This window comes from Mytilus edulis, chromosome 12, assembly GCF_963676685.1.
Source record: "Mytilus edulis chromosome 12, xbMytEdul2.2, whole genome shotgun sequence".
Classification (NCBI taxonomy): domain Eukaryota; kingdom Metazoa; phylum Mollusca; class Bivalvia; order Mytilida; family Mytilidae; genus Mytilus; species Mytilus edulis.
Genome location: NC_092355.1, coordinates 39422090 through 39494178, shown reverse-complemented (window position 1 = coordinate 39494178; position 72089 = coordinate 39422090). Strand labels below are relative to the sequence as shown.

Here is a 72089-nt window from a genome sequence, read left to right as displayed (position 1 = left end):
AAAATTAAAGTGGCTACATTTTGTACATACGTGCATACTTTATTTATGTTACTAGAACACACCTATGATATCACGGGTCCGTGACACAATTTCGTCATGAATCCATCTGCTTCCTTTGTTTAATATTCACATAGACCAAGGTGAGCGACACAGGCTCTTTAGAGCCTCTAGTTTTATAACTCAATGGATAGTTTTCATTATAAAACTTATGTACATATACATTTTTCTGTTGAAAATTCTTTAATTTATTCATATTTAGAAGAAGTTTACCTTATTTTATTTGCTTCCTTCCAGGAAGCAATTCCCCCGACATATTTTCCGTATGCAAAGTGACCTCAGTGTGACCCATCTCGTAAAAATCTGGTGACCACAATATGCATGGATGTCCTTAAAATAAACTATTATCTGAATTTACCTGTTAAACACGTGCTGAATTTCCATACTTTTTTGTTGATTTTTTTGTCGATTGTTGACAAACAGGTGACAATCGTTAAACTTCGGCTTCAAAACACAAACTTTAATTACCTGCCATATTTTCATAATAACACTGACCGATTGAAAAAAAAATTGACGATTGTACGAAATTTACACGAAAAAAATAATAAATTTGTGCACAGAAGACTAAGTTTATGATGTGTGTATTACCAATGTTATTTCAACTGATCGGGCGGAGTTTATTTTTTAATTTGCATAGGGACAGTCTATTTGAAGATGTGTGTGATAAGGATGATTGCCGTTATAATTATTACTGATTTCTAATCACCTATCAGTGTCATCAAATGAATTTACAAAACAATGATTGCGCCGTTTATTGATGAGTTTATCCTAAAACACCTATGACTGGTTTATTATGAACTAACCGGCTAGACTCCGCCCAGTCAAGTGAAATAAATTGAGTAATATGCATTGGTGTAAGAATTGGAAGAACATTATTTTTCTCCGGTCACTCGTTTCTTAGGACTTTAAAATACTATAATAGGGAACAATTTGATAATGATTGAATTTAGTAGTGTCAACCCTGTGATTATGACCCGTGTATATGGGCATTTTTCAATAAAAACGTATTTTCTTGTCCTATCCACTTTCATGACTTTAAAAAAAAATGTGTTTGATCTTTGCAAGTAATTTTTTGTGCAGTCAGTACATTGAATTAGGTTTAACATTTTTAAGCAAAGAAACAGTTTATTTTTAGAGGGATTGATAAGATATTGACTCCTGAATGGTCCAAAAAAAACAAAATGGCATGTCCCTAGACCGCCTGTTCAACATTCATACTCTAAAATATCGTAAAACAAGAGGCTGTCACAACGACAGCAAACCGGATTTATTAATATTTATTTGTGTCCTGGCAATATCACAAGAACCATTACTGATGAATGGTGAAAGTGAAAATCGTCAATATCAAATTTGACCTCCATTTTGTCATCAGTATCAACATATTAAAATTTGAAAAGCTTAGATTGAATGGTTCGTGAGTAAATGCAACAACGTGAATGGAAACGCCATTTTACAATCTTTCAAGAACCATAACGCCTGAACGGTAAAAGTCAAAATCGTCATTATTGAACTTGACCTCTATTTTGTCATCAGTAACAACATATAAAAATTTCAAAAGTTTTGGTTGAATGGTTCATGAGAAAATGCACGGACACGACTGGAAACACCATTTTTCAATCTTTCAAGAACCATAACTCCTGAATGGTAAAAGTCAAAATTGTCATTATTGAACTTGACCTCTATTTTGTCATCAGTAACAACATATTAAAATTTGGGAAGCTTTGGTAGAACAGTTCATGCGTAAATGCACGGACACAACTGGAAACTCCATTTTTCAATCTTTCAAGAACCATAACTCCTGAACGGTAAAAGTCAAAATCGTCATTATTGAACTTGACCTCCATTTTGTCATCAGTAACAACATATTAAAATTTGGGAAGCTTTGGTAGAACAGTTCATGCGTAAATGCACGGACACGACTGGAAACTCCATTTTTCAATCTTTCAAGAACCAAAACTCCTGAACGGTAAAAGTCAAAATCGCCATTATTGAACTTGACCTTCATTTAGTTGTCAGTAACAACATATTAAAATTTTAAAAGCTTTGGTTGAACAGTTCATGAGTTAATGCACGGACAACATTTGATTGCTGCCCGCCCGGCCGCCCGGCCGCCCGACTGCCCGACCGCCCGGCTGCCCGCCGTACATCCCCAAATCAATAACCGACATTTTTGTCACAAAAATCCGGTTAAAAATGAAGAAATAAATGTTTTTTTTACTTAACATAAGTTCTTTAATAATTCAAAAGTATGGTCAGAGCCAACATGTTCTAATAAACACATTTCAATATAGGTTTTTTAATTTCAGAAGGTGTGTCCCTCACAAAATGTCCACTACGAAACGAAGTCATTAAAATTTGCCAATAAACAGTTTTATAAAATCAATGTAATTTTTGTTTGCAAGAGATATATACATTAGGGTCTTACAAAAGAAGTGATGCTTTTATAACGGCAATTAAATTGTTGGTAAGAAAAATTGAGCACATCAAATGGACCAGAGTGATACCGTATTTTTGATAATGTCCCCTACGAAATGGGTCAAATCTCCTTCAGTATCTGGTTTTAAAATTATGAAAAAAATATCAGTGTACAGCTTGATAAATGCTTTGATGAATACAATCAGTCTTGTTACTATTGCAATATAGGTATTGTGGGGAAAAAATAAAACATGCAAAACATGCGAATACGTCCCTTACGAAACGGTCCCCTACGAAACAAGTATGGGAGAAAAACGTTTCGTAGTGAACACTACCACTACCATGGAGTCTTTTTTTAATCTTTTTTCAATTATATTCGTGCAAAACAAATAACAAGGGCTAGTTTCATGTAATTCTTATTATGTTTTTATTAACATATAATAGGGTTGATGTCAACTACGAAACTTTTTGTCCACTACGAAACGGTTTTGTCCACTACGAAACGCACCAAAATGTCCACTACGTAACATGAGTTGAACCTTCATATGTGAAGTACTGTCTAATCTTTATCGATAAAAATGGTTTTCCAATTCAGAAAAAAATGATATTTTCCTAGTATTTAAAGTAAACAAACTGGAATGTCTATAGGAAACATTTAAAATTGCAAAAAATATGTGTGTTTAGAAGAAATTTCGTAGGGGACAAAAGTCCCCTACGAAACAGTACACAAATTATGAAAATAATATCATTTTAAAGAATATTTAAGATTGCACTTTTTGTTTACAAACAGGTCTATTATAGAGGTATTCAAAATAACTCTTGAAATTAAATTTTAGACAAGCTGATTTTCCATTTTTTTTAGGTCTGAAAGTTACGCTTTTATTGAAAAACGCCCATATAACAAAATCCAAAATACACCGTTTGGAGGTGCGCCGGTCAGATGCGGAATGTACAGATAAAGTAATAGGTAACAGGTGAATATACTATTGGTATCTGTATTGGATTCGACCTGGAACTTGTTAATTATCGGCAATATTAATTATGTGGAAAACAAAAGCGTCTGGAGGGGTGTAATTTATAATCAACACCATTGTCCTATATTGGCCATATATAAAATTGAATTCCTTGATTTGACGTTTTTACAGGCTGACAAATTGGACCTCGTTATTTTAGTATTTTAGATGTATTACCATCAAATTCCACTTTACATTTAAATATTAAGAATGAACACAAATGTGGCCACTTCCATTTAAGACGGAAACCGTCTAAAATTTAACTCAAATTATAAATTGTGAAAATTTCAGTAATTTAGCATTACTTTATGATGATAGTACAAGATAAATGTGCATTGTATTGTCAAAAACTGCCTATATTTATGTACATGATTTAACAGAAGTATTCTACATTGCAAATAATAGCTACAAGTTTACATTCAATCAATTTTGTAAAACTGTTTTATTTTGAGGACAAAAAGGAGTCTTACATAACCTACTCCTTCATGCTGCTGCTGTTGTCTCTAAAAACAGTTGAAAAAAAATATAATCTTATCTTTTTGGGGGATTGAACAGTGATCCCATAATCATCAGTTAGTCACTTAATAAAGGAATGGTCTAGACGAGTTTCACTTTAAATAGTTTTTCAAAATTTGAATCGAGTTTCAGGTCAAACATTGGAGTTGCACAATTTACCTTCTGGCATTGTACATTAATGTTAGAGGGAAAAAAGTGTGCAAAAATTAAACAATAGTGTGCAAATAAAGGTTTTTACTAAACTGTTTCTACCTGTTACTGGATAATGTGAACAATATACATACTGTGCATGCTGTAATTGAATCTTCACTTTTACTGATTTCAAAATCTTCAGTATGTTCTAAATTCCTAAATGCTGCAGTTTTAACCTGAAAACAAACATGTCTGGAAAATACAAATGATTTATGTAAATAAACAAATGGTTTTTCATTGTTAATATACATCTCCCTCTCTTACTTCAGAACTTAATGTTAAAGTTGGAAAACCTGGAAAAATAAAACTATTTTTAAATCATAGTTCTTCTAAGCACAAAAGGATAAAAGATTTTGCTAATTTATGAGTGAGAAGTAAAATCAAATTTATTGCATTGGTTGTAGTTGATTAAACAGCAACTCTATACAAAGGAAGATAACTCCAACTTTTAAAGATAACTGAAAAAGACTTCATTAATATTTTGAGAATAGATATATAATATTTCTACACCTTGCTAAAGTAATGTAATTTTCTTGACAAGTGTATACTTAACATTATTGTGTGCCTTGAATATTTGAGCATATATCAAAGCTATAAATTTCTGGAAATGATCTTGGATAGGATGTAAAGAATGTTAAGATCAATGCACTATATTTTGTGCATCAAAAAGGTAGTGATCAGCCATGGCAGATTTAGATACCAAATCAGTAACGTAAGGTTTTTATTGCATTTCATGCAATTATTATCCAACAACTAGTCACTTAGACATGAATGTTCTCCACCTTCATCCAGGTTGCACACAAACATGGTTAACCCCGCCGCATTTTTGTGCCTGTCCCAAGTCAGGAGCCTCTGGCCTTTGTTAGTCTTGTATTATTTTAACTTTTAGTTTCTTGTGTACAATTTTGAGTTCATTATCACTGAACTAGTATATATTTGTTATGGGACTAGCTGAAGGACGCCTCCCGGTACAGGAATTTCTCTTTGCATTAAACACCTGTCGGTGATTTCTGCTGTTGTCTGCTCTATGGTCGGGTTGTTGTCTCTTTGACACATTCCCATTTCCATTCTCAATTTTATGTGATACGTACATTGGTAAACAGTTACGAAAGGCAAAGTCAGTGAGTCATAAAGTGAGAATATAAAATTATGTAAAAATGATGTGTTAAACCAAAAATAAAAACGCAATCCTTATACCATGTTTACTATTATTATTGTACCAAAAATCAGCTCCAGATCAATAGGCACTAAAGATGAAACCTAATCTGTAAGTAATCATTTAACACCAATGTATACTAACATACTAAAACTCATGTCTGTGAAACTTTAATTTCAGAAGGATTGAAAAACAGACATATTGCAATGTTACACTATATAGCTATATACCCTGGTTACTAAGAGGCAAAGACAAACTGAAAAGAAATAAAAAAAATCAATCATTTCTTACTTCTGCTAACATTATTAATATGTTTCTGCTTGGCATGGATGACTGCTGCCAGTAACGAATGTCAGGAAGACATCCAACTCTTTTATTTCTAATCCATAAGTCAGTTCTAGCTCCTATACCAGGTCTGAAAACATTTCAATTTTGACATGAAATATTCTTATCCATACAAAAACATAGAATGATTTTAAACATGCTTTATATGAATTTCAATTGCTATTTTATAGTATAAATTTCTATTTTGTGATGTTACACTATTGTTTCAGGTATTAAGGGTGAAGGTTGGTACTTATTAAAATCTTTAAACCTGTTGCATTTGTTAGGACCTGTCGTAAGTCAGGAACCTGATGTTCAGTGGTTGTCATTTTTTATATAGATTAGACTGTTGGTTTTCCCCTAGCCTCTGAATGGTTTTACACTAGTAATTTTTGGAGCCCTTTAAAGCTTGCAGTTCAGTGTTAGCGAAGGCTCCATGTTGAAGACCATACTTTTGACCTATAATGGTTTACTTTTACAAATTGTGACTTGGAGGGAGAGTTGTCTCACTGTCACTCATACCACATCTTCTTTGCCAATACTAAATAGGTACTCCTAAGATAAAGCAATTACAATTTCAGTGATTCCCAGCAGACTCACAACAGCATTACATTGTACAAACATTTAACCTCCCAGGGGTGGGTGGGTTACGGTTTTTGATCCCATATTTGATGAAAAAGAATATTCTGGTCAAGCAGATGACAATTTTTTTTCATTCTGAATGCATCGAAAAGAACAATGAAATTTATTCAGGATTTGCACAAAAACAAAAATCTCCGAAAACAAGAATGTGTCCCCTGTACACCAATGCCCCATCCGCACTATTATTTTCTATGTTCCGTGGACCTTGAAAATGGGGTGAAATCTATAATTTGGCATTAAAATTAGAAAGATCATATCATAGTAAACATGTGTACTTAGTTTCAAGTTGATTGGACTTCAACTTCGTCAACAACTACATCGACCAAAAACCTTGACCTGAAGCAGGACAGACAAACACTGACGAACGAACGAAGGAACAGACAAACAAATGGACGGTCGGACCAGAAAACATAATGCCCATAAATGGGGCATGAAACATAACCCCCCCTTGAAGTAAAATGGTTGCTCCCTTAAAAACTTACTTACTCTGGACTCAGAAAGCATATTTCTGTAAACTTCATAAAAAGATAAGTGAATGAGCCTTCTTTAATATGGAGTTGGCTAGTTTTCTTTTTATGTTCAATGTTGTCCAAAGCCTCATTAATCACCAAGTTTAGCAGCTGAATTGCCTGATCTATAAAATCCACCACTTTGCAGTTCCATCTTTCAAATAATCTGAATAAAAAAAAATGATAATGGTCAGAACAAATTCTCGCTATACATGCTATAACTGTATAACAAATTGCCTTGCAAATTTGTATGATGCAGCTCTATACATGCTATAACTTCAGGTTTCCCATGTTTACTGTGCCACGTGTGCCACATTAAATAAAGATGATATTTTTATGCCATTGTGTTGTGTTTTAATACTGTGCCATCCTTTAAACATGTGAAATGCTATTAGCCACTAAAAATTAAAGTGAAACCAAATTCAAAGGTATTTATTCTACTTAAAGGTCATGAAGGTGTCATTAATTATGAATGAAACTGATTTACATGAAGTTGACAGAGTATATACAATGATATATACATGTTGTATGGAATGTTACTATATTTAGCATATAGAATATAACTATGTTACTGTATATATATTACTTGTATTAAGCATGTGTTCAAATTTAAGAAAGCGGTAATTATTCCAGCTGCAGTATAAACAAGAAGTAATTGTAACAGGATGCTGTTACGAAGTCTCCCAAACAAAGCTCCCATAACTCGCCATTCATATGGTCGCATGTTTATTTGATTTGATTTTTTGTTCCATACAAGAATATATATATATGGCTTACGAGTAGGGATCTCCACCATTTACAAGTATTCAAACAGGAGGGGTTGGTGGTGACCCCCAGGGACTTTACCTACATTTCATTTGATTTGTTTTATTGTGCCCTACAAGATTTTTTAGGGGTGGGGATCTGGACCGTTTACAACATAATAGCACATTCTCAAATTGAAGGGGTGGGGCGACCCCAGGAACTTCTTTTCAATTTCATTTGATTAGCTTTATTGTCCCATACAAGAATATATATGGTTTAGGGGTGGGGATGTTGACCGTTTACAAGTTTTTAAACAAGAGGGGATGGGGTGACCCCCTAGGGACTTCCCTTTTATTTCATTTCATTTGTTTTATTGTCCCCTACAAGAATATATATGGTTTAGGGTTGGGGATGTTGACCGTTTACAAGTTTTCAAACAAGAGGGGGTGGGGTGACCCCCACCGGACTTCCCTTTTATATCATTTCATTTGTTTTATTGTCCCCTACAAGAATATATATGGTTTAGGGGTGGGGATGTTGACGGTTTACAAGTTTTCAAACAAGAGGGGGTGGGGTGACCCCCTAGGGACTTCCCTTTCATTTCATTTCATTTGTTTTATTGTCCCCTACAAGAATATATATGGTTTAGGGGTGGGGATGTTGACGGTTTACAAGTTTTCATACAAGAGGGGGTGGGGTGACCCCCTAGGGACTTCCCTTTCATTTCATTTCATTTGTTTTTTTGTCCCCTACAAGAATATATATGGTTTAGGGGTGGGAATCTGGACCGTTTACAAGATAATAGCACATTCTCAAATTGAACGGGGTGGGGATGACCCCCGGGGACCTCCCTTTAATTACATTTGATTTGTTTTATCGTCCCATTCAAGAATATATATGGTTTAGGGGAGGGGATCTGGACCGTTTACAAGATAAAGGCATATTCTCAAATTGAAGGGGGTGGGGATGAACCCCCAGGGACTCCCCCTATATTTCATGTGATTTGTTTTATTGTCCTATAATCATTTCTGAAGACTGCATGTATCTATCACTTACAGTTTTCAAGTTATATTCATTTGAAAATTTTAGAAAATAAAATCCCATAGGGTTCTATAGTAAACCCCTCCCTCCTTTCTACCCCCCAAAATACCCCCTTAATAGACCCCAATGCACAAACGAAAGATTGATGGCTCACCTAGACATATTAGTCTACCATTTTATGAAATCCTAAGTCAATCTGACAAGCGGTTTTGGAGAAACGCTGCGGACAAGTTAATTTTTTAAAGTGGCGGAAGAGGAAGAGGAAGAGGAAGAGGAAGAGGAAGAAGAAGAATAATAAAAATAAGAAGAACTGAGCAAAAACAATAAGTCTCCAAACTTTGTTTGGGAGACTTAATTATACTAGAGTATATACATTGATATATACATCATGTACATGATATATGTATATCATGGTATATGTAACGTATAAAATTTACTCTACATGCTCTATATTTTAACACTTAGTAAAGTCATGGAAGTGATATCAACATGATACAATGTTATAACAAAGACCAAATTAAAATCTACTTAGCTTGACAATTGACAAAACTAATGACATACATTTTACATACTTGTACCAAGGCTTTGTGTTGAAGACCGTACTTTGAACTTTACTTGTATAATGGTTTTTCTTTTACAAATTGTGACTTGGATGGAGAGTTTTCTCATTGGCACTCATGATACATGTAATACATCTTCTTATATACATGTATCTATTGAGTGCAGCAGTTCAAATGACATCCAATATTACAAATGAATTTTGCTCATTGTTGAAGGCCGTACGGTGACCTATAGTTGTTAATGTCTGTGTCATTTTGGTCTTTTGTGGATAGTTGTCTCATTAGCAATCAAACCACATCTTCTTTTTTATAGATGTTTTCAGTTTTTCACAGACATTTAGAAATCTATACTTAAATGGATGTAGATCCAGATTAATTGCCAAACACAGTAAAACTTCTAGTTTGTGAAGTGAGGTCTTAGGAAAGAAAAGTGGACACACAAAAAAACAAAAAAAGATTTAAATAGCCAAATTATGAAAAGAAAATATGAAATGACAAATGTACCCACACAAGAGACAGATTATTCAGTCTAGGATCCCGCTAACATGTTGAACTCCGCCACATTATTTATGTATGTGCCTGTCCTAAGTCAGGAGCCTGTAATTCAGTGGTTGTCGTTTGTTTATGTGTTACATATTTGTTTTTTCATAGATCTTTTTTTTTTTTTTTTTTTAAATAAGGCTGTTAGTTTCTCGTTTGAATTGTTTTACATTGTCTTATCCTGGCCTTTTATAGCTGACTATGGGTTATGGGCTTTGCTCATTGTTGAAGGCCGTACAGTGACCTATAGTTCATGTAGTTGTTAATGTCTGTGTCATTTTGGTCTCTTGTGGACAGTTGTCTCATTGGCAATCATACCACATCTTCTTTTTTATATTTGACCTACATGACCTATAATGGTTTACAAATTGTAACTTGGATGGAGAGTTGTCTAATTGGGATGCATACCATATCTTCTTATATTCTTAACTTAATGAAAATACATACTCTCTATTAATTGGTTCTTCATCCAAAAGTTGTGCTTCTTCAGATCGTATCTTATTAGCAAACATTCTAACGTGTTTTTTTGCATTGATCAGAGTCTCAATTCCTTTCTCTTGTTCTGGTCTAACTGTTAAATCACACATTTGCCACGCGTTCTCATCAATTGTAAAGTTTAGGCATTCTTTAGTAAATCCAATCAACGTATTGACTATTTTTGGTACATCCTCTAAATCTCGTCTTCTTTTTAAAAGGCTAATCAAAGTTTCCACTGGCAAATATTCAGGGGCAAAGAAAATAGACTGTTGGTCAAGATCTTCAATTTTCCATGCTGATGCTGAACATGCTGATGTTGAGCCAGAGGTTTTTTTAGTTAGAGGACCTGCACTATCCTCAGTAGATTCAGAGTCAGATTCTGAACTAGTATATGTTTTACACTGTTTACGCTTCCTTGGTTTTTCAGATGACAACATGATTCTAGAAAAAAATATATATGATTTGAACAGCTAACAAAGTTCATGAAGTTCAAACTTTCTGAAATCTAACATGTCTAAAGAAAACTAGAGGCTCTAAAGAGCCTGTGTCGCTAACCTTGGTCTATGTAAATATTAAACAAAGGACACCATGGACACAGATAGATTCATGACAAAATTGTGTTTTGGTGATGGTGATGTGTTTGTAAATGTATCTTACTTTACCATGTTGACTGAACATTTTTGCTGCTTACAATTATCTCTATCTGTAATGAACTTGGCTCAGTTACCAATTCAGGGGCAGCAACCTAACAACGGGTTGTCCGATCCATCTGAAAATTTCAGGGCAGATAGAATTTGACCTGATAAACAATTTAACCACAGTCAGATTTGATCTAAATGCTTTGGTTTTTGAGTTATAAGCCAAAAACTGCATTTTACGCCTATATATATGTTATATTTTTAGCCGTAGCAGCCATCTTGGTTGGATGGCCTGGTGACCTGGTCACAGGACACATTTTTTAAACTAGATACCCAAAAGATGATTGTGGCCAAGTTTGGATTAATTTGGCCCAGTAGTTTCAGAGGAGAAGATTTTTGTAAAAGATTACTAAGATTTACGAAAAAAGGTTTAAAATTGACTATAAAGAGCAATAACTCCTAAAGGGGTCAACTGACCATTTCGGTCATGTTGACTTATTTGTAAATCTTACTTTGCTGAACATTATTGCTGTTTACAGTTTATCTCTATCTATAATAATATTCAAGATAATAACCAAAAACAGCAAAATTTCCTTAAAATTACCAATTCAGGGGCAGCAACCCAAAAGGGGTTGTCTGATTTGTCTGAAAATTTCAGGGCAGATAGATCTTGACCTAACAGACAGTTTTACCCCCAAGTCAGATTTGCTCTAAATGCTTTGGTTTCAGAGTTATAAGCCAAAATATACATTTTACCCCTATGTTCTATTTTTAGCCATGGCGGCCAAGTTTGGTTAAACTTGGCCCAGTAGTTTCAGAGGAGAAGATTTTTGTAAAAGTTTACAGACGACAGACGCAAAGTGATGAGAAAAGCTCACTTGGCCCTTTGGGCCAGGTGAGCTAAAAAGGATTATACATGTAGATTAAAAATTATACTAAACAAATGCTAAATAAACATTGATAAACATGATAAAAGACAGATTAAAAATGTAATTGAACATGTTGAACAATCATACAATGTTGAAGTGCAAAAAACTGAAGTGTAACATATTTATGTAAATAATGTATGTTAATTAAGGAAATTAAAATTATCATGAGTATGTGCCTGTTCAAAATCTGGTTCCCTTAATTCAGAGGTTGTTGTTGGTGTCTGTCTGTTATATTCATGATATTTGTGTTTTTTTAATTTTTCTGTCATAATCTGGCCATTGGATTTCTCTTTCACATTTTTATGTTGGGGTCTTTATAACATGTATAAGTTGACCATACAGAATGGATTTGCTCATTGTTGAAGGTAATACAGCAAGTACAGTGAAATTCAGTTGCTTACATCTGCATCATTTAGGGTCTGGTGAATAACTGCCTCATTGACAAAGATACAATGTAACACATCTCCTTACTTTTTTGTATTGATAGCAGTCAAACCTCATTCAAAGTCATTGCAATATATATATTCTTTGACCTATAGATATAATTTGAAAACTCTTAAACATTGAATCATGCTAATGGCCAGACAACAATTGCCAGACACCACACCAACTTATATGTCAATCACCCAGATAAATTGCCAGACACCACACCAATTTATATGTCAATCACCCAGATAAATTGCCAGACACCACACCAATTTATATGTCAATCACCCAGATAAATTGCCAGACACCACACCAATTTATATGTCAATCACCCAGATAAATTGCCAGACACCACACCAATTTATATGTCAATCACCCAGATAAATTGCCAGACACCACACCAATTTATATGTCAATCACCCAGATAACTTGCCAGACACCACACCAATTTATATGTCAATCACCCAGATAAATTGCCAGACACCACACCAATTTATATGTCAATCACCCAGATAACTTGCCAGACACCACACCAATTTATATGTCAATCACCCAGATAAATTGCCAGACACCACACCAATTTATATGTCAATCACCCAGATAAATTGCCAGACACCACACCAATTTATATGTCAATCACCCAGATAACTTGCCAGACACCACACCAATTTATATGTCAATCACCCAGATAAATTGCCAGACACCACACCAATTTATATGTCAATCACCCAGATAACTAGCCAGACACCACACCAATTTATATGTCAATCACCCAGATAAATTGCCAGACACCACACCAATTTATATGTCAATCACCCAGATAAATTGCCAAACACCACACCAATTTATATGTCAATCACCCAGATAAATTGCCAGACACCACACCAATTTATATGTCAATCACCCAGATAAATTGCCAGACACCACACCAATTTATATGTCAATCACCCAGATGAAACTAGTATATACTGCCTAAAAGAACCTGTATGTCTAAAAAAAATATAAACACAACCTAAAAATTAACTGTTGATATGTTTCGTCTGTGTATAATTTTGATTGTAAAATGCAAATGTTAAAATTGAAATAATGATACAGTACAGCCTGTGACTTCCTCTTAGTTATGTCCACCCTCTTGCATGGTCAACATCCAATGGTGAACATTTATTGGGGTATTCAATCTTGAGATGTTGGCCATTTATTGGGGGTCATAAATCATGGGCAGATTTTTTATCTAATTATGTTACCTGTTAAAATCAATCAGGGTTGAAGTTTTCAGCTGGTATGTTTCATTAAAATTTACCTGTACAGGTAACTTGGGTTTCTTTTAAAATTGACATTTCACCTTTTTTGAAAATGTAGAATAAAGTATTGTTTTACTCTGTTAATTTATTATTATTTTTTGTCTTTAATGTTATTTAAATTTTTTAAATTTTTAATTGTTTTTTTTTTTCATTTTTGTTTGTTTTGTTTCTTACTGTTTTGTTTCTTATTCTTTTAATTTCTTCTTAGTAAGAATCTTGAGTCGAAATGTCAAAAAGTCAAAGCCAAAGTTATTGACTAGCATTTGAAATAAACATGATAAACAGACTTTTAATAATTGTTTTTTAAATAAAAGGTTTATATAAATGTACATGATGTACATTGTATTCAATTGTTTGTTAACATTATTAAATGAGTTATTACTATTAATAATAACTAATAATCATGCAAGTGATATTTTAAATTAAAAAAATGAAAGTAATTAAACAATTTGGTTTCTTAACAAAATAAGATGATTCAATATCAATCCTTTTACAATAGATTTTGATAACATCTAATATTATTCAGGAAAACTACAAGTACCATTATATGGTTTAGGAAAAAACTAATTTTGTTTATCTAAATTTTCTTCAAATCTCAAAACAAGAGTTGTGCACAAACAATCATCGAAAAGACTTATTTTCCAAATGTCCACCTAGTTATCATAAAATTTTGATAAATGTTCATTAAAAATGCTTATCATAATGAAAAATGTTCTTATATATCTGAATCAAGTGAATCTTATGAAAAGAAATTATTTTAAAGAAATTGTCTTGAAACTTATTATATATGTTATCTTCAGTTTGGTTAATTTCTTTCAAAATTTGTCGGACTCTCCAGAAAAAAATAAAGTGCACTTCTAAAGATGGTGACACTTTAATGGTTTATTAATTAAATCATTTTTTTTCAGTGTATTATATTGTCGATAGTGCTGGACTGGCATGATACATATTCTTGGTATACATTTACAAAGAATATTTCAATCAACCTAGGCCTTTTAGATAAAGTTAATAATTGCAGTGACTTGAATGAATTAAGACTTTTAAAGTCCTTAATAAAAAAATGAATTTAAAGAAAAATCTAAAAATAATAACTTATGATAAAAACTGTAAAGTTAACTTGATTGTGTCAATTAAGTAGAGAATTTTTGGTCATAATTTAGAAATAGAAAATAGTGGACAATATAAAATTCCTAGAAAGGATAGAATGTGTAAACTGTGCCTCTTGTAGGTCAATGAAGAACACCTATTCCTTGATTGTAAAATTAACAAAACAACTTTGAGATATAAATCTATTTGAAAATTATTTACCTTCTCATTACAAAATGTCTCTAACCCAAGAACAAAAAGTAAAAGAAATGCTTAACCTCTAAAACATGGATCATGTTTAAAATATCATATGACAATAAAAATATTATCAAATTTTGCTGTACTGAATATTTCTAATACTTATAAATATTTTATTCAATAAAGAAATAATGAATTGTGTAAATTTTATTTAGCGTAAGTCCTAAAGACAATATTAATCATATGTTAAGATCAGTCTATCTACAATAATAAACCATTTTGATTTTAGAAAATTAATTTGAGAAACACCTTGTCAATAGGAGACAATTATTTTTTAATTAAGCTGTTTGTTCAACTAGTTTTATTGTTTCATTTTATTTTTGAATTTCTAATAATCACAGTTATTAAATTTGACAAACACATACATGTATATTTTACCTGAGACACCTGACCTGTAAGTTATATAATTTTAACACTTCAATGCATTCAAGATTTCCCTTTATCCTTGACTAGTTTTTGAGTAATACCTTGTGTATTAAAAAAGCAACAGGGGGTATGATGATGAACATATAGGGCCACCATGGTGAACATATTTTTTATGGCCACCATTAATAAGATAAAGTCACAGGTAGTACTGTACTTTAAACATTTTTTTCTATGTTGTGATGTTATTCTATTGTTTCAAAAAAGGGAGAAGGTTTGGTACCATCATGACCATTAAAACATTTAATCCTGCTGTAAATGTTTGCACCTGTCCTAAGTCATGTAAGTAAGGAATATGATGTACAGTAGTTGTCGTTTGTTTATGTAGTTCATGCATGTTTCTCGTGTTTATATAGATTAGACCGTTGGTTTTACATTACTAATTTTTGGGGCCCTTGTCAGATAGCTTGCTGTTCGGTGTGAGCCAAGGCTCCATATTGAAGGCTGTGCATACCTTGACCTATAATGGTTTACTTTTATAAATTGTTATTTGGACAGAGAGTTGTCTCATTGGCACTCATACCACATCTTCCTATATTAACACATAGATTATGCTAATATTAAAAGTCAATGAATCATAACCATTTGATAACTGAAGGTTCAGGGCCAAATAATTTAGGTTGAAATAAGATAGCCAATGCTAAAAAACTGATTACCAAATATAACTGACAAAATGACTCACTTACATTGTTATATACATGTACAAATGATGTAAGTTGTTCCCCATAATGATTATTAATCTGATCTAATATACCCCTGACTGTAAAGGGCCAACCTGTAGTAAAATCAATATATAATATATATATAAATTCAAGCCCCCCCTATATATACATAATATCATGTATATGCATGCTATGAATTATTTATCACATATGTGATTACATGCACTGAGAAAACTAAGACTTTGCCATCAGAAACATATTTTGTGTCCTTTTGTCACCAAATAACACATAATTTTCATTAAATGATTTTGAAGCAATCTTTTTCCATCAAGATATTTATTAAAAGTGATACTAATGATAGTTTTTGGTAAAACCTTGGGAAAGTTATTTTTATCGTTTGCCGCTTTACCTGGGAACTAAATTGATAGGCCACATATAATCCCCCCTCCTTTTTGCCCTTCCACCGTGGAATTTACCTTTGTGTACTGTTGTACTAAAATTAAATACAGAATGAAAATCAATGGTCTCGTTAGCCTAAAATAGAAGGGTGCGGTGTGCTGGGTGTCCTCATCCACGCCCTTCTGCCCTGACACCTTTTCCCCAAAAAATAACTTGTACCGTTTTGGCAATTTACTGGTAAAATAATTATGACGTCAAGAAAGGCTATTATATTTTTCGCCATATGATGAAGTTTCACCAACGATTTGTGTAGTTTAGAATCTAGACTAGACGTCATAATTACTTTGACTTTACCACTGCACCGCAAATTATGAAGATCCCTCAATTCGTTTTCCATTTCACGGTTGTACTTTCTTATTCAACCCGATTATGAGTTTTTCAATTATAACAGTTCTATCTGTTTTTATCATAAATATACTGTAAAACAGACCAAAAATTACCTCAATAAATAAATTTGCTATTATGAGCCGTGTTTCAAAATAAAGGGAATATTAGTAAGGGGGAGGAAAACCAATGATATTGTACTGGGAAGACCTTCCACTTCTTTTCTTTGTATTAGTTTCCTATAGACAGGAACACCTCTAATAATATAAAGGTATAAGGGACTTATCATGTTTTACCTGGGAGGGGGGGAGGGGGCTGGTCATTTTGAAATCAAACTTACAAAATTTCTTTATCTCCCCTATAATAATTCACTATTTTCAATTAAAAAACTTGATCCCCCCCCCCCCCCTCTATCAAATATGCCTAAATTTTAACATGCAAAACACTTATCATGTTATTTCAGGAAAATATTGAAAATGATATATTCTCAGTGGATTGAGTCAAAAAACATATTTGAGGGAAAATTGTCTTGAAAATTATTTATAGGGCACTTCCATGAGGCCTCTTCCATGAATATAAGTAGGAAGCGCAAACCACTGCTTTTGGAGTATTTTTTTTTTTCTGTCTTTTTTTCTAATGTCCTGTATTTTGCTATTAAAGAAAACTTGATCCTAAGAAACTCGAAAAAATAAATTTTTGAAACAGTAAAAACACATTATTTCCTAAGAGGAATCTAATATAATGCTCTTCTCTTGAAGTTTTATGTAAGGCCTTATTGAAATGTCAATTGAGTCCCTAAACTTTTATATGGAGATAAAGTTAGTTACTCATTTATTGTCACATTTCATTCATAAATGTGTGATAGTACATGTAGCCTCAAAATTTTGATTTCTTAGTCTAAAAGTACAAATTTTGCGGGAGTAGGAGGTATAAATGGACTCAAAGAGATCTTGTTATGAAAACAAAATGTTACAATTTAGTGGTGTCTATCATCTCAGAATCTGTCGTATTCAATATTCAACTGTTTATATGCAGATTCTAAGATGAAAATTTAATCATTTATTGGAGAATATCTATACTACATTTTTTTCCTTAATTTCTCTCAAACTACATTGTATGATCAAGCTGATTAAAAACATAACTTCAACTTGGCAGTAATACTTGTTAATTTAGAGACCAAAGTAAGTTAAATACATGTATACCTACTGAATTATTTGATTATGAAGCACCTACATCACCAAATTCTTGTGATGTATTCTTAACTGTACATGAATGGTGCTAAAAATATTTCGATTTGACTGTTGCAATGTTCTTCTTGACATGTTGTCTCTTGAAGTTTGTGAAATACTTATTTCCATGTGTAAAAAATATTGATCCCCCCACTTTGAATTTATAAAATAATTTGAACGCAATCAAGTCCCCCCCCCCCCCCCCCCCCCCCCCCCTCGAAAATGACTGTTACGATAATTATTCGACGAATTACGATACGGATATTTTGACGAATCACGGTAAAATTTTAACGAATTAGACGGTAATGTTAGCAAAAAATTACCATTGGGCGCATGACGGTACTGGGCCTTACTATACTTACTTATTGTATTTATATTATATAATAATACGATAAGATAAGATAATAACAAAAGATATTTTACATGTAGGTCCCAAATATTTCAATTAAGTCATTCAATGCCCATGACCGAAGTCGAAAGGCTAAATAATCTCAATGTCCCAGACTGAACGAGATATGCTAACATGCGGATCCAGATTTGAAAAAAGGGACTTAAGGGGGGTGGGGTGGACAAAGTCTTAGCTGTATCATAGATGAAACTCATACCGTTTAATAAGGTTGGTCCCTATAGCTAGACCCTCTGAAATCTATCGCTGATATTGATAATGTCAAAGTTTTACGTTCATATTTAAACCAAACGAGAACTTTTTATTCTGTTCTATTTTCCAATTACAGAGACAAAAATTGTTATCCGGCCTTTTTTTTTACATAGTCTCCTCCTGTGTATTTATTACTCAAACTCTTGTCCTGCCTGCATGTGTTGTTAAAACTTCATCCAAGTCAAATAAGAAATCAAATGGTAGCTCTTTTATATAACATGTATAATCTTATAATAAAATCTAGGCTGTTATTGACTTATATTCTGTCAACACCTAAAGTAGGAACCAGTGGCGGATCCAGGAATTTTCATAAGTGGGGGCCCACTGACTGACCTAAGAGGGGGCCCGCTCCAGTCACGCTTCAGTGATTCCCTATATAAGCAATCAATTGTTTTCCCAAAAGGGGGAGGGCCGGGCCACCTGCCCCCCTAAATCCGCCTCTGGGAACTACTTCTAGGATTCGTCACATGATGACTGTGGGAAAAACAATTTGTGAGGTGGTGTTGATTGGCATTTTCCTACGAAGATCACAATTAAATATACCGGTAAATAAACATGATGCAAGGACCCATTTTCGAGTATTCCTAGAGGCTAGGTTCCAGGTTTTAAAACATAGCAACATGGCTCCCAATTCCTTCTTTTTTGTGTTCATTGAGCCTAGATCCTTGCTAGGGGGTGGGAATGACGGGTGTGTATGGAGGGGGTGGTCGAAGGGGTCCTGACCCCGTTATTCCGGGCTTAAAACATGTAATCCCGAGGTTCCAAATTGAAAAAAAATTCAATCCCGACAACCCGAAATTCGAAAAAGGAATTCCCGGACCCGGAAAGGACCAATCCCGAAATCCCGAGTTTATAAACAACCGATACCGGAGTCCCGACCCCCTCCTTAGTGTAAACACAGGAACTAGTATCTCTATAGTCCACGTGTTTGAACATTGTTCACACCAATAACCATGAGGAATGTTCAGCATATATTACTGTTAATGTCTGCACGTCATTATTCAACCTTGTGTTCAGTTACTCATATATAGCAACCTTTTCAATAACCATGGGGAGTTAAATTGTTCAACATAATGTATTACTGTTAATATCTACGAATCAGTGTGACCTTATGTTCACTCTCTCATATGACCATGTACCCGTTTGTTCATACCAATAACCATGAAGAATGTTCAGCATTTATTACTGAGTCAGTGTATGCTTTTATCAGAGAAGGTTTGGATCCATCAAAACGTTTAATCCCGCTGCAATTTTTTGCACCTGTCCTAAGTCAGGAATCTGATGTACAGTAGTTGTCGTTTGTTTATGTAATTTATACGTGTTTCTCGTTTCTCGTTTTTTATATAGATTATACCGTTGGTTTTCCCGTCTGAATGGTTTTACACTAGTAATTTTGGGGCCCTCTATAGCTTGTTGTTCGGTATGAGCCAAGGCTCCGTGTTGAAGGCCGTACATTGACCTATAATGGTTTACCTTTTTTTAAATTGTTATTTAGATGGAGAGTTGTCTCATTGTCACTAACACCACATCTTCCTATATATATTGTATGTCTAGTGTCTCATATAGCACCGTGTAGAACACCACATGCGGGGTGTCGGCTATGTCTGACATAGGGTGGCAATTTTGAAGCGAAGAAAAATTATCAAAGTAAGTTCAAGTATCAAAATTTCTTTTTTTAGAATTCGTAGTACTATATAATGTATTGCACGGAAGGGACTGAAACATAATCTATTTCCTGCAATTAGAAGCAGTCGTTTTCAGTGCTCTGTTTCTTCAAGCACCTTTCCCTAGTTTTCCTTGTTGCAGATTTTGAGGCTTCATATGCAAATTTCTGGATAGAAAATACTTTAGACGACTTCCTCCCGTATCATTTCTATAGAATTGAATTCCTATCATTGAATTTAACCAAGTACCAGCTTCTTACTTAAAATTAACTGGTTTTAAAACTTGTTTTTCATCAGAATATAAAGTGTCGCTCGGGGTGTCAGATTTTGCGTCTCAAGGCGCTAGGGGTAGAGGCTTTTTAAAGAAAATAGAAAAAAAATACAAATAAATCGGTCTATATCTGATTCCTTTTAGTTCAAACACATCTACTTTATTATGATGACGCATTACAAAATGAAGGTTCTTCATTTTGTTTGTTTTTTAGTCTTATAAGACATGTGCTTTTGATTTCATAAAATGTAAAAAATGACTCAAAATATTATTTTTTAAAGCTGGATAATGATTTCTTCTCCTTTTAAGTTACTGTAATGGTCAGAAAATATCACGGCTGTGGTTTAATGCACCGAAACATAGAGGAAACTCACAGAACAGACCTCCATATACAAGATTTGCCAGAAGCCAAAAACAGTCAAACTCTATCAAAGTTTACCACAAGGTTCCTCTCTCCTCTCAAAAGCACTCGTGCATGCCGCCAAAAAAAACCCACTCACATCAAAACGAACTCGATTACTCTCTCCAATAAAACACAAACCGGTTTCTTTAACATCAACTGATAATACAGCTTCAAGGAGACCCTATGACGATAACACTTCTAACTAATATCACGCCTGGTAAACCATCTAATCTCAACCAAATGTTGAGACGGAAAAAAGTATTCTGGCACTTCCTGTTGAGCTTTTCTGGTTCAAAATATCCAAAATAAACACAGGGTAGGTCAACTTTTCGTTAATTTACTGAAAATCAATGATTTTTTTATAAAATAGGAGAATGTCATGCCATAGATAAATGATACTTGTAACTAATATGTCTCTTCTTGGTTAAAAATATCTGAAATTGAAGTCAATATCACTTTTTTCCTACGGAGTATCATGTTTACTTTCTTTGAATCCGATAGAACTGCTATGATTTTATTGATTTAGCAAGAAAAGATGTCAATTATTTGTATGTTTTTTTATGCTTTACGATAACCACGTCTGTAAATTGCAAGACTATTTGTTTGTCAAGCCTAGTCTTTGTACAGAAATGAAAAATTCTAAATGGTTGAGATATAAAGGTATTGGTCAAGTCTTTCTGTCACAATATTCTGGTTACTTTGTGTCATGAAATATATTATAATATATGTTTATATGTTTAAAAACATGGGCGCTGATGTTTCAAAGTTCAAATTACCTATGCCTGGCAATCCAACACGCGTGCATTATTACTATATAAAGATAAAAACTATTAAAATAGCTATGCTAGAGTTTATTTCAACTAATTAAAATGTAATTTCTATTGTAAAAATATAGTTATTTGCCAAAATGAACAAAGAAACTTTATCAATGCGCGGTACTATTCGAGTTTACCCTTTTTACTGTTGACTTGACTTATGTTTTCTGTCTGTGTAAGTTAAAATCTGAATACAGATACAATTTTAAGATTTGCCGAATGACAAATGCATGTCGTTCAAGTATACATAAGATTATTTTATAATATATAAATATTACTGTGATTTGGAATTCGATTCCAAACAGACATTATTCAATGCCGAAAATGCGTACCTTTATGAAGAAATAAAATTGTTTAAAACTAAACAATCGAACAGGACCCCCTTCTCTAGTTTTGTTTTTTCGTACACATTATTTCAAGATTAGTTCTAACAGTTGATGATCATTTATTTGTGAGTAAAAGATGACAGTATCAGGCGGTAACACGGTTGAAATAGAACAAAAGAAACGAAGCTCGAGTCGTTGTTATAGAAGGCGATAAATGCTTACTGAATTGTTTACTATAGTAACAAAAGTTTTGTTAATAGAAACATTCTCAATTACGAAGTGTTTTATTTAAAAAAAACACCATTTGCATAAGTTTATAATTTATCTATTACATAGTTAAGCAGATCAATTAGATATCAAGTCGACGGCATTGGTATCTTTCAAGTTGAATGTAGAAAATACATAATCTCCGATTTTTTTGAAAAATTACCACGGACAGAGAACATATCAATCTATTATAATACAGTAATGTTCGTGTCTGCCCTTCGATTAGGTGATCCAAGAATTTTGAAATAATAAAAAAAAATGGGTAACAATTGTATCGAAAAGAGAAAATCAAGTGCACCTTTTTATGCTATGGCGTCTTTGAGTTCAATATTTTGTCTTGAAAACGTACAAAGCAAGAATATTTGATACATCATCTCGCTTCAAATTCTATCATTTTTATATATTACAACTACATGTTGTTTTTATAGGATACAACATCACAGTACAGTACTAAAAGATGAAATATATGGGTCTAGTGAAATACGTACCACAATATACGGCAAGTTTATGAATTTCGACGATGGTATATGTAATTGATACTAATACGGGGTTCACACATTGCCGATTATTGATCCCGTTTGAGATCAGACAGCGATACGAAACGAAAACTGAAAAAGTCGGATTACTATCCTCAATTATCTGGAATGTCCTATCATTGTCTAAACGCAGTCGTTTTATTTCGGAACAGATTCCTACGGGTTGGGAAGGGTCTGAATAGTTCGGCGAAGCACCCCGACAGTTAGGTGCGTCCCGTAACATTCGGGGAAACTCAGCCGATTTTGTCTAGTCGGATTACAATCGTGCCTATGTCTGCTTTATCGGATCTTAATCCTAACAATGTTATTTGTGTTCTGGACAGTGTCCTGTGGAACGGGAATGATCTGGAGTAATTTTTCATTACTGTAGTTCTGCCGATTGAGTCCAGATCTTGTGAGGATTGTGAACCGTTTTTGCCAAAACCGTTCCGGAACAGTCCCGTTGTTAATACGAAATTCGTCAATAATACCCACGTCAGAGTCCCGACAATTACAGAATACAATACGACTGAGACCAGACAAAGCTGTTTGCAATGCGATAGAGCAGACCCGAATAGGATAACGTTCCGACAGTAGCTGCTCATCCGGATTATGTCGACAGTTTTCGAACTGATAACTTCCGTCAGCGCCGGTTCACTGTCTGGTCACTGTCTGATCTCTGTCGGATTACATTCGGTAGAATCGGGACGCAGTCGTAACATACTCGGTCGAATTTTACTTGGCGAAAGATACAAATTACATAAGAAGCGGATTGAGAACGGGATTATCGAGATAAATTCGCTTCGAAACGGTTGAATATCGACGCTTCCTGAACAATATCTGATTGTTGTCGTGATTAAATTTTTTGTTTTACAAATTTTGATTTAAGTTTGAATTTTCATGCACGATTCACAGGATCTTGATCAGACTTTTGACTCATTTTAATCGGGAATGGTCCTTTTAATGACGGTAGTAAAAATCGTGAATGTGTGACCCCAGCTTAAGCTAGTTGAAAATTTCATCCACCAGAAAATCTCAATTTTGTTCCAGAATATCACAACCAATACCAGGAGATCTCAACATGACATATTTTATAACATTTTAAGCTTAATGAAATTATATAAATAAACAAAAAGAACAAACTGTAATTTCATGTTTATAATGTTTTAGAAAAATACTAATTTACTGATATATACGTTAGCTTATCAATGATATCACTGTCATTTTTTCAATAGCCGACTGCACTGGCAACATTTATCTGTTTGAGAAAAGTCATTCCGATGTCATTTTAAATCACATTTGTCCATGTTATACACGAGACAAACTCTAATTTAATTATCTATGGCATGACATTCTCCTATTTTACAAAAGGCGCATTGATTTTCAGTAAATTGACGAAAAGTCGATCGTCCCTGTGTTTATTTTGGATAATTTGCACCAGAAAATCTTAACAGGAAGTACAAGAATACTTTTTCCCGTCTCAACCATTTGGTTCAACCATTTGGTTGAGATTATATGCTTTAACAGGCGTGAATATTCTTAACGATTTTAAAACAGAGATTCATAATCTTAAAATCTTTATCTTGCTGCTGATTTTCTATCTTTTATCAAAATGGTAAAAGAAAATAAATTTCCCTTAGACAATATATTTTTTTTCTGGAGACGGTCAGAATTATGTCAAAAAGATTATCATCGGAAATGTGGTATCGGGAAACATCAAAGAGATTTTCGAAAACTGGCTACAGACTTTTTCACGGTAATTTTTTATATTTCATTGGTGGACCAAAAAAGATTGAACACATTACAGAAAACTTGTGAGCGCAGAATGGCCGATCCCCAAGACGAAAGAATTAAATTCGCACTTCCAAGCCAAAAGATACTATCAGACTTCATCGCCATGGACCTTCATATCCCAAATTCTAACCCCCACTTTAGATATCTTGGTTCTAAAATTGAAATATTTCATCATGGTCCATGAGGCTGACATGGTTTCCTTGATACGAGATGTTATAGGTCTATGACAGAAATAGGGTCTGCAGGTGACAATTGGCGTTCCTCGAGATTTGTGTTTGTGATCAGTGCACTACAGGCGTAATTGTTCCACATGTTCCAGCTAACGGAACTTTAAAAAAATGGCCTTTCTTGTATCAAATCGTGTCTTTCTAGTGCAAGTGACATATTTGGAACACAATCACAATATGTTAATGAAAACACATAAGACATCTCGAATCAAGGAAACCATGTCAGCCTCATGGAACATGATGAAATGTTTAAACATTAGAACAAAGATTTCTAAAGCAGAAGTCAACATTTGGGATATCAAGGTCCATGGCAATAAAGTCTGGTAGTATTTTTATGTCGGTGAGTGTTTCATTGGAGAGAGAAATCGAGTTCGGGTTGGAGGGAGTGCTTTTTGCGGCGTGCACGAGTGCTTTTGAGAGGAATATTGTGATTAATTTTGATGGAGTTTGGCTTTGGGCAAATCTTTTATGGAGGTTTACTCCTTCAGACGCAGAGATACAGGTGATCCCCTCTATCTGATAAATGACGTCATAAAGGCGCGCATAATTGACGAGTTTTTTTCCGGTGACGGGTGATATCGAAAGTGGTCTATTAACTTGAGGGAAACTTTATCATTGTACATGTATTACTGTTGATGTCTGTGAGTCAGTATAGGACTTACTTGCGAGACCTTAATATGTTCACTTTCTTATAAAGCCACTTGTTCGTTCATACCAATACCATGAGGTGTGTTTAATTCATTGTTGATGTTTGTGAGTTATTGTATGATCTTATGTTAACTTTCTCATATATCCATTTGTTTGTTGAAACAAATTACCACAGGGAATTGTTCAGCACATTTTACTTTAGATATATGTGAGTCCGTGTATGATCTTATGTCCAGTTTCCAATGCATATAGCTACTTGAGTGTGTATCAATAACCATGAGGAATTGTTTGTTGTGCGGGATTCTAATATGAATTTGTCAGATTTGTTGTCACATCTGGTCGAAATGAGGACATTAAATCTGTTGCCTCTTGTATAGAGAGCGCCTTGCTTGAAACACAACTTTACGAGTGGTCTGAAGTTGGCTTTTTACCCTCCAGTGGTAGTCCAAATGTCCCGCCCCTTCATCCCTATCGAGCCCTATTACAGGACCTACCTATTGTGTGTATTTTTAATTTGTTCTTTTCCTGAAAATGCATGAAATATTTGCCACTGGACATTAAGCTACCAACAATCAATTAATCTATAGGTAAAAAACATTTATCTGCATTTACAATGTACATCAGTACATGCTTGAATTTTATCTTTCTTTGTAATTTAATGTTTGGTCAAGAATTTTAAACTTTTATCTATTTCCTGCAAAGCTTAAGTATTATTTTTTGCAACTTAAGCGTTTGTTCTTACTTTAACCAGCTATAAAGTTTAAAATGTCTACGTTACTATTTATTTCCAGCTTACATTTTATCTTATGATTCTTTTTATTATATTTCAAGATTGGTGGATTGTTTACCCACTGTGACAGCAGAATAACAATTATATGTGCATTTGGGATTATCTCTTGTCCTTGATAGATTAAAATATTTTTTTTTTGTCTACGCTTTTGTTCTTTTGCATTAATGTTAAAAAATAAAAAAAATATCGAAGAATAAAGTAAAAAATGGTAAGGTTTTGATAAGATATTGCTAAATTTTATCATTTTGGGCTAATTTGTTTTTCTTCAAAACTCTTAAAAACAAAATACTATTGAGAAAATCAGACAACCTAAAAAAATGTATATAATCCACATTAGACTATTCTTTTGTAACAGCTTTCTGTGAAAGTTGTGGTAATAAAATTTCGTGTAGTGAGACAGCATCCCAAAATCACAATTCACCAATACATGCCTCTAATGTAAAACCACAATATCAATCAAAAGCAGAGACCACACAGTGCAGGGTATCTACAGAATCTATACATCCCGCAACAACAAAAGATACAACAAATCTCAGAGTAATTGCAGTTACTGACAGCATGTCCAAAACCAATATATAACAAAAAAATAAAACTATCATTTATTTCAGGATCTTGATCTTTTATTGTACATTTTACTGTTTTTGTTTTGTGTTGATGTCTGTTTGATACATTTCTATTCACACTTTTACACGGTCACATCGTTTAAACGGCTACTCGCATACCACCCAAACGTGTTTCTACACATTTCAAATCCCTATAACTGCCACCTGTCTTACGTGGTTAACTATCATCTTATTTTCAAACGTAAACGCCATTTAAACTTTCAATAAAAAACAGTTGAACGTTTTTAACTACCAAAATAATCTTCACAAACAAATATGTGTGTTCAGTATCGGAGTCAAAATAGAAATCAAAACCCGTTTGCCGACCTTTTCGTTCCCACATCAAACAAGACGCATAAATGTAACACCAATTTACTTTTCCACAAATATAAAAATATTTCAAATTATGCATTAAATTTACAGAACCGGAATCTGTCATTTTGTGTTACACTGCCGCAAGAACAATACTACTAAACATTGTTTTAGAAAAAAAAAACACAACATTTTCTTCTGATCCAAATCACGAGCAATACCTGAATGATAGTATATCCAAAAAACTCTTTAAATGTCTTAAAAAAAAGTTCCCTCCTTCGAGCTGCCCCTTTATTTTTATCGATAGTGACTGCTTAAAACAGGTTTGATTGTACTTGCATATAAATGTATCATCTATACTATTAAACGAGAAGACCTCATTTTGTGTGTCGATCGCTTCTCTTCCTTTCACGATAAATTAATCATCATGCCTCTGTGTTCTATAGGTAACATGCTTATTCGCATTTATCATCTATTGATATGATTATATTCAGATTGACGTATTTTTGGAGAAAAACGACAAAAAAGGAGTCCGCATATTGATTCCGTCATCAGACTGACTTTTAGTCATAAATAAGACTTCCGGTTTGAAACATACATAAGAAAAACCAATCGTATGATAGATAATAAAAATAAAAGTAAATAGGCCATGTTGAGCATTCTACATATCATGGTGTTTATATAATTAGATCGCAAGAACCACAATTACTATACCTCCTAGAGAGGACCCTTATTTTCCTTGTTAATCTACATGTAAACTAAAATTATACTACTTTAATAATATTTAGAGTCTCTCTGTATTCTGTCTACTATTTTCTTTGAAATGTTTACTATTTACAGGGTCATATCAGTTGCATATATATTAAAACAAGTAAAACATGTGGAAACAAGAATGTGTCCATAGTACACGGGTGCCACATCGGCACTATATTTACTAAGTTTCGAGTTGATTGGACTTCAACTTCATCAAAAACTACCTCGACCAAAAACTTCGCCTAAATCGGGACAGTTGGACGGACGAACGAACGAACGCACGGATGCACAGACTAGAAAACATAATGCCCACAAATGGGGCATACAAATTTACTGTTGAAAGTGAAAGTAGTGATTTGAAGGGTACATGTAGCGACTAGAGGGAGGCAGGACCTAATTCGGGACGTCGGGATCGGGTGTTTTAAAGCTCGGGATTTGGGGATTGATCCTTACGGGATTGATCCTTACGGGATCCGGGAATATATTTTTCGATTTCGGGATTTCGGAATATGAATTTCTTTAAATTCTGCATCTCGGGATTTCATGTTTTTGAGCCCGGTATTTCGGGATCAGGACCCCTCCGACCATCCCTCAAATAAGCCTTAGTCGGTCTTAGTCATGTATACATGATTCATATTCTATCATTGGCATGTTAATAAGGCTCTCAAAAGAAAAAGCACTGATGGATTGTCCTAGAAGCATATTTTATTAATATTATTACTAATAATGGTCTATATATAAGAAGTTATATTTATTTCATAATTGAAGCGGTGCAAATTTTTTATTTAATTTGATTTTTACCAAGAGATGCATTGTAGCAAAGGAAAAGAATAATTGTGATCTGAGGCCAGAAACACGAAAATAATTGAATTTAACAGAATGGAAATACATATCTGACTTTGGAAATAGGGAAAGGCCCTTGATAGCCTTTATGAAATTTCCATAAATAATATCTTTTACAAAAAAATCATCCTACAACAGTTCACAATCTGTATATGCCCGCGATTTCGCGGGTATGTTCTAGTGCATATTTGAAATTTTAAATAGATGACATATACATGAACTTGCAATCATAAACATAAATAAATTAGAATATAAATGCATGTATTCACTTCAAAAGATCAATAACACAATGAACGTTTTATCTCATTATATACCTAATTATAACTGATGTCCTGAAAACATGGAATATTCCTCTCCATAGATTGAACCAACACTACGTGGATGTCGAAGGTATACCAAATCCCCTTTCTGTAGCAGCAGTATAGCATTTAGAGTCCCTGTAGATCCATGAGACATATGAGCATGTCCTCTGGCAACTAATTCCCCATTTTTTAGTAAGTTTAGTTGAAGCCATTTGGCACCATTTGTGATAAAACTTGCATTAAATTCATATAGCCCTGCCGCTGGTGCCGTGAATTCCCCAGTTTCTGAATGATATCCATCTCCAATGTTGGTTTTCGCATTTGTGAACTTGAGAATGGTATTGGTAGTAATATCTTCGGTAACATCTTTCATGGTAACAAAAATGGCTGTTTTTGCATTTTCTAAAAGGTATTATAAACAATAAGTAATAATCGATCATTTTTTATTAACATCAGTTTATAGTTAACGGTGGTTTTAATTTGATCACTTTTGCCTTTAGTGTAAACATATTTGAAAATTATCTCGACAGCATTCATTTTGACAAAGGCTATAAAATAGAGTTATGTTTTTTAAGCTAGCTATCAGCATCATTTTCTACATAAGTGAATACCTTTACCAAGACAGTTAATGTTGTTTTTTATTCGTTTGATGTCTTTGAGCTTTTGATTTTCCCATTGACTAAGGGAAATCCGTTTGAATATTCCTGGGAGTTCGGTATTTGAGTTATTGTACAATGTGAACTTCCTATTAGAGCTTTCTTACAAATTGACGAAAGGTACGTATGCTTGACGAATCATACGTAAGACTCGTTTTAGGGATCCTTTTTTTTAACATATTTAAAAAATAGTCGTGGAACTTCGGACAATTATCGTGCATGCAACGACACTTATTACATTGGATTTTTCTTGAGATATATTTAGGATTTCGAGACGTACGATAGGTTAGAATATGATTATTGATACCATCAGGTCGGAGGAGATAACACTACAAAATATTCTAAATATAGAGTAGTCAGACGAAAAAAATGCCCCTTGAATACTAAAAACCGGCCCCTCCACCACTCTTTAATATTACAATGTTGCACTGTTTAACCTAAGAAAATGTCAAAGCAAATACTATTAGTTACATAGTGTGCTAGTGACCTAATACTGTATATATGGGGTCAGTAAATTCCATATGGGGTGAGAGCGAAGCTCGAAACCCCATATGGAATTTACTGACCCCATATATACCGTATTACTTCACTAGTACACTATGTAACGAATTTATCTTACCGACTATCTTTACGTGTAAAATTCAGACCAGTGACCTATCAAAATGAGCAAGTCTTCAATACAGTTAGCATTAACATGATTAACTCCATTGATCCTACAAAAACAAATGCCAACAATGACAACTTGTTAGATTTAAATGTGTTTTATGAATTTATTTCAATCTTATTCATCAATTTCTTGAAACCTTTAAGATTTTTTCTCAGTACTGTTTTGTTTTTCTAAAGGGACGTAACACCACTACTAACCTTGTATGATATAAGCCCCGCCTCCCTACTACCTTATATGGAATATAAAGGGACGTAATTCCACTACTAACCGTGTATGAAATAAGTTCCGCCTTCCTACTAACTTAATATCAAATATACACGGTTTCCACGAGGTCTCTTTTAACCAATCGCATTCCTAGAAATGTATAGGAGGTAAGATAAATTGTCTTCTTATCTAACAGAAACTCAAATACTTCCTTGATTCAAAATTTGTAACGCTCAAAATAATAAAATGAAAATGAAGAAAAAAAGATGATCTTCATACTATGCCATATACTGGTGCTCGTTTCATAATTTTTGAATCATCGCCTCTCCCCTGGTAATATTCATTCCCCCCCCCCCCCTAAATGTGTATATATGATACACCTGGGAACGGTTATTTTAGCGTATAATTGCGTTTTGCCTATAGTCCTAAACATTCATGAAATATTAGCCACTGGACGATAAGTGACAACTTCGCGTCTATCTTTCAAACATGTATACTGTTAAGGTAGCACTACAGTCTAACAATGATTTTTTGAAGATATTTTTTTTATCACATAATTTTGAAGTAAGAATTATTCTGCACAGTTTGTAAAAATCCCAAAGTCATTATCACATCACAACAGGGAGTAAATGGATAATGAACTTATGCAAATAAAAGCACATGGTAATTAATCTAAATATATAGGCATTTTTGGGCAATTAATGAGCTATATTTTGAAATTTATCAAACAAAAAATAAATTTATATATAGATTAAGAAAGAGTTATATTTCAGCTTTAAAATGAGTTAAAGATTTTAAAAATCCATTGAGTAGTTTTGTAGAAATTAATCTTTAAAGACTGTTGATTGGAGTCAGAAAATCTTGACTGTAGTGCTACGGTAACCTTAAATCGTCATTATAAAAGCCACAATATATATGGTGCAAAATTGTAGATTTATTTTCTTGATATACAAAGTCTTTTTTTCTAGATTTATTTAACATTACTTTTTAAAAACATTGTAGCATCATTTTTTAGCAAAGCTCGATATCTCACTTTGACAATTTACTGAATGTGTACTGTAACAAATAAAAATAAATGTGAATCTTGTCGTTAAATTAAGACTAACGTACTTCAATAATGTCATTGAAATGTTAATCGTGAAACTCGTGCTTAAAAAATTCCCGCGGAAATGTGTGTACTCGTGGTTTACGTGAGTAACGTATCGTACGTAAGTGTATTTGACACTATTTTTCTCTGTTTGATTATATTAAAATCGTGTATTATTTGCGATATTATTATTTTTTTCAAATAAACTTGATTTAGAAAAGAATGCTGTTTTACTGGATAAAACAAAGACTCTTTTAACTGTTATTGTAGAAATGAAATACGTTCTCCCTTTACGTTCGTTCGTACCTTTCGCCAATTTGTAAGAAAGCTCTATTATGAATTTTCGGCATGTAATTCCATATGCATATATTTTTTTAACCCATTTATGGACATTATGTTTGCTGGTCTCTGCGTCCGTTCGTCCGTCCGTTCATGATATGATCTTCCTAATTCTAATGGCAAGTTAGAGATTTTATCCTATTTTCATGGTCCACTGAACATAGTAAATGATAGTGCCGATTGGGCATCCGTGTACTTGGACACATATTATTGTTTAAAAGAGCTTTATTTTGCATAAAACTAAGGTTTCGACTCCCACAGTAAAATAAAAAAAGGTCACCGTTTGACTGACAGACGTGCATTTAATATGGTTTAGAATAATCTTATTTAATTTTCCTCTTTATTTCCCAATTGCACATTTCTGTAACGTAAAAAATTGATACGCTAATTTTATCAATGTCCATATACATTTGTTTGACATAACGTCTGTTCATGCATGTATCAATTTATAATTTTTTTATTGGGAATTATTTTTTACATGAATGGGTAAGGATCCCAAACAAAAAAAATTGAGGAACAAATCATGGTAACAAATGATAAACAAATCGCATGATTTCTTTGTGATTTGAAAGTGATAAAATTTCACATGCAAATGAGCTAACAAATCACAATAACAAATCACGAACAAATTGCTTACAAATCATAAGCAAATCATAAACAAATTGTCAAGAAATTGTTTTGAAATCATTAACAAATCAGAGGTAATTGCTTTCCTACTTCAAGCAAATCACAAACAAATTGTTTTTAAATCGTAAAGAAATTGTAAAGAAATTGTTATCAAATCTTTAACAAATCAGAAGTAAATCATATTCCTACCTCAAGCAAATCATAAACAAATTGTTTTCAAATTATTAAGAAATTATAAACAAATTGTTATCAAATCTGTAACAAATCAGAAGTAAATCATATATTCCTACCTTAAGCAAATCATAAGCAAATCGTAAATAAATTGGCATCAATCAACAATTCACAGATTAAATCATTCACATCCAGATCAAACATATGTTCTGCCCCTGAAACCACTAAACTTTGAAGCGCAATTGTCTTCATTTTACCTTAAATAGCTACTCCTCTAATTGTAAAAAGGAACACTATCGATGGTTGCGGTGGGGACGAATAGTTCACTCTGTGTAAGTTTCTCTTACTTCTCTCCCGAATTAAACTATAACGAAATTTGAAAAAAACATGGGCAACCACGTGTACTTAGTAGAATGATGTCGAATAGGTGATGGCTCTTAGTCTTGGTCCAAATCTGCTGCATTGTAATATAGCTTTGCCCATTTTGCCCGGGACCTGGTCAGTAAACATCATGCACAATTAAAACATTGAACTTGCCAGTGTATAATGTCTGCTGGCTCTAGAAGCCAGTCTTTAAATAAATGTTTCGATCTGTTTACACATCTTTTACACATTTTTATTTTGAAAATTATTCCTTACAGTACAAAATTATCATGATTATAATGAGATACTGAAATGCACAATTTCTAAATTTTAATGGTTAACGTTAGAATAGTATTATTTGAATATGTGAAATTATAAATATAGAGATTCCTTACCACCGTCATCTTTCATAGACTGAATAAAACTCCTCATCTTGCAACCTTCTTTGTTCAGTTGATACAGAACAGTATTTGAAATTTGAATTTGACCTCAACCGGAAGTTAGAGGGATAGATAAACAAAGAAAATTGGAATGCATTAACATTTTAATCATTGTAGCAAATCATCAATGAATCACACCATGATAGCTAACAAAGTTAACAAATCATTTTCAAATCATTTCATATGATATTCTAAGTTAACAAGTCATTTTCAAATCATTTCATATGATATTCTAAGTTAACAAATCATAACGAAATCACACCATTCAAGCTTAAAAAGTTAACAAATCTCTTTCAAATCATTTCATACGATATTCTAAGTAAACAAATCATAAAGAAATCACACTAAACAGAAACAAATTGCTTACAAATCATACAATAGAAAGAAATCGCAAAGAAATCAGTTTTAGGGAATTTGGAAAATTCTGATTTTTTTATGATTTGTTTAAAGAATCGCAAGCAAATGGTACTAACAAGTCGCAGAATCACGATTTGAAAGAGATTTGAATACGATTTGAAAGCAATTTGTTCATTTATTTTTCTGTTTGGGGATCGAATACACGAACGAACTAATAACGAATTGCATACTAATAACAATTCATAATGATACTTTGAGTTGCTCGTGAGTTGTCACCCTTTGCAAATATTCCTTCAACTGGAATCAAAGTTAGTAATAAAGAAATTATCTATGGTATATTAGTGTATTACTGACTGTGTTTGTTTACCTTTTTTAAACTCCTGTAATGTCTTCAATTTCTGCAATTTTAATTTTATGTCTTCAAACTTTTCATTGGTTTGCTCATGTATAGATTTCGATTTTAATTTTAATTCTTCTTTCATTACTTCCATTTCAATTCCGTGTTTACCTTCCGCAATCATAAATTTGTTCTTTAATTCTTCCATTTCATTTCTGAGTTTCCTTTCTACATTAACTATTCTTTCAGTGTCTTTTTCTTGCAATTTTAATTTTATATCTTCCGACTCTTTACGGAATGCACTAGTTTGCTCATGTATTGATTTATATTTTGTTTTTAATTCCTAAATATTCCTAAAGGTAAAACAACAAAACTTCAATGACGAACGTATAATTCATTAATAGTAAAAATTGGATGAATTTCAACTATGTTTTGGTTATAATTTCATAGAATTATAAAACCATGACGTACTAAAATTTTAGCTAAAGACAGATAAAGTAGCATAAACACAATACACACCGATACAAGCAATTGAAACATTTGTTCAATGTAACGCAAATGTGTCATTAATAACACTATTCATACTAAGCAAAACTTTGTAAATGTTGTAATTTGAAGAAAAAAATAACTACTTCAAAATGACCTTAAAAGTATTGTTGTGTTGTTTCTTAGTTTTTGCGTCGGTCGGTCTTCACAGATGCAATAATGAATGCAAAGGTATGTGCATTATCTTTTATTAATTTTAGCTTCATATAATTCATTGCAACAAAGGGAAATTCATAAGAATGATAAAAGAGGGACGAAAGATACCAAAGGGACAGTCAAACTCATAAATAAAAATAAACTGACAACGTCCTGGCTAAAAATTAAAAAGACAAACAGACAAACAATAGTACACATGACATAACATAGAAAACTAAAGAATAAACAACACGAACCCCACCAAAAACTAAGGGTGATCTCAGGTGCTCCAGATGGGTAAGCAGATAACATGCAATAACAACTCATACATGAAGTATTATAGATATTCTAGACCTTTGAAATACCTGTACTTACATGAACTCTACTGTTAAAAATAATATTGAACAGGATCAGCAAAATAAAATTAAGTTCATATTATGTGATAATATTTCCCAATTGATTTTGTCATGCCAATGTCACCTATTGTTTTATCTTTTAGAAAAAGTAAAACCTGCATTTTTCGTTACGTTAAAGGATAATCAAAATCTTTCTACCAAAACCGTCGTGAGGTTCACACGAGTGAAGACCAACATTGGATATGGATACAATTCAAGAACCGGGAAATTTGTAGCACCAAAGGATGGAGTATATGAGTTTAATGCAAGTTTCATAACCGCCGGTGATAACTGGCTTGAATTACATTTGATCAAAGATGGAGAATTTATCGCCAGAGGACATGCGATTAACGCCCATGCGTCAACAGGGACTATAAATGTTATAATTAGACTACGAAAGAGGGATGAAGTATACCTGCGACATCCACGTAATTTCGGAATAATCTTTGGAGGTGATTACTCAATGTTTTCTGGACATATGTTGTAAATAAGTAGTGTTTGTTAAATCATAAAAAATAATCATAGTACTTGATACATGTTTCGGTATCTATAAACATAAATTACCCATATAAATTAAAGTATATTTGAACTAATTTGACTTTTTGTTATTGGTAATTAGACTGTACTACATCTCCTATCCTCTATACGGAAGGTAATACCCATCAAATGTGTGTAAAACAGAACTGAGTGGCAATATTGGGGTTTATCCACCATATGCCAAATGATGAAGAGTTTAGCAACTATAACTTATCACATGACCTTCAACAATGACCTTAACTCATGTCTCAACCCCATGCAACACATTGTCACGATGTAAAACAGTTATTACTAGTATATAACGGCGCGGTTAATGTAAACAACATCAAACAAATATGATATACAGCAACACATAAAAACCATTGACTACTACCGTTTTAAATTGCAGACACATATAGTCCAGCGGATATAAGAATAATTGATCACTTTATGGTAAAAGCATGAAACTTTGCACAATGACCGGTTAAGGGACATAAACAAAATTGATATATAGAGCCACGCAAAAAATAATCCAAAATGGCCGCCTAATTAGAGATGGATAACATAAGGTACAGGAATTACAACATCAAACCCTGATGAAGTCTTACAATATACGAGAGTTTAGAATTTGATGAATTACATGTTACACATGTCAATAATTTTTTTTCACCTATATGAAATATACAATTGATAAAAATGACGTCTAAATCCAAAATGGCACCGTAAAAATGTCAAAGTTTGAAGGTACTTATAAATAGTCACTATCAATAATGAATAAAAAAATAACATTTTGGTGAAACTGATCATGAGATGTTGACATCGGCCTACAGTATATAAAATACACAAGGGAACATATATCATGTTATCAATTATGTAAGAGATGACATAAACTATCTTACAATAATTTAATTTTGGATGTAACGCGTCTTCTGATTGGAATGGAATTTAGAATTAAATTATAAGAAATGACTGCAATATTTTTTCTGTCTATTCGAAATAACATAAAAAATGTGGTGCACACTGTTTAATAATCCGCTACGCGTGTTATTCAGTGTACACAAATTTTTTATGTTATTTCGAATAGACAGAAAACATATTACAGTCATTTCTTAAGTAATGAAATTTGCCAATACCATACAAATTGGCGTCTCTGACAAGCAAAACATTTTCGGTTTTAGTTTATATTTACATGACTTCCGAAAATATATCGATGAAAAATATGTTTTAAACCTTACAAATATACAAAACACGTATTATATTTGATTACATTCACTTAAATTGACACTCATACCTCATCTCGCTATGTTTATTCGTTGTGTAAATAGAGCCAAGATGTCTGTGTACGGAATACAATTGTTCCTGTAGCGTATTTTACGGGCACAAACACTTTTATAAGATGTTAAGTCTTACTCCATCACTTGCAAGGACAATAATTCGTTAGGCGACGGTCAATTCAATGGAGAAAGTATTTCTCACAACAACAGTACTATACCGTCAAGAGTATGTGTTATCGTGAATGACGAAACACGAATCAACAAAAGAAAAAGAACGAAATGAATAAAATTAAGTTCTTAGCCACAAATTAAAAACCAAAAGACGACTTCTTGTATACCAGTTGCATATTACCGATTTATAAGAGGCGAACTCCTAATTATGCTACTGGCTGTCGGTAAATTTGTTTTATCATTCCAGAAATCATGTCTTATTTGGCTTTTCAGGGCATTTGAAATACGACATCCCTGGAATGTGTCTTGATAGAGTGGCGAAAGATACCAGTGGGACATTCAAACTCATAAGTAAACAAAAAAAGGGGGGGGGGACTGATTGGTAGTTAAAACATTCGGAAAACCTCTGCTCTCGTCTGTGAAACGGATATTCCATAGCGGCCTACAAGCATCATTAGAATAAAGGAACAGATTGTGAGTAGTAGTATATATACCGTCAATACGTATGTATGCCCGAAATGATAATGAATTGAAACCCAATATTTTGTGCTTTCAGTTCAAAAGTCGAATGTTTGGTTCAATAGTATTTTATCGAGAAAAAGAAACCAGTGACTATTATGTTATTTTTTGTATATATGTACATTATACTTTGTAATAAAAATTACATTTATTATCCTGCAAACAGTTGATTGTTTTGTCTGCATTAAACAATGAACTGAAAATGTTGAAATAAACTTAAGACATATGTGCACGATTAACAATTTGACAAATTTATAAAATTATAAATAAAAAAGCATTTAAAGTCTGATAAGTATATACAACTATGAAATAAGAAGTACAATCATTTTAATTCAAATATAACGATAAACAATGATTCATTTAATTATTTTTTTGAAAAGAATTAAGTACTATTTTGTGGAAATTTCAAATAACCAGGAATATATATTATTTATTTAGATACAGATTTAACGATAGGTTGAAATATATTTCCTACAAGGTCATTTGCTTCGTTGCATTGTAATATAATGATACGATTTCGTGAGTTGTAACATCTGTCTGTTTATAATATGACATGTATTTCATTGTATTTGTTTCATAGGAAAGAATATCTACACGTATATCCTTGCTCAAAAACGTAAAAAAAATTATATAGTTCTTCTACATTAAAGTATGACAGAGACCTATTAATTGGGGCCTAGGGGAAGGTTCGGACTTCCTTTTATGTGGAGAAAATTTGAATGATTATTTTGGAAATACTGAAGCATGACTAGAACGATCCCCATCTTCGGCATTCAGTGCACCATCACCTTTTAAAGAAAATATTTTGATCCTCCACTGTATGCATAAACAATTAGTGTAAATTCATCAGGACTATTAATCCGGCCAAAACAATGCGCATGTCCCTTTACATGTATTTGTACGTGTACTATTATCTTCATCATAACCAGATTGGAGCCAGAGGGTCGCAAATTATACATAAGTATAGATTCAAAATGCAAAGTTAAATTGTTTGGCCCTTTTAAGTTGTGTGGCCCTATTAAATTGTGAGGCTCTTATCTTATTAAAATTACTGCTAGTTGAATTTGTTAGATCAAATTGGGCACAGGCACATATAGATTTGACTTTCTAATAATTAAAATCTGATATTTAAAATTAGTATTCAGTTGCTTTAACACATGCTTCATTATAAATCAATTATGAAGGGTTATTTTCTGTTTTGAATTGCTTAGGCCCAAATCTTTCTGGTTGAAAATGTGCCATTTAAACATTAAAATAATCACTCAAAGTCTATTTATAAAAATGGCAGTATTGTTTATAATAACAATTCTATTGGTATGATACTTAATAACCTGGTTTGAAATTCTTGTGTCATGTCAAATTTTATTGAAATCGATCGAAGTTCTCTATTTTATCAGTTCCGAGGAAACTGTTACCATCCTTCGAATTTTGTCTCCATTGTTAACAATATAAGATTTTTATTTTTTTTATCATATACTATCCATATGTGTAGGAGGCTTCAAACGATGATGGTAAAAAAAATTGACTCATGGATTTTAAGGTACAGTATTTGCTCTAGTTTAAAAAAAGGTACAAAAGAGGGACGAAAGATAACAGAGGGACAGTCAAACTCATAAATCGAAAATAAACTGAAAACACCATGGTTTAAATAAAAAGGACAAACAGCCAAACAATAGTACACATGACACAACATATAAAACTAAAGAACAAACAACACGAACCCCACCAAAAACTAGTGATGATCTCAGGTGCTCCGAAAGGGTAAGCAGATCCTGCTCCACATGTGACACCCGTCGTGTTGCATAAGAGATAACAAATCCGGTAACTAGTCTAATTTGGTAGGTCACATTTATTAAAGGGTAGGGGATTGTAGTGACGACGTAAGGAACATATCCGATTCATCTGTGAAACGGTTATTCCATAAATGTCAACCAACTCGTGATGGCGTCCGTAAAATTTACGAAGAGATGATTGCAACTTCACTATTTGGAACTCTTGATTAAATAGCTATCTTTTGAGCAACAACCCTTTATCGAGAAAATCATGATGGGAAATACAAGCACGGGAAAATCGTATCAATTGGGAGATATATACACACCGCATGCAGGTTATGCTGGAATGTTGCTACTTACATGTTATGTCTGAAGCTGTCAAACACAATTATATAACTCCTCAACATAAAATTACCCATATTTTTAATGAAAGGTGATAGATTTTTTAAATAATCCCCAAACAATTAAACAACACTATAAAAATATTAGTAGGAAATCCGGAATGGATTCTTTTAATTAGCCTCTATAGTCTTGAAGAAATGCACTACGTGAGGGGGTCGGGCTGACAACAGATTATATTTTATCCAAATCCTTCTTTTTCTCCCTAAATCGCACTTGTGCTGTCCCCTTTATTTCGCATTGACACTTTTTACAAACTACATGCCATATCCCATATTTTTGTAACCACTTTATCCGGCCATTTCCAAAGATTAATTTTTGAAATATTATTAAATTTATTAAGTAAGACATGCTTTTGTAAAGGCCTTCTACCACTACTCTTGCTTCAATAATCATCCACCATTTAAACAGCTACATGTAAAGATAGTCGCACTTGGTAAAATTTTATTTCTCCGCTCTTTCTTAGATATTTCTTGTATTTATGTCCCAAATTCTGAAAGCTTGCAAATTTAACTAAATATTGATATCGCTGTTTTCAGTCATGGTCTCAACATCAGTGATCGGATAACAAACGAGCCCTGGTGCTGCTGAATATGATAGTTACATTACTTCCGCCCGCATATAAATGACATGCGCATTTCAATTGCAAGACAAATATTCCTAGCACTATTTGTCCGACTAGGCGGACAAATAACCACTCCGTTTAATGAAATATTAAAGCGAATACATTAGAAACGTAATTTAGGTAAATAGAATGTGCGTGTATTTCGTATTACGTCTTACCCATAATACATGTGTTACATCTTAAATGAATGCCTACTGATGGCTGACCACTCCGATTTGGAAACATTATAAACACCTTTTGGAGAACAATTTTTTTTATACTAAAACACAACTTCGGGCGGAAGTAAAGCGTTTTATTGTTTTTGTCGGGAATATCTTTGATTTTAGTTAAACCTGTTATTTACAATTGTGCTAAATGTGTTCTTGCGTATGTTTATATTGTATTCCTGTCATTTCAGTGATATTCTTTTAGCACCGCCATATAAGCGGGAGGTTTGGCTAGCCATAAACCAGGTTTAATCCACAATTTGATCTAACAATGTCCTGTACCAAGTCAGGAATATGGAATTGTTATCAAATAGTCTGTTGTTATGCTATGTTAACCTTTGTTGTGTTATACTTCAGTGTTTCTGTTGTTTTCCTTTTATAGTTAATGTGTTTCTCTCGGTTTTAGTTTGTAACCCGAATTTTTTTCCCTCAATCGATTGATGACTTTTAAACAGCGGTATACTACTGTTGCCTTTATTGATCAAATTATCATCAACAGTAATGCGTCACTCTAAAATATCAGTAACTAAGTGATAATGATTAACAAAAAAAAAACATAAATACTAGTACTCTGTTGGATACGTTCAAACGGTCATAACTACAATTCCATGTTTTTTTTCGACATCCCCAAATAAAATTTAGCAGTGATTATTTTGTATGGGTGTATTAGGTTTTAATGGCAAATCACTGATAGTGTGTGTAAATTAAGCACACGTTTTCTATGGATTATATTATAATTTATAAATGTATGTTTTTCAGACAAATTAAACTAACAAGTAGTAACACAATTTACTATATACTACTAACGATTAACGAGGCCGGGATAAGGTACCGGTATTTGATGTATCCACTAACAAATGTGAAAAACTATCAATAAAACATGATTTACCTTAAAAAAAAAAAAAAAAAAAAAAAAAAAAGCACACGTTTTCTAGCCAAGTTTCGGACTAATGTTGTTGAATTGTTTTACTCCATTTAGGGAGGAAAAAAGAGAACAAACACATGATAACAATACAAACAACTAGTTCATGGCTAAAGAAACCAAACTAACAAGTGGAGTTTCTTATCAGTGACAAATACTTCTTTTGTTTCTAAGAAGTGGGAGAAGATAACTAACATGTACATTTTATTTTAAATATGTGAAAAGGCGACAAATATTTATCGCAAATATCCAAAAACAAAATGGAAAACAAAACCAATCTTATATTAAACATCAATAAGCAAAAATTCACAAACAAAACAGGGGATAAAATGTTATTTTATTTCAAATGTTAATTGCATTATACAGTAATGGTAACACGTTGAGTTGCATTTCCTCATACAAGTAAAAACTAAACGTTAATCTTTATTCTCAAGACACTTACTACATTATGGACACAAATTACAAGTAACCGGACAAAATGTAGCTAAGTCTGTACTGCACGCATCAATATCGCATGTGAGACGTGGGTCATCAATACAAGGTTGTGTCGTAGTTGCCATTGTTGTTGTAGTCGTTGTTGTAGCTGTAGTTGTTGTAGCTGTGGTTGTTGTTGATGCTGAAAAGATACATATTTTAGATTACAAATATGCCTTAGACTTGCACGTGTTCTAATTCATGAATCCAATGATCAGTTTTTGTCGTATGTTTGTGTGGTTCAAAATTGTTTCTCATTTCTCATTTTTGGTATATTGATTAGACCGTTGGTTTCCCCGTTAGAATAGTTAACACTTGTATTTTTTGGGGGCCCTTCATAGTTTGCTGTTCGGTGTGAGACAAAGCGCCGTATTGAAGACCATACCTTGACCTATAATAAATTATTTTTATAAATTGTGACTTGGATGGAGAGTTGTCTCATTAGCATGCATACCACATTTTCCTATATCTATCTAACATATTTAATGTCATTTTTTTCAAAACAGGGGTTTGCTTAAAATCTATCGAATCGATCCTTCGAAAAACTATCAGTAATTTTAAATTTGACTTTTGAGAAAACAAAATTTTTTTTTAATCATTAGGATGATACGCTTGCCATATTTGACTACATATTGTCGTCCTTTAGTTGCTTGAAGATAGGTGTCTCACTAACAATCATACCAAATCTTATAATGATTGTTTTCTTATATCTACCTCCTTCTCCGCCTTCAACTCCACCGGACTGATTTAAGACAACTGAAAAAAATGACAATAGAGCATTCAATATTATATCATGTATATACTGAGGAAAACATTTTTTATATACTGAAGAAAAATATTATATCATATACTGACTCAAAAACATGATAACGGTTGAAATGTTATCAAATATCGAAACTTAATATACATATCATAGTAAAATTAGCAATCACATGTTCTATTGCGGTACATCGATAAACTACTGATGCCTCAACTCATAGTATTCAATTCATAAAACATTTTCCTCGTTTTAAAAGGAATAAACTCAACACAGATACCAGGTTTTAATTTGTGTATGCCAGACTCAAGATTCATTTACAAAAGACTAATCAATGCCGCTCAATTAAAACAAAATCAAAAGCCCACCTCCTTTTCCATATGATTGAAGTATTTGATATTGAAGCGGGCAGTACAGACTTAGCAACATTTTGCCAGGTTACTTGTAATACATGTCCAGTATTTAGTAAGTGTCTTGGAAATAAAGATAAACGTATAGTTTACGATTATTTGAAAATAATTTGTATATTTTTATTCAAGTGTCATTGATATTGATCCCAAGGCATAATACATTAAGTGGATGAAGATTTTTTTAAATTGTTACAATGCAAACATCCTTTTTAGCTTTGTTCGCAAGGAAAAACAAAATATATAATTGTATTAATTCACCAACATTTTGTTTTAATTTTTTTACTGGCAGGTATATCTAAAATAGGCTGTTAACAATTGTACCTCCCTATAAGCATCTGTTAGTGGCATTACGTACATGGGGACCTTAATGTATATTTGCTTAATAGCAACAAAAACACATCTAGTTCCATAGAACGTTTATTTCAAAGAGACGGATGACATCAAATGACAAATATATATGCACCATCATCATACAAAGGTACCCAACTTTCACGACTAAACTACAAAACATATACGATCATACAATACATATACATAACAGTGAATACACCGTAAATTGATAGCAAATGTTAACTGTGAACACACAAGTATTGTCGAAGTACGATCAACTGTTTAAATCATAAATGACATTTTTTTGTAAGCAACAAATATAAGAATGTACCGTACACTGGAAAATTTTGGTGTCGAAATATTTTGAAGGTTTTCGCTCGAAATGCATGCGTTTTGTTTTAGTGTGTGTAATTTTAGTGCTTTGTTCAATTGATAGGTTTACTTTTGAAATAATTGTAGTAATCAAGATCATTTATATTTGCCTTTATCATGTTTATTTACCAGTTTAACATGTTTAATGACAAAATATCATTGAATTTCTCAAACTGGAGAAAAGACAACGTTAACTTAGTGACACGGATGCAATTGTAAATAATTTAGTATATCATGGTTCCAAGGTGAAATCTTAAACATTAAAATCATTTTTTAAATAGATTATTATTTTTTTTTAGCAAATATCACATAAAGTGTCTATTGCAATACATTTTAATATATTGCCGATCAAGTATTAACATGCTTGTCGTTATGCCTCTGGCAGTACATGTTAATAACATTTAAATCATTTTTTAAATAGATTATTATTTTTTTTTAGCAAATATCACATAAAATGAGTTGTAATCATCTCTATTGCAGTACATTTTAATATATTGCCGATCAAGTATTAACATTCTTGTCGTTATGCCTCTGGCAGTACATGTTAATAAGTTGAAGATAAAGGATTACCAGGAGTTTTGATATCCTAATTACCAATACCAGCTGCTAATCAGCAATTTTAGTCTGGCATATTAATGAATTGTGTAAATTAGGGGGGATTCTTAATAAACATCTATATTGTGTTTTCTAAACAATTTCAGTAAGTTGACAATTTGGTTTAAATTATTTAGTGTTGTCGTCAATTTATTGCAGGCATTTTTTGCAGATTTTGCTATATGTATAAAATTGTAGGAAAAACACGGAAGATAAAATAACATGAAATATTTTCCCCAACAATTAACATAAGTGTTTGCTTTATTTTCGTGTGTTTAATTTTGGCACTTTCATTGGAAGCACCAAATAAACCGAAAAAAAAATCAACCTGAATAACCCAATTTACGGTAGTCTATATTCAAGTATACAATTTGATATTTTTGAATTGAAGATGAAAACATGCAAAACATGGCTCTCGCAAGGATTTAGCACACAGTTATCTTGAACGCTTCCTCTGCTAACTACTGTAATGTAATTTCAATATGAATGAGGCCTTTCGACATTTCAATCACAATATGTTGAATTGCACTTCAATAAAATTGAGAATGGAAATGGGGAATGTGTCAAAGAGACACCAACCCGACCAAATAAAAAAACAATAGCAGAGGGTCACCAACAGGTCTTCAATGTAGCGAGAAATTCCCGCACCCGGAGTCGTCCTTCAGCTGGCCCCTAAAGTACATTTTGAAATTAAAAGCATTGTTATATGAAACTGGAAAGATGATGTATTACATTACGATGCTTTAAGACTTTATATTTGTAAACACTCACCTCGAGACGCTTGGAATAATATAACTGGAAATAAAAAAAGAAACATTGATTATTAGACCTACAGAAATAAATAGCAAAATGACATTTATTTAAACAACAGGGCTGGTAAAAAAAAGTGTGTACATCCTTTAATTAGGACTGGGATAATTTCTATCTTATCTTGTTTATTTAAAAAAAAATATATTTCAGAATTTCCACCTACATATAACAATTAATGTATTTTTAGACTATTTTACTTTATCAAAAAGTAATTAAAAATGAAAATATTTTGAAAGTGTAAAAAGCTATTAAAATTTCGCTACTTGTAAATTGTATATACTCGTGTATTTATTCTTACTTCGAGACCTAATTCGAGGTTGTTTTAACCATATCTTGATACTGTATGCTCGTTAAACATTGACGTCGAATATTTGATTATTTTGAATCAACTGACTGGTTTTTTTAATATATTATTGATGAAAGCTTACTATAAATAAGTAAGTCATGATTTTATAATATTCGTTTGAAAAAATATTATCATAAAAACAGAAATAATGCAATATAATTATGGCCAACAACAATAAGGTCACAATATCATATCTCAAGTCCAGAATTAAAGTACATGTAACGTAACGAATATACACAACATTATAGTTGCTGAAATGAGACAAACTGTTTAAAAGACATCGTGTGAGTAAGATTTCAATAATGAAGTTCGATGCCCAGTTTCAAAATAAATAGCTTTCCATAAGACTAGTATATATTGACAGGGGATTAATTGAGGAATCAAAAAAGCAACAACAAAAAATTAGGGGTCAATGTGATGTTTTTTTTTTATATATATTAGCCATTGGAATTTTGGCGGGTAAACATTCTCCATTAATTTTTCATAGCTTCATCATTGAAAAGTCAAAGTTCTTAAAAACTATTAAACAACACATAGGATTTGATAACACTTTTACAAATGGCTCATAATTATACATGTACAATATTTATAAAAGAAAAAATGGGGGTCCACGGGCATATTTTTTAAGGCATTCTAATGGGTAAAACAAGAGGATTTCGAAAATCTGACAAAAATTCATTAACATATCTCTGCAGGTACCATATATAATGTAATACGTCAGACGCGCGCTGCGTCCACATAAGACTCATCAGTGACGCTCAGATCAAAATAAATATAAAGCCAAACAGGTACACTGTTAAAGAGCATTACGAACCCATAATTCCTAAAAGTTGTTATAAATACGGCTTAGATAATCTATGCCTGGGATAAGAAAATCCTATTATAACATATCTGTACACAATATAGAATCATATTCAAAACAGTGTGGCTGTGGCCATTGATTGACGACCTAAATTATCCCATTGACTGGGACAGATTAGGTGAACGTTTGTCTGTAAAAACCACTGCTCACTACTTACTTTTTATAGAATTTAAAATGTAGGGTCACCAAAGGTTCTTAAAGCTTTTAATATTAAAATAATTTAAACAAATAACAGGAATAACCTTTATGTTTTGATTTATATTATTGATATAAATCAACACATCGTGTTAATCCTGATTAGTTTTTTCTAATTACTTTATTTATGCGTTGAGAACCTTTGGTGACACCACAGTTTAAGTGTCTTTAACAAGTACATAGTGAGCAGTGGTCGTTCACCTAATCTGTCCCAGTCAATAGGATAATTTAGGTCGCCAATCAATGGCCACAGCCACACTGTTTTGAATATGATTCTAAATTATATATTCGATATAGGAAGATGTGGTAGGAGTTCCAATGAGACAACTCTCCAACCAAATAACAATTGATTAAAGTAAACCATTATAGGTCAATGTACGGCATTCAACACGGAGCCGTGACTCACACCGAACAACAAGCTATAAAGGTCCCCAAAAATACTAGTATAAAAACATTAAAACACGAAAACCAACTGTCTAATCTATATGAAAAACGAGAAACGAGAAATACATATAAATTATATAAACAAACGACAACTACTGTACATCAGATTACTGAAAGGTGCAAACATTTGCAGCGGAATTAAACGTTTTAATGGTACCAGTCCTTCTCCCTTTTTCTAAAACAATAGTATAACATCACAACATAGAAAAACACATGATAAAACATCAGTTGGAAGGCTTAACTCAATCAAAAAATGTAAATTAACACACTATGAAGGAATAAATTTGATCTGCGATACCTGAATGCAAATACATAGTCAATAAAAATTATAAGGGACAATGTGTACTAAAAATATATAATTGAAGTTTATGTTTACATATAAAAAAAAACCTGTACATATCCTTTACTACTGTAATGATGAATCCTCATTTCACGAACATAGGTGATCTGGAAGAATAAACCGTGTGTTCTCCGTGAAAAACACCAGTCAAGTGACAAGTGGGAATCAGCTTATAAGTCGAGGTTATTTTAAGATATTAATGTGTCCTAATTTTAAAATTTATGTCAAACTGCTGAATTTAAGGCTAATTGTGCATAAATTAAAGATAAAGTCAACATCAATGAAACAGCAACCTAAAACGACACCGGCAAAATACAATTTACAACGACGTTGCATTTATGTTATATGGCAAACCTGCTATATTATAAAAAAAGATCAGTTTTTAATAAAATGTGAGCGAAAAAAAAAGAAAAAGAAAAGAAAAACCCGCAACGTAATATTTATGTTCAAATAATGATAATTTTTTATTATTTATAATTTACATAATTTCTGAGAAATGATACATTGCAAGGATACTAATAATAATAACTAAAATAACTTATACAGTATTGCCAATATCTCTGCAAAATTGATGTATTTGTCTTGTTGTATTAGTTGCTGGAGTGGTCCTATATCGCTAAATAATGGACTGGTCAGGACGGGGTACGGGTAATAAACCTTAGTATATCGCAACGGAAATCCACCAGGACCACCGCGACCGACACTTTCTATTGAATCTGCATTAACTAAAACTGTTGCAACAATACTTAAAAGAACAAGTAGCAGTAGGTATATCATGTTGGTAATTAATTCCTGATTAAATAACATTGCCAGACTTAGACATTGTCGGAATCGTGCCCGTATTCGGTTACGTACTGCAATAAGCCATTTCAAAAGGCCATACCTGTTTTTTTCTATTAGTTGTTGTTTTTTATGTGTTTTTTTATTATTCGTTTTGCGCTGTAAAAAACCCTGATTGCGTAGAAGTAAATAAAACCAACCACACAAAATATTTATACATCACAATAAACTAAACAATCATGCATTTTAATTTAATTCTACATTGTATGTGTACATGAGTTTTATCTTACAAACTGCCACATTTATCAGTATAATTCAAATTAAATAAGGATGTTCGCATCCTTATGAAATAACTTCCTATATCCGTTAGAATCATTTTTTCCCAAACCATTCTCACAAATTCTTGTTTTGATTTTTTGATTTTTGTTTTTACCTTAATTTACCTACCTGCGAGTGAAGGCGAAACAGAAAAATAACAACTTTGGCCTTAAAGTGAAAGTGTATAATATCAATTCGATTTACCTTGTACCACATGTACCACTTCCGGACAACTAGTGTCTTCTGTTGTGTAACCGACGGTAACCAAAATGTCAAAATTTAAGCCGGGAACGTTGGTTGTCAAATAATGATCAGTTATACGAATATGTCGTATTCAATGTTACATGTATATTTTTCAAATAAAATACAATTTCATTTTTGAATCAAATACTTTAGAATATTGGACCCATTGTTCAGGAGAGATTATGTTCTTTAAATGATAAATGTGCATAATAAAAAAAATAACAAAACTCGGTCTCATTTTAATGGTGTTAATCAAACACTATGTGAATAAAAAAAAATCATTTCAGATTTTATTTTCAAATATTGAATTTTGACTTCAACTTCAAGAAAAAGAAAAAATGGGGTCAACGAACTTGTTTTACGTCTACATATTACAATAAGTAAATTCACAACACTTTCTTTTATGAAATTACATTATCTTTTCTGAGTTATCTCCCTTTACTTGGCAAAATTGAAAAAAAAATGAATCAAATATGTTCATATCATTAGTCTGTCTTAGCGTGTTGTGTATAACAGTAGATCCAGTACAATTGTAATTGTCTTCGAAAAGTATGGTCAAATCGAGGACCAATTGGTACAGATTTAGACGTACAAATATGAACAATCGCACTAATATACACAATCAATCGCATTACTGATTTTTTAACTATATTGAGTTGTATTTTCTTGAACAATGTATACGTAAGTATTTTTAGATCCATACATTGTCAAAAGGTTGTAGTCATTTAAATTTAAACGACCTTATCAATGCGTCATATGTGTACAGAGGAAATTTGATATCGAAAGTGGAAATTCCTAAAGAAATATATTGATGTGTACAGTCTTGAAAGGATTGAGATAATTGTTGTGTCACAACAGTGGTAAGTTGTATTTAACACAAGCTACTATTAGACATGTTACGAAAAGGTATATTCACGACGCTGAGGTTGACAAATTACATTTCAAATGTGGGGACTGTATCAAAACACAAAATATATTACCTTTATACATTGAATATAATTTAAAAACTGCATTAATCCTTTAGAGGCAATTCGTATGGAACGAATATTCAATGACATTTGTACCATAAGAAGTATAGGAAATTAATATAATTGATAAATTCCATAATATTTAAAAAAAAAAACTATAATGCAAAAAATGGTGGGGGGAAGGGGCACGATCATGTAAATGCAGCACTAGATTTGGGGAGGGGGGACGGAGTGTGTGAATTCTTCGGCTAGTCCTTAATAGACCTTACAAATAATCAAAGTATTATAATCCGTTTTATACCGACTCGTGAATATATATGTAACGGTAATTTTTGTAGTTATGAAGACGTGTAGAATTTAAATTTTACCTGTTTAAATCTATAATCAATGTTTTGACACCGTCCCCAAATTTAAAGCCTAATTTGTCAACCTCAGCGTCGAGAATATACCTTTTCGTAACATGTCTATTAAAAGTAGGATAATATATCATCGTTTTACCAATTTAAATTTCAAGACCTACTAAAATGGCTGAACTATTACAATTGATTGTAACCCAGCAAAAATGATTATGACTGCTGTATCAACTTTTAAGGCCTTTGTATCCACATTTTAAAGTCGGTGTTAATTGGAGAGATAGGTATCGTTGAAAATGGTAAAATCGGGATTATATTCATTTCGTTGTGAACTTGTATGACCTTGTGTAAATCGACACTGTAATTAAAGTATTTTTTTTTCTAGTAATTGATTAGGTTATGGTTAAACATAATTATTCAAATATACATACCCGTTTTGAATTTTTAAAAGAGAAGGACAAAATATACCAGAGGGACACTAAAACTCATAGATCGAAATTAATATGACAATGCCATGACTGGAAAGAAAAGGAACGAGAAACATACAAATAATAGTACACAAGACACATCATAGAAAACTAATCACTCATCAACACAAACCCATCTAAAATTAGGAGTAAATTAACAAAAAGTATAAATTTAAAAGCAAATAGGGTCGAATTTTCAAAGGTAAGTTGAAAATAAAGACATATATCCAGGCCCCAATTTTATGATGAAAACATGGGTGGTATTCTCAAAGTATCCTAAGATTCGCCTTATTTAAGACACTTCATAAGAAAAATGTTTAAAGTTTTAAAAATGCATGATTTCAAGTTAAATTGTAAACTGCTATTAGATAGAATGTAATTTAAATAACACGAAAAACAATTTATGTTTAAAATAGGGGAATTAATTTGTAGTATCATCCTATCGTGAAATAAGTAAAATGAGAAATAAGGGAAAATCAAACTTTACAGAGTCGGAATAAAGATAGGATGACCTTAAGACACCGAATTAGATGTGCTAAAGTAAGACGAAAAATTCCATGTATCCTTAGTAAAGAAAACTTCTGGAACACGAATTAAGAATACAGACGTGTGATAAGACGGTCTTAGGGCACTTCTAATCCTAAGGTAGCCTCGAAAACTAACAGCCCTGATAAATTATAGTTTTTAAATATTCATTTAAAGCATAATAAAACGTATACAAAACTCACAAACTCATACCGTTTTATGGATTTTTTAATTTCAAATGTCAAAATTTATTATATCTATTAATATAACAAACTGGGAACGCACCACGAGCATTCTCGATTATATCGAGGACGAACCTACGAAAATATAATATACTTGTCATGAAAACACTATCTTTTTTGGTCGTGGGCAAATTACCAATAGCAGCCAGTCACAGTGAAAAATATGAATAACACAATTACAGGGTAATATAATAGATTGTTATCCAGAATTAAGAAACATTGTAAACGGAGACTGGGCCGAGATTGACAAGGCTTTTTTTGAGTGGTAACGATCTGCTCATTTACACTCTAACCTATGTTTTTTTTTTTAATCTATAATAGTGAATGTTCTTTACTGTTAAATTTAAAACTAAAAGTAATGACATATGTCGTCATGCACATTTCAACGTAATAGTTATTTGAACAAAAACAACATAGTTGAAGCAAGCTTATTTCCTTTTATTGTGACAGTCTATGAAATAGTTTTTCTGAGGGCAAAACAAAAACTTTCTATATTAAAGCTTTGTTTTTAACTTATTCATTGATGATTGGTCAGCAGGAGACGGTGACTTCAAACGAAACTGTCTCCCGCTGCGCCTTGACATTGAGTAAATTATCTCCCTCGTTTTATCCAATCAAAATCTGACATTTTGACGTGGAGTACAATAATTCATTTTATGCAATTATTAATACATAGCGTAAATACAGTATACCTAAAACATATTTATTTTTAGTGGATTGGGAAACAAGTTATTCAAATTGTATTAATCCCTTTCCACTTTGCGGTTGCGAGTGCTGCCTTCTAGTCCCATTAGCCTGCTATTTTTTTGAAATCTACAAGGGTGTCTTTAACGTGCAAGAGATATGGCTCTCTCTTAACACAAGTCAGCCATTTATCGTCCTCTTCCGACGGACTATAATCGTTTCGTCAAGACCATACTCTCAAATGGTGTCAAGGGAGAGCCGAAACTTTAGTCCCTGAAATGTTCATCCCGGAACTGGAATCGAACCAGAAACCTTTGTGTTAGTAGTCCGATGCACTACCACTACACCACGGGATGTTAAACATACATTTGTTAATTTATCTCTTACAACTTGTTATGTCAAAATAAAACAACAGGAATGCTTAAACGCCAGTGTTTGTATTTTTGTTCTTTATAAATGTAAATAGATGAAACGCTGTTTGCTATATAACGTCATAACTCTTTGACGTCTTACATTGTGGTGAAAGTGAAGGTTTTGGGACAAATTAGTATCAAACTTTACCCCAAGCTACAAGTTGTGTTCGAAAGAACAAAAAAAAAAGTCAACAGGTTTTACAATTATATTCTACCAAACTATTCTTTGCATCAAAAAATCAATAAGCCATGACCATATCAACGAACGTTTTATTCTCCAACTAAACAAAGTTCATCGGATGGTTTTGATGCATATATTTTAGGCTCTTATCGTCTGACGTTGTTTATTATCTTAATTGCATGTTATTTGTCTTGTTTTTGTCATTGTTAATTTTTACTTTTGCTGTTTAGTCTATTTTCGGTAATATTCATTTGACATGGCTGAGTACAAATACATCCCGTCGTTGCGTTGTTGTGCTATGATAAATTGTGTACCATTTTATTTTGTCTTTTTTGCTTATGTGGTTTGTCTATATACCTTTTTGGTTTTTTTTCTCTGTTGATATATTTGTTTGTATTATAAGGTTATAACACAATACGAACTGTTGTACACCTATTGCTGACATGTATACTTATTAAATTTGATTGTTTTGTTCAAATAATGTTGTCAATCTTTTGGATTGTTTTGTGACTGCCATGCACTTGACAGGTTTTATTAGCCATAAAACTTTGTTTAATCCACTATTTTCTACAATAAAAAATGCATACACCGAGTCAGGAATATGACAGTTGTTTTCCATTCGATGAGTTTGAGTTTTATTTTTTGCTATTTGATTAAGGACTTTCCGTTTTCAATTTTGCTCGGAGTTCGCTATCTAAAAAAAATGTTTTACAAGCATACGCAATTCATAAGATTAGATACAAAATTGTTGTTGTTTTTGTCCTTTTTTTTACATTGTACCCGTATTGCTTGGAGGCAATAGTTGTAAGCAGACATTCAAGTGCCGAAAATCAAATAATAAGCATAAACAAACTTCAAACTAAAGGACTAGTACTCACGTGAAAGGCTACATGTATCGACATGACAATTAAAATGAAAAGCAATATAAATGCATTGACCACAATGCGAATCCTAATTAACTTTGAAAACATTGTGTCATGGTAATGTTTGTTTTTATAGGGATTAAGATATCACAACGTTGACTGCAGTACCAATATTCTTCACATTTTTGTCTATTATGTATGTTTGTTTTGTTCACCCATCGTTGTCAGTATAGTGATTTTTTTTTACGAATGTCATACAAGTGAGAGGTTTATCTAGCTATAAAACCAGAATAAAAAAAAGTAAAATAACAAAAATGCTGAACTCAGAGGAAATCATATCGGAAAGTCCCTAATCATGGCAAAATTCAAATGACAAAAACACTATAAAAACAAATGGACAACATTTTCCACATCAGAAATTGCCTGTACTAAATTCGGAATATAACTGCAGTTGTTGTTTATTCTTTTGATGTGTTTGAGCTTTTGATTTTGTCATTTGATTAAAGACTTTCCGTTTTGAATTTTCCTCGGAGTTTAGTATTTATGTGATTTACTATTAGCATTTAGAAATAGAAAGATAACAGTAAATTAACCAATTAAACAACCTTTCTTATACATCAAAGATATCAATCTTATCAAAATCGTTATACGAAATGTGGCTTAAAGGCGATTTTTTTTTATCAGATTGGAAAGATCTTAAACACCAAAATATATCGCTGGTAGTATCTAATAGATATCAGATGATTTGGTATAACTGCCAATGAGATAAATCTACATCCTAGTCACAAATTTGTAAATGTAACACATTATTTATAGGTCAGAATACGGTCTTCAACACGGAGAATTGGATCGCACTTAACAGCAAGCTATAAAGGGCCCCAAAACATGACGAGTAAACCATCTAAACGGGAAAACCAAATGGTCTCATCTTTATAACAATGTATAATAAATGCTTAGTTTAAAATGTTACCTGTCACGGAGGAAATTTGTCAATAAATTATGACAATTTGTTAAAACCATGTTTGTCATGTGCCCGGATTAGAGACTAACAAATGCGACTTTAAACATGAAACAGTGATATTAACAATTGCAAAATTTGCTAAAATATGTTTGTTCATGATTAAAGTTATTTAATGATTTCTATCTTTAAAGTTATCATGGACAAAAATCCTAAAAGCCAAGTAAATGATGACTATGGAAATACGAATGGTATGGGAAAAATTATGTACCTGCAAAAACACGATGTTAAAAGTTTCCCTTACCATGGAAGGCGTAGGTACACACCATCGATTTCCAAATCTTTAGACGGAGGGATTGTTATATCAAATGACGTTTTCGGGCTGACAATCAGACAGTTTGAAAGAATCTATAAAGCTTGCTTAGATAGGAGAAAGACATATGAACAGTGGATACTAAACCTTAGATATCCTGACAAATGTTCAAATGAATATCTGGAATACTTACAGTATTGTGTATACTACAAAGAAGGTAAGATAGGTGTTTACACGAAGCAAATTATGAAAGTCTAAATAATTAAAAAGATACTCAGATTGCAATTGAACATTAGAACTTTAAGAATAACAGGCGATCACATAACTAAAGGCAACCACGAGACAAAGACGATCACAAAATACTACACAGCAAACGAATACTGAACATACTGGAAACATGGTTATACAGTAATTACATAGTTTCAACTATACTAAATTTCGTATTGCTCAATACGTTGCACCTGGTTATTAACATTTGAGAAAAATCGCGAAGAATGTTCCGAATCGAAAAATTAATATACATAAAGAAAATAAATGCATTATCAATTTCAATTATAAAAAAATACGACTTGTTGATAAGACAAATATATATCTGCAAAGTCACATTAGTTACGAAAGTAAATGTAAAATGTATAAAGTATGAATTACGTAAATATGTAGCCTACTTCAAAGTAAGAGTATGGTTTTTAAAAATCAATAATTTAATTTTGGATGTAACGCTTCTTCTGATTGGCTGACGTTGGTATGTTTGTCAGCTTATAGACATTATTTTGTCATGTGACCCTGACGTCATCATCGTTTTTTTATGGTTTACTCCGGTTTAAAATAGAATTTTGAATTAGATTATTAGAAATGACTGTAAATAAACTCATCATAGTTACCCAGGACAAAATTTTATATATACGCCAGACGCGCGTTTCCTCTACAAAAGACTCATCAGTGACGCTCGAATCCAAATATTCTTTCTGTCTATTCGAAATAACATTAAAAAAAAAATGGGGTGCACACTTTAAAATAACATTTTTGATGTTTTTTCTTCATCGACAGAAAATATTACCGTCATTCCTTAAATGATTGTGATTATACTTTATTCTATTAAGTTTCGCACTGGAGTTTAACGTAGAAACAACATGACATCCTTTTTTTGTCGCGCTTAGTTCTTCATGTTCTTTCGAGTACCAGCTTTTGTTTTAATCATGATTTGCACCTATAAAATATATTCACGAGATTTACACAATGGCACTTCTGGTTCTTATATATCAATCGAGTTAAAGGTGTGTACATATTATACATTTAAGGATGTACTTAGGTGATCTAAGGTAAAATTGAACAAATCAAGAATTCGAACTTGATAAGCTGGAAGAGTATAAGTTAAGGATGAAAACAAGCTAAAGCTACTTTTCGAGATATTTCATTTAAAAAATATGGCAGGAAAAGACTGAGTCGGATGTACTTAGGTGAGGTTTTGGAATAAGTGTCAAATGTTCGGACTATTTATGTTATTCCATACGATACAGGGTAAAATATTTTTAAGGCCTATTTATCTTTGAACATAAGACTTAAAAGTTCATAAAAGGTCATTAGACAAAATTCAAGTAGATTCTTGATTTCGTTCTTTTGATTTGAGACCCAAATAATACCAATGCAAATATAAGGTAAAAGTCCTTAATTGATAAAATTTATATAAAGTAAAATGTTTCGAATCCAAACATCACCAATGCAGCAATAAATAAAGATTGCTTTCTGAATAAATAAAAATTGATATACGACTGGACCAGACGTCATAATTCAAAAAGAGTTACTCAGTAATACGTATAAAATGGTTGTGATCAATGATAATCACATTTCATAAATCTGTTCATTACAGAAATCCCTACCGATAATTATTGATTGTGAGTTTAATTCTAAGACCAGTTAAGATATAAAAGAACCCCGACCAATTCATTTCAGTAAGGATCTAAATTAATAGGTGCTGATAAATGGTCATAGTATAAATGCATTTCACTTTTAATTTTCTTAAGCAAACTCAGTAAATACGTGTAAAATGGTTATGATCAATGAAGAAAGGCGTATATAGGACCAATGATACCTTATAACAGAATTAAATTTATACAAATAACTTATCCATAAGCTTAAAAATAATACACTACGTATCAATTTGTGTATCTTGTTAAGAATTTTTTTACCATAATTATACTCGAGACAAAAAATGGAAGGTACGAAGTATTCGACTCAAATGAACCAATGAAATGCAGAAAGATGCACATTTTACTATGGAATGCACGTAAATTGCGAAAACTTTCGATTTTACAGACATTATCTCATAATTTAGTAAAATGAATAACTTCATATTTCATAGATATATTGCCTTGGCCAGGAAATGCTCTGAAGGAGAAATACTTTTACGAACATCTAGTTTATACAATTGGACCTGAAATGCAAATTCACAATAGACAACGTCTTTTAATCGTAAAAGATATAATACATAATTTATTTGAAAATGATGGAATGCAAATATCAAGCGGAAGTTTGGCAGAAGGACTGGATTTACCAGGTAGTGATTTGGATATAATGTACCTTATAAAAAACGTAAACGTAATCCAAAATGTAAGGAATATCAAACACCCAATACAACATACTACATTGGTTAAGGAACCAGATAAGGATCATCCAGGATTTACTCGACTTAGATTGATAGCAGAGAGGGAAGTAGATACTGATATCATACTATCTGATTGCTGTGAAAGTACTACAAACGGTGAATATGTATCAGTTGACCGATTTCTGCATTACATAATGCACCGTATTTCAGAATTTCAGCTATCAACACACGGACCATGTTTTTCAGATACAGATCAAAATTTTGATCTAGCAATCTGTCTACAAAGTAAAAAATTGCCTTACATTGCGATCCCGTGGGTAACGCGTCGTCGACATCAATGGCCCCCTAATGTGGTTATTGACAAAACAGTGAATAATGGATGTCTTTTAGTACCTATAGGACCAAGGACTACTTCAGATAACAACTTATTATGGAGATTATCTTTCTCTGTGGCGGAAAAACAACTTGTACATTCGTTTAATTTTACTCAACTCTTATGTTACGGTCTACTCAAATTAACATTAAAGCGTATAATTAACACCAACGATGGTGTCAAAGATTTATTGTGTTCTTACTTTCTGAAAACGGCTTTGTTCTGGGTCTCCGAGGAAGTTGATTTTGAAATATTTAAATTACACAAATTGTTTCACTGTTTTTTTCTCTGTCTTGATAAATTAGAATTATGGACAAACAACTGTTACTGTCCGAACTATTTTATTCCTCAACATAACTTGTTTCTAGGAAAGGTTGACCAAAGTAATAACAAGAAACTTCTAAGTATTCTGAATAGTATAAAGTGTGGTGGAATTGATGGACTAATGAATAATGTATTTCCGGCTGAGAGTGTAAATCATAGTTTATCAATTACAAACAGGGAGAAATCGTTCATCATTTTAGATTTCTTTTTATACAGAACATGTCGACTTTCTGTCAAACCAAGACACATACATAGCTGTTATAAGGCACTGCAATATGTCAAATCTTTGAAAATGTTTGAATCGTCTAAATTTATCACAGATACATGTAATTATTATTATGGAATGATCAGTCAATATGCAGCACAAATGCTACCGCCACCGAATACAAAAATTAATGGTAACATCATACACAAACTTTATCATAGACATTTACAGGACGGTATTAGGACAGATGCTGTATCGGGTTGGTTGATGTACGCATCGTATTATTATGTGACAGGACAGTACAATGTAACACTCAAACTGACGGAGTATGTTCTGTCGAGATGTAAACATGATATGGCGTATTTAGAACGTGATTTCTATGATGAAGAAGACATAAATAGTTACAGAAAAAATGTACATTCCAAACTAGCATTTATTGATAGAATGAAATTAGCAACTGTTAACCATGTTCGTTATATAAGGCATTCATCGTTAATACCAGAAGAACTAAAGCTTGAGGTGGAGGACGATTACATTGACATACCATCAGTTGTTTTGTCTTTTTGTCTTAGATTTTTATGTCATCAACATCTTGGTGACATTTTCAACAGGAAAAAGGCATTAAATGATTTACTTTTAGCAGTAGAATATAACTGTTTTGTTTCAACTGATGAATTATCTGATTCAAAAACAATACTTGGAGTATGTTATGAAATATCAGGAGATATTACCAATGCCTATCAGTATTTTGATGAGGCTTTAGAAGAAGATGGATATGTATGTCGTTCAGCAAAAGCAAGAAAATCAAAGTTGTTGTTTGCTTTGACGTAACCTTTCAATATATATTGAATTAATGACATCGTTACAGCTTATATGTTTCACCAAAGTAGGTTAATTTTAATTAAGTTTATGGGTTTAGCTATGTAGTACAAATAAGTATTTATTAATTTTCTTGATGATATTAGTTGTTGTGAATTAATATTCGGAATTCATGTTGCATTATTCATATGATGGTATGTTTATGCATTGATAAAAAATCTGTAATAATTATATATTTTAAACAAACTCAAGATAATGATAAGCATGTTTTAGACTGTGTATAAAAATGTTTTTCCTTTTCGTTAAAATACTTCTTACAATGCATTTTTCTGGACTTTTCAGGACTTGTAAACCATGTAAATGTTGAACTTTCTCACTTGCAACTTCCTATATTAAGGGCATACGATATAGTTAAAAGGGAGGTAATGACGTTGATAACGTAAATTTTTATTTCGCGACGTCAAACTATGACTTTTCGGGTAAAGATTCAGTTTTCGATTGATTTTTATCAATCAAACTTAATTAACTTGAAAACGAATTCCTGGACCCCTCTGTTTTATAATGCCATATAGTTTGATGACGTGAGAAGATTACGTATGCCAATTTTCATGAAAACGTAAATAGTGTATTTGTTTTTAATTTGATAAATATGCAGCAAAAAATGACTTTTTTGTACTACATTCATGTATGAGTTATTTGAAAAATAAAATTTCACAAATTTAAATTACATTTATATAAAACAGAATTTAAAAATAGTTTAACAAATGGGTCAGGATCCCTAATAGACCTTGAGATGAGGAACTCAGATGACGTAATTAAAAAAAATATATTAGTCCGCCATACAATTGTGGATGCTGTGATTTTAAAAATTGACATAAATGGACAATAAGAACTGTTTTATAGAGCTGATGTGATGAGAAAAGAAATATGTAGACTTGACCTGAAATAAATTATTAGAAAGGACAATTTTTTTATTGAATTTTATGATCAGAATTTTGGGATTATTTCATGAGGAGAGTGACATTTTTCACCATCTTCCGGGGTCCAGCAATCTGTGAAAAAAGTAATCTCACTTGCCACCCCGAAAATTTAACCAGACATGTATAAATGTATCAGCTTCTATATGAGCCATCATACATGTTCAAGTTAACAATATGGACTGAGCAACGGAGGAAAACGTTACCATTACCGCCTATGGAGAATTAATTGTAAATGTGTACCCAAATACAGCATGTACAGCTTGTGTTTATTTTTTAAAACAAAAAAGTTATGTATTTTTTTTGAAAGGAAATTATACGTCCATAAATCCGAATTTTGAGCAAATATATAAAATTTTGACCTCATTTTAATCAAAAAGTAGCACATGAAGGTATATTTGTTATATGAAAAGTGTGGAAAATTGTTAATAGTTTATGCCAACTTGATTAGCAGAAATGATTATTAACCTGTTTAATTGCAAAATACTATAATTGATAACTTAAATGCATATGTTGAGTGAGTCACTTGACTTGCAATTGACCAAACAATACACGACTTTCATAATCATGTATAGTTATAACGATGTACTATCAGGTCATAAACATCGGTGTTCTAGAAGTATGAAGATTTGATAAATAGACAATAATAGTGCATTGACTTGACATATCGTTGATATGTCAAGTCGATGCACTATTATTGTCTTTATACTGCGATCTAAAAAAACATTTTCAATTGTTTTTAATGCGTTAAGGTTATTTATTTTATTTAAATATTTGGGGAAAAAGGCCTCATATCATGCTCACGGAGAAATTTCCAACACAATGAAATGTACATTTACCTGTTGAAACCCACACTCGATGGTGAACGAAATCATTTGAGTATGGACTAAAATATCAACCATAAGCATAACAAATTAATGATTAATAGGTTGCAAATAGAAAATATTAATAAATGAAATATGTTTTTTCAATAATTGCAATAGAAAGAAGGTTGAGTCGTTACACGCATTGTTGTATGCATTGGAAACAAGAACAGGTTGAAGAGGTCATATGAATAATTAAATGCTATTTCGGCAACTTCTATTTAATATTCTTGAGGAAAAGTGATATCGGGTCAGTGACTGTATATGACATAGAAATATTCAGTCAACGCATTTTGACTGCTCAAATAGAACGAGTGCAGTATAAAATGAGAATACAAGTCATATCCAGGTCGAGTTCATTCTTAGATATCAATATAAAAAAAGGAAAATGTGGTATGAATGCAAATGATACAACTCTCAACAAGAGAAACAACTGTCACAGGAAATACAAACTAACGGTCACTGTCCGACCCCAGACAATGACCAATGCCTACACTGCATCGTTTAAGGCTTTCAAATGTCAAATGATAAACAATTCAATAGTTATCAAAGATACCAGGTTTATAATTTGATACGCCAGTCTAGCGTTTCGTCTACATAAGACTCATATGTGACGCTCAGATAGAACTAGTTTGAAAGCCAAACACATGTACACAGTAGAATATCGAAGTCTCTATAGTCAAACAAGTTAGCCAAATACGACTCAGGTAGTCTATGACAAGGATAGGAAAATCTTTAGTATCTCGATTAATTCATACTTTAGCAAACAATAAATTTATCAAAATTATCATATAATTGTTACTCATGTCAACACCAAAGTTCTGACTACTGGACTAGTGATACCTTCGGGAAAGAAACGTCCACCAGCAGTGACATCGGCCAAGTGGTGTAATATAAATAGTTATCAAAGGTATCAGAGATGTCAGGCATATTATTTGATACGCCAGACGTGCGTTTCGTCTACATAAGACTCATCAGTGACCCGCAGGTCAAATGGTTATGAAGCAAAAACATGCACAAAGTTGAAAAACATTGAGAACCAAAAATGCCCAAAAGTAATGCATACGAGAAAACGAACGGTCAGATATATGAACAAATAAATGAAAAATAAATATGATACACATTAAAAAATAACAATGCCTGAATTACAGGCTCATACATAATGTGGTATGGTTTAACTCGTCTGTCGGCGCCAACTCTTTCCTAACCTGTAACAGGGTTGTAACAGCACAACACAAGAACGGACATAAATCGAAATACATATAACACAAAAGACAGAGTGGAATTGGACGGGTCTTTATATATCCAAATAACAGACTGACACAGTCCAAGGCCAATATTATCTTTTTATACTAATATTTCAATCAGGACACCTCAAGCCACAAATATGGATTTAGTGAAAAGACATCATAAACAGTCAGCGAAAAACATAACATTGCACAATGCCAGGCAGTGCCCCGATATAGGAATCAACAGATTTTAGAGCCATGCATGTGCATATGTCTATTTCAAGAATGTTTAGATTGATCCCAGTTTATTAAAAAAAATATTGATTTTTTTCACGTGAAATAGGTTTTTTTTTATCAGAATTCAAATTGTCTTGTTTTCATCAATTCTTGAAAGACGATGAAAAGGCGTTTTGAGACCTGTCTATCTGTTCAAAAAGATTTTAACCTTTCGGTCATGAACGATATCTACGCCGCCCGTAATAACATAGTCCTCAGAATTAGATCTAAAATTCGACAATTCACATTCTCAAATTTAAATATTTTTTTGTTATGTACAATGCAAAATAGGGAGGTATAAGACTTCGAATGGCAAATTCATTAAATATACCCCATGGTTGATTTTCAGAAAGTGCCGTTTATGAGTTTCAAGTGTGCACAAAATAACAATTTATGAGTAAAATAACTAAACATGGTGTGCCATTGAACTGTTTAAATCGAAAAGAAGGGTAATCATTAATAGAAAAGGATTCTTTTTTTTCAAATTTTAAATTTCAATTTAACTTTAAAATTAAAATTCTCACAAGATCTAATCATACGCAACATATTTACCATAACCATGATAACTGTAAGTAATTGTCAACTAAATTTTGATCCTCCTATTTATGTTCAAACGTGTATGTAGATAATAAGAAGATAATCACCATTAACACACATATCTAAGGAATTGATCATGATCATATACAAAATGCATGTTGTACATCTTGAACGACTTTCAAAATATCCTTTATTACTTTTTAGCAAGAGTTCTTTAAATAAAATTTTAATATGTTGATTTTTTAAAATTAATAATAAACATATTTCAAATCTTACAATTGGCAGCTATTGAACAATTGCAATTAATGTAATAAGTAAGTAGACAGCCTCATTTCTTTAATTTCTTTATTACATCAAATTTCCCCCGTTCATTCGACGTTGCTTATTATCTTACTAAAACAATCTATTTAAATTTATATTGTGCTAAATGAAAATTGTACTGAAAAGATGAACTTAACCTGACAACTAAAACACGTACGAATATTCTCACGAAAGACTACTAGTATTACCATATTTTGCAATAATAAAGTTAACATACGTATACGTCCCTTTGGATATTGGGAATAAGTTTAAACATAACTATTTATTCAAATTAAAGGGGATTGAAACACAGGAAAGCTACAAGTCCGGTCATTCATTTACATAAAAAAAAGCAGATTTTCCTTCGCTTTGAAATTTCTTCAAAACGTTTTGGCAGTGTTTGGATCTTAAAGCTTTGAGGCTACAGTTTCTTCTCTGCTTCAAAATCAAGAATGGACCAAGAGCCAAACAATAATTCAAATAAAAAAAAAACTGGCACAAAAAAATTTATGAAAAGCCGATATCAAATGAACTACAAATGTTAAGGTCAACTAATTCAAAATTAATCACAATTAATTTCTATATTACCTTTTATACTGTATAATATATAGATATTACAATGATAATTACAAAAAAGTGTATATTTTGTGCATGAGATATATAAATAGAATTATCTAACAAGTCCAAATAAGCACTGTGTGTTTGTTGTCTGTATGATAGACATTAAAAGGGTTTTGATTATCGATTATCATTACTAAAACATACTTTTGTAGAAGGACAATGAACGATAATGTGAAATGCAAAAGCAAATATTTAGGTTCCCTTATCGTAAATAAGAATAATAAAGCGGAAAATATGGTTGGTATAAAAAAAATGTAGCATTTTATTTTACGTACGTTATAACATATTATTTGTAATAAATACGGAATATTATATGGTTTTTTAAATAGCATATCCGTATCAACCCGAGACACATATATAATGATAAAGAGAACTGTTTGAGGGATTATATTGTTTGAGGGTTGATATGGTGTGTGAATTGAAAAAAAGCCATATCATATACACTTTATTATATACTTATTACGTAGATGTTTTTATGTGACATGACGTCATACAGTTAAGGGATTTTAAATGACGTCATACAGATAAGGAGTTCAATCAAGCCTTTGCAACAGTAACTGTAATCGAAGACGTGACGTCATATAGGTTAAGGGCGTGATAAAGCTTTTGCAACCGTGCTGATACCAAGATCATCACGGGTGGTTGATACCGCACGATTGTCAATGATTGTAATAAACATAGAATTTATTTTTATATTAACTAATAAGTATATAATAAAACTATTAGTTAGATTATCAGGTATACGATATATACAGTAGGTTTATATTAGTATGGTAATAACATGAAGAATAATAAAATTGAGAATGGAACACTATATACTTTGTAAAGAAAAGACTCACTTATTTCATATGAAGACATGGTAAGCTTTATAATATAAAAAAATCAACTGTGCCTTTCCGAACATATTAAAAACCGTGCCATTTCGAACATATTAAAAACCGTGCCTTTCCGGACATATTATAATTATAGTTCATGATTTGATAACTCACATACAAACAAAATGCGGTATCTGTTTATAGGGTTTAATTTAAGTTCGATTAGCATTCAAAACTTTAATGATAAAGTATGGAACGCCACAGCTGTCTTATGTGGAACTCAGATATTACTTTATGTTGTTTTATTTTGATATTTTGTCTTTACTTAATATGGTTTTGACATTACGTAATAATGTTTTAATATGACTCAATATGGAATAGTCATTATGATATTTCGATATTACACTATATGGTTTCGTAATGACTAATCATTAAACTACTGAACGACGTTCTTACATACGATTATTTCCCCTCGTATTATTCCAAGCAAACGGTTTGACCATAGCGTAAATTATCAGTGAAATGTAAACACAATGAACTTTTAGAGTTGTATATGTTAACCCAAGTTGGACAAGTGACAAACAATGAAATAATACATTCATGTTGGCTACTTAGTCCTAGCGATCGGGGTGTCATTGGCCTACTTTTCAAAACTATTAAATGTATTGTCATTGAATGTAAATTATCATATAACATGTTTTACTTGTAAAAAAGTCGGGGAATAAACCTTGATTTTAAGCTAGCTCAACCTCAGCTGTATGAACGTCGCATTATAAGGACAACGATGTGTGGACAAAACAAAAAGACACAATATGTAAACATGTCAAAATAGGGATACAACAGTCACATAGTGTTATAATCTTAATCACTGTAAAACAAACATGTATGTTACAAAGAAACACAAAACAGCATTTAGACTAGCACACATTCAATAATCAATGATAATTAAAGAAACAAATACTCAAATTTCCATAACACAATAAAGCAATAACGGGATGAACAAGTACCGGGCCACGCCAAATGGATATCACAAACAATAGACTTAACAGTATAAGTGATATTTAAACAGACAAATAAAATAATACCTAGATGATAAACAACGTCAGGTCCCAGAATCTATACTTCAAGATCATCGTGTATTATTTGTAAAGTTGAATACTTATTAACTAGTTCTTGGTATTGTCCTATTACATGTCTGCAGAAAAAAGGACGAGACATTCTTTGACATACACTTGGTTCAACAACATTTTGCTCAAAGACTGGTAACGTTTAATAAAGTATGAGTATAAGGTGCAAGCTCTTTTATTACCGCAAAAGTTGGAAAATACATATTCAATATGCAGTTGATGTTTGTATTGCTATTAAGGTGGGGAAATTTATAATTTCAAAATAAAAATCGTCTCATTTGTTATAGATTGTTGTATTGATATGACCGTGTATGTCTAGGTATAATCTAAAGATGTGGCGGATTCACTAAATAAAAAATTGCATTAACCGTAATTATCATAAATCGACCCATACATTTTTTAATCTATATACTAATATCTTGATCATGATTAAATATTGTATTTTTCTAAAGATGGGTAAAGTAATGGTGTACACTTAGGTTTTCTACGGTTAGGGAAACGTTGATCACCGTTCATTTCCCAGTACGTAATTGTCTTGATGCCAAATAGATTTGAATCATCTGAATTTCCTTGGTTTCGGGAGTTTCCATTCATGAAATCTGTAAGAAAGATACAGTTAGGTGTATTCAATTATGGATTTAATGTGTGTACAGCGAAGATTAGTATGGCATGTAACAAACAGGTACCACAACACATTATCAGTTGAATCCATGCTACATAAACTTAAATGACCAACCCTAGTGGAGAGAAGAAAGAATGCTAGACTAAACGTAGTATATAAAATCTCAAAAGAGGAAGTAAAGGCTATTTCTGACTAATACCACCAGACAGATTACCATGACATGAATGCTTACTATTTCTTAATACCATCATGCAAGACTAACATCAGGAAAGATTTTTCTATCCACGTACAATAAGAGATTGGAACACATTACCTGCCTCCGTGACCAATGCAGAAAATCTTGACACGTTCAAGAGCCTACTACATTAACATTAAATTTCAAGTCCCATATTTTTATTTGCTACATGTATAAATGTCATGTAAAGCACTCTATATTTCATTTTTGTTTTAGTTTAATCTTGGACATGTTAAATTTGCAAGTGCACACCAAACAATGACAGGATAGTCAACCTAATGATGGTGATCACTTAGTGGTAGAAGAAGAACTTTACAATTACGTGTAATACCAAAACGTGGGTATTACACATGACATGCATAACTTAGGGGAAATGTCATACATTACAGAGTAGTACACAAACAAATTAACATACCCCATGCCTGTTACATGTACTTTTTACTTTATCTTAAAAAGTTGTCATTGTTGAAGAGACGAAGCCAAACGTCATGAAGAAAATTAGAATGTATCACTGAAGATTGGGTTTAAATTACTACTCCCCCCCAAAAAAAAATATTAGTTGAATTGAATTTACAAAACAACTTAAATACGCTTATTGAATTCGAAACATTAATAAAAAACTGCAGAGTCATTTCATTAATTGTATGAAAAATGAAGTAGTTATTTCTAAAATGCTAAAATGTTTGATTAACTGTTAAACTGAGGGAACTTAAGATATGAATAACAAGGAATCAAAATTCTGTACCACTGTCTACACTAAATCCAAGGATGAAAAGACAGAGAAGCTACTAACAAATATGGATGTCTTCAAATATCCTGTTTATGATAGGAAGATATATGTGATTGATAACACGGATACTTTAACATTGATCAAAGTATTAATATTTGTATTGTTAATAACGTAGAAGTAATTTGATACGATATGATATAAAAGTACTTGAAGATAACATAAATGCATATTTCTTGTCTAATAAATCGTAAAGAATTGTTGTTCAAAGGTCGTAAATCCTCTTGAATAGTAAGACGAAACGAATGAATGTAACATTCAAACAATTGAACTCCAAAAGTACCGAAAACGGATCAGTCGAAAGGATGAGCGATTCTCGTTTGCATCCCTTATCGAAGACATGAATCTTACCTTTTCCATTTAGGCGCTGGATATATACGTGTTGATTCACGGTATACGAATTACACGACTGATTAAGAGTAGGCTTTAAGAGAAGATGAAACCGGGAAAAAAAAACTTCCGCATGAAAACGGTGTAAAAATGTTTATGATGGTATCTTGTTTTACTCGTATTCAAGTAATAAAGGCAGTCACGGCAAAGTTAGTGTACACTTGTGAAATATGATTGCAAGGAAATAGACACACAATTTGTTTAATCATAGTTTGAAGCCTTAAAAAAGTATTTTGTTTCCATAAAATCCATTTTCCAATGGTCATATGATAACATGTGAAATGCAGTTTAGTTAAGAACGAGATAAGTTATTTGCACAATGCAGTGTTTTATGACAGACAGGTTCTGTACTATAGTTGTTCACGTTAAAAGTAAACTAATCAATCAAACATCGACATATAAAAAGATAAGATGTTTTGGATTACGTTCAATGTGGTAACTGTCCTTTGAAAATGTTATAGGAAGATGGTGAAGGCCCCGATAATACTAACACGAAACAGTTCACGAAACGAAACGAGAATGCATATAATGGCGTATTACCACATTTACTATGACAAAAATGTTGGCCTCTTTTACAAGTATATAGGAAGTCGGGGGAGGTTGCATTCATACATCGTGAAGTTGCATCTGTTAAAATTTTGTTTGGTTTTCTACAAATAGATAATTCATTTACAGTTGATTGAACATAGATTCCCAACACGTTTCAATAAATCATAAAATTAGAATTCAAGGGATCTTAAGAAAATAAACTCATCGTAGATACCAGGACTAAATTTAGTATATACGCCAGACGCGCGTTTCGTCTACAAAAGACTCATCAGTGACGTTCGAATCAAAAAAAGTTAATGAGGCCAAATACATTACGAAGTTAGAGCATTGAGAACCAACAGTCCTAAAAGTTTTGCCAAATACAACTAAGGTAATCTATGCCTGAGGTAGAAAAGCCTTAGTATTTCAAAAATTCAAAAATTTGTAAACAGTAAATTTGTTAATATAACCGTATCAATGACAATTATATTTCTAAGATTTTCGTGAGATATAATAATGCATTGACCTTCAATTCTAATCAAATAACAGCTCTTTAAAGTACATCCCTGAATAAAAAATGTTACAATCCAGGTAATACCTTACTGCGCATGCCCATAGGTAACATCGTATACCTCGGGCTACAATAGATTGACTTTCAATTTAGCTCTCTTTGAGTAAAGACGTTTTTTTTCCAAATTATTTAAAGGTTAGTGGGTTTATTATTTTAGTTAGCATGGCTAACGCCCAACTCAATGACATTCCGTTAGGGATGGCTACACCGTCTCGAGAGAGCGGTGCACTTGATTCGGAAGACCATAGGGTCATTGATGAAAATGTAAGTTTTACCGCAGTGGCGGTAGAAACTGATAAGGTAGTCATGTCTTTGGGCTCTTCTCACAAGGCGAGGAGAAATATCTCTTCTCGTCAAGATGATGAAATGTCGTTAGTCGACGGGACAGAAGAAGATGTCAGACAGAGCTGGTCTGACCTAGATACCAAAAACCCTAAACGGAAACGGGACGACTCCGTACCTAGCAGAAAAGGTAAGATTAAACACAGGAAAGTTGTTAATCATTCTAGCAGTTCCTCTGAAAATACTAGTAGCAGTGAATCATCTTCTAGTAACTCTGAATCAGAGAGTTCAGAAGACAATGAAGCGTTTGACCCAGAACCTTCTTTGTCTAAAGATAAAAAAGAAAAAGTACCATCTCATGTAACCAAATATATAGAGAAGTATGCTCTAAAGGGTATAAGTAAAAAGACGAGACAAGATATGTCTTTGAATCAGACTTGGGGTAATTGTAATTGTAATCGTTAATCAGCTGTAATTGATTACTATTTTTCAAGTAATCAGTGTAATCATTAATCAGCCAAAAATCTGATTACATGTAATTTAATTTAATCAATTACTTTTCAAAATACCCTGTAATCATGATTACTTTTTGATTACATTCTGATTACAATGAAAAAAATCTAAAATTGTGTTTTTGGTCATTAAATGAACCTCTTTGTTATTCATATATACGATAAATTTTAAACATACTAAAATGGTTTGGTTACTTCAAGCATGTCTATTTCAGTAAAAAATAAAGTTACAGTACTGAAAAGTCATCATTAGCCTAAGCAGAGACATATAATACAATTATATATCTTTTTGGTAAAAGATATTGTACATACATGTATATTCATCGTTTTATAATGATCTTCATATTAATTTTTGATAATAACTGTTATATATTCAAGTAATACTTTTCTTTAACCCTGAATTATAATCTTTTGTTAATTTTTGTGATTTTTGTCAACTTTGAATTGACAGGTAGGAGACTAATTAATGTTTGTTTTTATTGCAATTACCAATTGAGTATAGCTGTAGGGAAATATATATGATAAAAGATAAATCAGACATGAAAATTTATCAAATTAGCACATTAATTAAAAGTTTGACAAATATGTTGTTTAATTTTTTTTGGTATTTGGACTGGACATGTAAAATGCAATGATTTTTAGTACTTACATATTGTTTACAATTTGATTAAACATTTCTATTAAAATTTAACATAGTTTTAACTGGTAACTTTATTTCATCCATATTTAAACTTCCATAAACTGCAACTTGGAATACATATAAATTATGAAAGAGCGGTCAGAAGACAAACAAAAAACTCTTGATTATGATATATCTTTATTAAATTCAATTCAAAATAATTCAGAGATCATTGGTGATAAAGTGTAATGTATATATATGTAGTGAAATTTGGTGTTTATTTAAATAAATGAAGTTTAATTTAAAGTTATCATTTTATAATTGAACCAAATGAAACACTTTCTCAAAAATGCTATAGTTATATATATTGAACATTTATTCATTCACATCATTCAAAATGTTTTGTTTTTAAATTCATTGTAATCAGATGTAATCATGATTACTTTGTCAATGTAATCATTAATTTAATCAGATACTTTCAGAAATGATGTAATCATTAATTTAATTTAATCGTACAAATGACAAAGTAATTGTAATTTAATCAATTACATTGAAAGTAATCGGACCCATCTCTGCTTTGAATTGGCCTATTCCTTCGTCTAAAGGATTAAAGGCTCTTGAAACAGATAGATTTTTTAAGAAAAATTATTTTCAAGGTAGAAAATGGAATGCTAGATTAGAGAGAAGTAAAATTAACACACAGCTACGCATTCTAGATGTTATGGGTCCTCTGTCCCGTTTATGGTCTGAAGCACATAGGATTAAGAAAGATAATCAAGGTATGGACCCTTCTGATGTAATTCAGTTAACACAGAGGGCTATTGTGCTAGCAGGTAATGCTCACTATGTTTATAACACTGACAGGAGAAAAGCAATGTTAGTTAAAACAATGCCAGATAGTCTAGATTTTTTAAATGAGAAGAAAGGCAAGAAAGCTTTGGCAAAATCTAAGGGTCAACTTTTTGGTAATAAGTTTCTAAAGTCTTTGGCTAAAGAAAACAAGGATAACAAAGAACTTAGAGAAATGTTGTTGTTTTCTAACAAGAAAAAACATGCTGGTAAACCTCATTTTAATAGAAAAAATGATCAGTTTTTTCAGCAGGGGCCCACAAACAACCTGCAGTCTGTGGGCGGCAGACAAACTCTCCATCCACAAGTTTCAGGGAAGAGACCTTGGCAGGGAAACCAGTCACAGAACAGACAGGGGAACAGTTATGGTCAGCGCCAGAATCAGCGCCAGAACCAAACCCAGAACCAAATCCAGACTCAACCTCAGAACAACCAAGTGTTCAAGAAACCTGCAAACCGATAGAACGGGTAGGTCAAGAGAAAACTTTCAGTCATATACAAAACTATTTCCAATTACCAATGAATTGCATAATCAATCAAAATTC

General features: G+C 32.3%; 4 protein-coding genes across 4 annotated transcripts in view; 1 reads left to right on the top strand and 3 right to left on the bottom strand.

Annotated features, from left to right (window-relative positions):
- LOC139498432 (uncharacterized) overlaps positions 1-16892 on the bottom strand; it is a 21218-nt gene extending 4326 nt beyond the window's left edge. Inside the window, exons 1-5 of the mRNA XM_071286814.1 lie at positions 16809-16892; positions 10157-10627; positions 6802-6990; positions 5641-5764; positions 4286-4369 (exon numbers count right to left, since the gene is read on the bottom strand). Coding sequence (XP_071142915.1) covers positions 4286-4369; positions 5641-5764; positions 6802-6990; positions 10157-10623 — 864 coding nt within the window. The 5' untranslated portion in view covers positions 10624-10627; positions 16809-16892. The remainder of the gene's footprint in view (positions 1-4285; positions 4370-5640; positions 5765-6801; positions 6991-10156; positions 10628-16808) is intronic.
- Positions 16893-29127: 12235 nt separating this feature from the next.
- Positions 29128-34698, bottom strand: LOC139497611 (heavy metal-binding protein HIP-like). Its single transcript, XM_071285845.1, has 2 exons — positions 34390-34698; positions 29128-29513 (listed from the first exon to the last, which is right to left on the bottom strand). Exons 1-2 carry the CDS (start codon positions 34565-34567, stop codon positions 29128-29130), a joined length of 564 nt encoding a protein of 187 aa, XP_071141946.1. The 5' UTR covers positions 34568-34698.
- A 7471-nt stretch (positions 34699-42169) lies between these two features.
- LOC139497610 (probable serine/threonine-protein kinase smg1) lies at positions 42170-46750 on the bottom strand. Its single transcript, XM_071285844.1, has 4 exons — positions 46747-46750; positions 45548-45571; positions 43028-43069; positions 42170-42455 (listed from the first exon to the last, which is right to left on the bottom strand). Exons 1-4 carry the CDS (start codon positions 46748-46750, stop codon positions 42286-42288), a joined length of 240 nt encoding a protein of 79 aa, XP_071141945.1. The 3' UTR covers positions 42170-42285.
- Positions 46751-49608: 2858 nt separating this feature from the next.
- On the top strand, positions 49609-59577 carry LOC139498431 (uncharacterized). The gene is made up of 3 exons (XM_071286813.1): positions 49609-49974; positions 54963-55298; positions 57441-59577. The coding sequence occupies exons 2-3, from the start codon at positions 54968-54970 to the stop codon at positions 59414-59416; spliced, it is 2307 nt and encodes a 768-aa protein (XP_071142914.1). The 5' UTR covers positions 49609-49974; positions 54963-54967; the 3' UTR covers positions 59417-59577.
- Positions 59578-72089: the final 12512 nt, after the last annotated feature.

Coding starts and splice junctions, on each gene's coding strand:
- LOC139497611 (XM_071285845.1), bottom strand. CDS start 34,567: ATGGAAGAATTAAAGAACAAATTTATGATTGCGGAAGGTAAACACGGA. Junction 29,514..34,389: donor ATTACAGGAGTTTAAAAAAG/GTAAACAAACAC, acceptor AATACCTTTTAG/AAAATGCAAAAACAGCCATT.
- LOC139497610 (XM_071285844.1), bottom strand. Junction 43,070..45,547: donor ATTATTCCAAGCGTCTCGAG/GTGAGTGTTTAC, acceptor CATTTTTTTCAG/TTGTCTTAAATCAGTCCGGT. Junction 42,456..43,027: donor AGTTGAAGGCGGAGAAGGAG/GTAGATATAAGA, acceptor GTATCTTTTCAG/CATCAACAACAACCACAGCT.
- LOC139498431 (XM_071286813.1), top strand. CDS start 54,968: ATGGACAAAAATCCTAAAAGCCAAGTAAATGATGACTATGGAAATACG. Junction 55,299..57,440: donor TTGTGTATACTACAAAGAAG/GTAAGATAGGTG, acceptor CATATTTCATAG/ATATATTGCCTTGGCCAGGA.